This window comes from Oryctolagus cuniculus, chromosome 4, assembly GCF_051225735.1.
Source record: "Oryctolagus cuniculus isolate XC-2025 breed Fujian yellow rabbit chromosome 4, ASM5122573v1, whole genome shotgun sequence".
In the NCBI taxonomy this organism is placed as follows: Eukaryota; Metazoa; Chordata; class Mammalia; order Lagomorpha; family Leporidae; genus Oryctolagus; species Oryctolagus cuniculus.
In genome coordinates this window covers 162,353,729-162,425,817 of record NC_142870.1, presented here as the reverse complement: position 1 = coordinate 162,425,817, position 72,089 = coordinate 162,353,729, and the positions used below count along the sequence as shown (strand labels likewise).

The 72,089-nt window shown below is 40.1% G+C and overlaps 1 long non-coding RNA gene across 4 annotated transcripts; it reads right to left on the bottom strand.

The window, feature by feature from the left end:
• Window positions 1-19,680: 19,680 nt before the first annotated feature.
• Window positions 19,681-64,520, bottom strand: LOC149127199 (uncharacterized). Of its 4 annotated transcripts, none has more exons than XR_016232860.1 (4): window positions 63,319-64,520; window positions 62,896-62,988; window positions 47,137-47,234; window positions 19,681-20,100 (listed from the first exon to the last, which is right to left on the bottom strand). It is a non-coding gene; the product is annotated as an uncharacterized LOC149127199 (long non-coding RNA). The 4 variants fall into 4 exon arrangements; XR_016232858.1 differs by having other exon boundaries at window positions 62,896-63,016; window positions 63,319-64,517; XR_016232859.1 differs by lacking the exon at window positions 19,681-20,100 and adding an exon at window positions 41,579-43,229 and having other exon boundaries at window positions 62,896-63,016; window positions 63,319-64,519.
• Between the last annotated feature and the right edge of the window lie 7,569 nt (window positions 64,521-72,089).

The window sequence follows — 72,089 nt, the reverse complement described above, 5'->3', positions numbered from 1 at the left end:
TCCTAAAGGCTCCTAAAAGTTCCAGTAAACCTGGTACCTATGAATCTTGGACTTTCCCAGCCAGCCCTAAATGAATTCCTTACAACGAATTTCTTTTTTTAAATTTTTTTTTAACTTTTATTTAATGAATATAAATTTCCAAAGTAGAGCTTATGGATTACAATGGCTTCCCGCCCATAACGTCCCTCCCACCCGCAACCCTCCCCTTTCCCACTCCCTCTCCCCTTCCATTCACATCAAGATTCATTTTCAATTCTCTTTATATACAGAAGATCAGTTTAGCATACATTAAGTAAAGATTTCAACAGTTTGCTCCCACACAGAAACATAAAGTGAAAAATAATAGATGATTTTTTAAATGATGATGAAATCAGATCAGACCTATTGTCATGTTTAATCCCAGCGAGAGTCAAGTTGGGAATTGATAATTTTTCCTTTTTTTTTTTTTAACAGAAGATCAGTTTAGTATACATTAAGTAAAGATTTCAAAAGTTTGCACCCCCATAGAAACACAAAGTGAAATATACTGTTTGAGTACTCATTATAGCATTAAGTCTCAATGTACAGCACATTAAGGACAGAGATCCTACATGAGGAGTAAGTGCACAGTGACTCCTGTTGCTGACTTTACAAATTGGCACTCCTTTTTATGGCATCAGTAATCTCCCTATGCACCAGTCATGAGTTTCCAAGGCAATGGAAGCCCCCTGAGTTCTCCGACTCTTATCTTGTTTAGACAAGGTCATAGTCAAAGTGGAGGTTCTCTCCTCCCTTCAGAGAAAGGTACCTCCTTCTTTGAAGACCTGTTCTTTCCACTGGGATCTCACTCACAGAGATCTTTCATTTAGGGTTTTTTTGTTTTTGTTTTTGTTTTTTTTTTTTTTGTTTGTTTGTTTTGCCAGAGTGTCTTGGCTTTCCATGCCTGAAATACTCTCATGGGCTTTTCAGCCAGATCGGAATGTCTTTAGGGCTGATTCTGAGGCCAGAGTGCTGTTAAGGACATCCGCCATTCTATGAGTCTGCTGAGTATCTCGCTTCCCATGTTGGATCACTCTCCCCTCTATTTATTCTATCGGTTAGTATTAGCAGATACTAGACTTGTTTATGTGCTCCCTTTGACTCTTAGTCCTTTCATTATGATCAATTGTGAACTGAAATTGATCACTTGGACTAGTGAGATGGCATTGGTACATGCCACCTTGATGGGATTAAATTGGAGTCCCCTGGTATGTTTCTAACTCTACCATTTGGGGCAAGTCAGCTTGAGCATGTCCCAAATTGTACATCTCTTCCCTCTCTTATCCCCACTCTTATGTTTAACAGGGATCACATTTCAGTTAAATTTCAACACTTAAGAATAACTGTGTATTACTTACAGAATTAAACCAGTCATATTAAGTAGAACAGACAAAAAAATACTAAGAGGGATAATGTATTAAGTTGTTCATTAACAGTCAGGGCTATGCTGATCAAGTCACTGTTTTTCATAGTGTCCATTTCACTTCAGGAGGTTTCCTTTTTGGTGTTCAGTCAGTTGTCACTGATCAGGGAGAACATATGGTATTTGTCCCTTTGGGACTGGCTTATTTCACTCAGCATGATGTGTTCCAGATTTCTCCATTTTGTTGCAAATGACTGGATTTCGTTGTTTCTTACTGCAGTATAGTATTCTAAAGAGTACATATCCCGTAATTTCTTTATCCAGTCTACCATTGATGGGCATTTAGGTTGGTTCCAGGTCTTGGCTATTGTGAATTGTGCTGCAATAAACATTAGGGTGCAGACGGCTTTTTTGTTTGCCAATTTCATTTCCTTTGGGTAAATTCCAAGGAGTGGGATGGCTGGCTCGAACGGTAGGGTTATCTTCAGGTTTCTGAGGAATCTCCAGACTGACTTCCATAGTGGCTTGACCAGTTTGCATTCCCACCAACAGTGGGTGAGTGTCCCTTTTTCCCCACATCCTTGCCAGCATCTGTTGTTTGGTGGATTTCTGTATGTGAGCCATTCTAACCGGGGTGAGGTGAAACCTCATTGTGGTTTTGATTTGCATTTCCCTGATTGCTAGTGTCCTTGAACATTTTTTCATGTGCCTGTTGGCCATTTGGATTTCCTCTTTTGAAAAATGTCTATTGAGGTCCTTGGCCCATCTCTTAAATGGGTTGTTGGTTTTGTTTTTGTGGAGTTTCTTGATCTCTTTGTAGATTCTGGTTATTAACCCTTTATCTGTTGCATAGTTTGCAAATATTTTTTCCCATTCTGTCGGTTGTCTCTTCACTCTCCTGACTTTTGTTTTGCAGAACAGAAACTTCTCAATTTGATGCAATCCCTTTATTTGATTTTGGCTTTGACTGCCTGTGCCTCCCGGGTCTTTTCCAGAAATTCTTTGCCTGTGCCAATATCTTGAAGGGTTTCTCCAATGTTCTCTAATAACTTGATGGTGTCAGGTCATAGATTTAGGTCTTTAATCCATGTTGAGTGGATTTTTGTGTAAGGTGTAAGGTAGGGGTCTTGCTTCATGCTTCTGCACGTGGAAATCCAGTTTTCCCAGCACCATTTATTGAATAGACTGTCCTTGCTCGAGGAATTGGTTTTAGATCCTTGATCAAATATGAGTTGGCTGTAGTAACTTTTATTTAATGAATATAAATTTCCAAAGTACAGCTTATGGATTACAATGACTCCCCCCCCATAACGTCCCTCCCACCTGCGACCCTCCCCTTTTCCACTCCCTCTCCCCTTCCATTCACATCAAGATTCATTTTCTATTCTCTTTATATACGAAGATCAGTTTAGCATACATTAAGTAAAGATTTCAACAGTTTGCTCCCACACAGAAACATAAAGTGAAAAATACTGTTTGAGTACTAGTTATAGCAGTAAATCACAATGTACAGCACACTAAGGACAGAGATCCTACATGAGGAGTAAGTGCACAGTGACTCCTGTTGTTGACTTAACAAATTGATACTCTTGTTTATGGCATCAGTAATCACCCTAGGCTCTTGTCATGAGCTGCCAAGGCTATGGAAGCCCCCTGAGTTCACCGACTCTGATCATATTTAGACAAGGCCATGGTCGAAGTGGAAGTTCCCTCCTCCCTTCAGAGAAAGGTACCTCCTTCTTAGATGACCCATTTTTTCCACTGGGATCTCACTCGCGGAGATCTTTCATTTAGTTTTTTTTTTTTTTTCAACGAATTTCTTAATGTGTACTTACCACTGTTTTTATTTCTTGGGTTGGACTCAGAGTGAAACAATTGACTATCAAAAAGAAACATTATATCATCTTATATTTGCACAAACATCACTCAACACCCCTACACACACACACACACACCCCAAACTAAAAATAAATTATTATCTGATCTCCAGCAAGATGGCAGAATAGGAAGGGAGCACACTGATAGTCCAGGAAGAGACAGTTTAATAAAAGTGGAGATACTGTAGGTTCAAGGAAGAGTTGGGGAAGAAACTGCAGAGGAAACTCTTCCAGAACTAGTGATTCACGGTGGACCTGTGTGGAGGGAGTGGGAGCCCACGGCTTGGGATACCAGCTGCGGAATCTATGCACCAGTGCTGGAATGTGAGGTGAGCTGAACCTCAGTATCCCGAGACACCGGCAGGAAAGCAGAAGGAGGAGCCTAGAGGGAACAAGGCTTGAAGCCTCATGGGGGAAAGTCCACCAGGCTAACTAGAGGAGAGAGAGAAAAAAAAAAAAGGACCAGTACGAACACGAGTTTCTCTCTCTCCCCTCACCTCTCAAAGGTGAGGAAGACAAAGAGCAGGCGCCATTTTGATCATACGTAAAAGCTGCGCGACATCAGGGCTGTACCCGCCCACAGCCAAGGAGAAAAACCTGACTCTGGCGGGGGGGTGGGGTGGGGTGAAATAACAGGAGATTAGGACCTAGTGAATATGTGGAGCTAATGAACTGAGACTGTGAAAAAAGAGACGGTGGGTGAGAGAACTCACAGAATTCATGTGAGTACTCTCCAGAGACGCTACCATTCGGTAACCTTGGCAACCCAGTGAGAGCCTGCAGGAGAATTTGAGCCCACACTGAGGCAGCACAGATTCCCTGTGTGGTCCTTGGAAAAGAGCAGGCGAATGTTATACCCTCAGGAGCTAGAGATCAGAAGCTGACTACCTTCAATTCCGCTCAGCTGTGCGGAATTACTTCCCTTCTGAATAAAAAAAAGAGAGAGAGAGAGAGAGAGAGAGAGAGATTTACCACACCTAACCTTGGAGTATCGCCTTTGGCACACCCTTAACCTTGAGGAACCAAGCAGAGCTCTCTGGCCACACCCATCTCAAGCCTCTAAGGCTCCATCAAAAACAGACAGTCCACTTAATATAGTCATAGTATAAAGAGAAAAACATAGCGAGGGAAGATTAATCCAAAGAATATCTCCACAATGCCAAGCAACAAATGCAGAAACCGAGGTAACAAGAACAAGGGAGACATTATGATGCCCCGAATGAAACAGATACCCAAAGCCAAGATTATGAAGATGATGAGATGGAAGAAATGCAAGATACAGATTTCCAAAAACTTATAAGAACATTTAGAAGTTTTCAAAAACAAACGCTTGAGCTACATAAGTCCTTATTGGACAGGATAGGAAATCTCTCTTGCAAAAATGAAGTATTAAGGAGGAATAAAAATGAAATGCAGAAACTAGTAGAACAGGAAAGTGTGATAGTAAAGAGAAATCAAAATGAAATGAAGAACTCAATAGATCAAATGCAAAACACATTAGAGAGCCTTAAAAACAGAATGGGTGAAGCAGAAGAGAGAATATCGGGCTTAGAAGACAGAGCACAGGAAAGTATACAGTCAAAGAAAAGAAGAGGAAATTAGAAATCTAAAAAATATTGTTGGGAATCTACAGGATACTATTAAAAAAAAAACAACATTCGGGTTCTAGGAGTTCCTGAAGGCATGGAGAGAGAGAGAAAAGATTACAAGGCCTTTTTAGTGAGATACTAGCAGAGAACTTCTTGGGTTTGGAGAAGAACAGAGTAATCCTAGTACAGGAAGCTCATAGAACCCCTAATGAACATGACCAAAGAGATCCTCACAACAACATGTTGTAATCAAACTCACCACAGTGAAACATAAAGAAAAGATCCTAAAATGTGCAAGAGAGAAACGTCAGATTACTCTCAGAGGATCTCCAAATAGACTCACAGCAGACTTCTCATCAGAAACCCTATAGGCTAGAAGGCAATGGTGAGACATAGCCCAGGTACTAAGAGAGAAAAACTGCCAGAATATTATATCCTGCAAAACTCTCATTTGTGAATGAAGGTGAAATAAAGACCTTTCATAGCAAACAGAAATTGAAAGACTTTGCCACCACTCATCCAGCCCTGCAAAAGATACTTAAAGATGTGTTAAACACAGAAACACAGAAACACGGTCATCAATATGAAAGAAGGTAAAGGAAGGAAACTTCACAGCAAAATATCACAGGAAGTTCAAAGCATATATTAGAAAATATCTTTGGCAAATGGCAGGGCAAAGTTACTACTTATCAATAGCCACATTGAACGTTAATGGCCTGAACTGTACAGTTAAAAGACACAGATCGGATGACTGGGTTAAGGAACAAAACCCATCTATTTGCTGCTTACAAGAAACACATCTTTCCAACAAAGATGCATGCAGACTGCAAGTAAAAGCATGGAAAAATATATACCATGCCAACAGAAATGAAAAAAGGGTAGGTGCATCCATCTTAATATCAGACAAAATAAACTTTAACACAAAAATTGTTAAGAGAGACAAAGAGGGGCACTATATAATGATTAAGGGATCAATTCAACAGGAAGATATAATGATTATCAATGTATATGCACCTAATTACAGGGCACCGGATTATTTAAAAGATCTGTTAAGGGACTTAAAGGGAGACTTAGACTCCAAGACAATAGTACTGGGGGACTTCAATACACCACTCTCAGAAATAGACAGATCAACAGGATAGAAGATCAATAAGGAGAGTGTAGATTTAAACGACACTATAGCCCAAATGGATCTAACAGATATCTACGGAAGTTTTCATTCTACACAGAAAGCATTCACATTCTTCTCAGCAGTACATGGAACCTTCTCTAGGACTGACCACATACTAGGACATAAAGCAAGTCTCAGCAACTTCAAAAGAATTAGAATCATACAAGGCAGCCTCTCAGACCATAGGGGAATGAAGTTGGAAATTAGCAACGCAGGAATCCCTAGAGTATATGCAAACATATGGAGATTGAACAACATGCTCCTGAATGAACACTGGGTCACAGAAGAAATCAAAAGAGAAATCAAAAACTTTCTGGAAGTAAATGAGGATAACAGCACAACATACCAAAACTTATGGGATACAGCAAAACCAGTGTTAAGAGTAAAGTTTATAGCAATAGGTGCCTACATCAAGAAATTGGAAAGGCACCAAATAAGTGAGCTTTCAGTTCATCTCAAGGATCTAGAATAACTGCAGCAAACCAGACCCAAATCTAGTAGGAGAAGAGAAATAATTAAAATCAGAGAAGAAATCAACAGGATTGAATCCAAAAAAACATTACAAAAAATCAGCCAAACGAGGAGCTGGTTTTTTGAAAAAATAAACAAAATTGACACCCCATTGGCCCAACTAACTAAAAAAAGAAGAGAAAAGACCCAAATCAATAAAATCAGAAATGAAAAAGAAAATAAACATAACAACAGATAAAACAACAATAAAAAGAATCATCAGAAATTACTACAAGGACTTGTATGCCAGCAACAGGGAAACCTATCAGAAATGGATAGATTCCTGGACACATGCAACCTACCTAAATTGAACCAGGAAGACAGAAACCCTAAACAGACCCATAACTGAGACAGAAATTGAAACAGTAATAAAGGCCCTCCCAACAAAGAAAAGCCCAGGACCAGATGGATTCACTGCTGAATTCTACCAGACATTTAAAGAAGAACTAACTCCAATTCTCCTCAAAGTATTCAGAACAATCGAAAAAGAGGGAATCCTGAGGCCAGAGTGCTATTTAGGACATCTGCCATTCTATGAGTCTGCTGAGTATCTCACTTCCCATGTTGGATCACTCTCCCCTTTATTTACTCCATCAGTTAGCGTTAGCAGGTACTAGACTTGTCTATGTGCTCCCTTTGACTCCCAGTCCCTTCACCATGACCAACTGTGAACTGAAACTGATCACCTGGAACAGTGAGATGGCATTGGTACATGCCACCTCGATGGGATTGAATTGGAATCCCCTGGTATGCTTCCAACTCCACCACTTGGGGCAAGTCAGCCTGAGCATGTCCCAAATTATACATCTCTTCCCTCTCCCATTCCCACCACCATGTTCAACAGGGATCACATTTCAGTTAATTTTCAACACTTAAGAATAACTGTGTATCAATTACAGATCTAAACCAGTCATATGTCCTAAATAGCACTCTGGCCTCAGAATCAGCCCTAAAGGCATTCGGAGCTGGCTGAAAAGCTCATGAGAGTATTTCAGGCATGGAAAGCCAAGACACTCTGGCAAAAGATCTCTGCGAGTGAGATCCCAGTGGAAAGAACAGGTCATCAAAGAAGGAGGTACCTTTCTCTGAAGGGAGGAGAGAACCTCCACTTTGACTATGACCTTGTCTAAACAAGATAAGAGTCGGAGAACTCAGAGGGCTTCCATAGCCTTGGAAACTCATGACTGGAGCATAGGGAGATTACTGATGCCATAGACAGGAGTGTCAATTGGTAAAGTCAACAACAGGAGTCACTGTGCACTTACTCCTCATGTAGGATCTCTATCCTTAATGTGCTGTACATTGAGATTTAATGCTATAACGAGTACTCAAACAATATATTTCACTTTGTGTTTCTATGGGGGTGCAAACTGTTGAAATCCTTACTTAATGCATACTAAACTGATCCTCTGTAAAAAAAAAAAAAAGAAGAAATTATCAATTCCCAACTTGACTCTCACTGGGATTAAACATGACAATAGGTCTGATCTGATTTCATCATCATTTAAAAAAAATCATCTATTATTTTTCACTTTATGTTTCTGTGTGGGAGCAAACTGTTGAAATCCATACTTAATGTATACTAAGCTGATCTTCTGTATATTAAGATAATCGAAAATGAATCTTGATGTGAATGGAAGGGGAGAGGGAGTGGGAAAGGGGAGGGTTGTGGGTGGGAGGGACGGTATTGGGGGGAAGCCATTGTAATCCATAAGTCGTACTTTGGAAATTTATATGCATTAAATAAAAGTTAAAAAAAAAAAAGAGGGAATCCTCCCAAATTCTTTCTATGAAGCCAGCATCACCTTAATCCCTAAGCCAGAGAAAGATTCAGCATTGAAAGAGAATTATAGACCAATATCCCTGATGAACATAGATGCACAAATCCTCAATAAAATTCTCGCCAATACAGTACAACAGCACATCAGAAAAATCATTCATCCAGACCAGGTGGGATTTATCCCTGGTATGCAAGGATGGTTCAACATTCGCAAATCAATCAATGTGGTACACCAAATTAACAGACTGCAGAAGAAAAACCATATGATTATCTCAATAGATGCAGAGAAAGCATTTGATAAAATTCAACACCCTTTCATGATGAAAACTCTAAGCAAACTCGGTATGGAAGGAACATTCCTCAATACAATCAAAGCAACTTATGAAAAACCCACAGCCAGCATCCTATTGAATGGGGAAAAGTTGGAAGCATTTCCACGGAGATCTGGTACCAGACAGGGATATCCACTCACCACTACTATTAATATAGTTCTGTAAGTCTTAGCCAGAGCCATCAGACAAGAAAAATAAATTAAAGGAATACAAATAGGGAAGGAAGAACTCAAACTATCCCTCTTTGCAGATGATATGATTCTTTATTTAGGGGATCCAAAGAACTCTACTAAGAAACTATTGGAACTCATAGAAAAGCTTGGCAAAGTAGCAGGGTATAAAATCAATGCACAAAAATCAACAGCCTTTGTATACGCAGGCAGTTCCTCAGCTGAGAAAGAACTGCTATGATCAATTCCATTCACAATAGCCACAAAAACAATCAAATACCTTGGAATAAACTTAACTAACGACGTTAAAGATCTCTACAATGAGAATTACAAAATCCTAAAGAAAGCAATAGAAGAGGATACCAAGAAATGGAAAAATCTTCCATGCTCATGGATTGGAAGAGTCAACATCATCAAAATGTCCATTCTCCCAAAAGCAATTTATCAATTCAATGCGATACCGATCAAGATACCAAAAACATTTTTCACAGACCTAGAAAAAATTATGCTGAAATTCATATGGAGACACAAGAGACATCAAATAGCTAAAGTAATCTTGTACAAGAAAAACAAAGCCGGAGGCATCACAATACCAGACTTCAGGACATACTACAGGGCAGTTGTAATCAAAACAGCATGGTACTGGTACAGAAACAGATGGATAGACCAATGGAACAGAATTGAAACACCAGAAATCAATCCAAACATCTACAGTCAACTTATATTTGATCAAGGATCCAAAACCAATCCCTGGAGTAAGGACAGTCTGTTCAATAAATGCTGCTGGGAAAATTGGATTTCCACGTGCAGAAGCATGAAGCAAGACCCCTACCTTACACCTTACACAAAAATCCACTCAACATGGATTAAAGACCGAAATCTACGACCCGACACCATTAAATTATTAGAGAATATTGGAGAAACCCTGCAAGATATTGGCACAGGCAAAGACTTCTTGGAAAAGACCCGGGAGGCACAGGCAGTCAAAGCCAAAATTAACATTTGGGATTGCCTCAAATTGAGAAGTTTCTGTACTGCAAAAGAAACAGACAAGAAAGTGAAGAGGCAACCAACAGAATGGGAAAAAATATTTGCAAACTATGCTACACATAAAGGGTTGATAACCAGAAACTACAAAAAGATCAAGAAACTCCACAACAACAAAACAAACAACCCACTTAAGAGATGGGCCAAGGACCTCAATAGACATTTTTCAAAAGAGGAAATCCAAATGGCCAACAGGCACATGAAAAAATGTTCAAGGACACTAGCAATTAGGGAAATGCAAATCAAAACCACAATGAGGTTTCACCTCACCCCGGTTAGAATGGCTCACATTCAGAAATCCACCGACAACAGATGCTGGAAAGGATGTGGGGGAAAAGGGACACTAACCCACTGTTGGTGGGAATGCAAACTGGTTAAGCCTCTTTGGAAGTCAGTCTGGAGATTCCTCAGAAAACCTGAATATAACCCTACCATACAATCCAGCCATCCCACTCCTTGGAATTTACCCAAAGAAATTTAAATTGGCAAACACAAAAGCTGTCTGAACCTTAATGTTTATTGCAGCTCAATTCACAATAGCTAAGACCAGGAATCAACCTAAATGCCCATTAACAGTAGACTGGATAAAGAAATTATAAGATATGTACTCTATAGAATACTATACAGTAGTAAAAAACAATGAAACCCGGTCATTTGCAACAAAATGGAGGAATCTGGAAAACATCATGCTGAGTGAATTAAGCCAGTCCCAGAGGGACAAATATCATATGTTCTCCCTGATCGGTGACAACTAACCAACCACAAAAAAGGAAACCTGCTGAAGTGAAAGGTACACTATGAGAAACAGTGACTTAATCAGCCCTTGTCCTGACTGTTGATGTACAATTTAATACTTTATCCCTTTTAGTATTTGTTTTGTTCTAGTTAATTCTATTGGTTGAACTCTGTAATCAACACACATTTATTTTTAGGTGTTGAAATTTAACTGAAAATTGATCCCTGTTAAATATAAGAGTGGGAATAAGAGAGGGAGGAGATGTACAATTTGGGACATGCTCAAGCTGACTTGCCCTAGATGGTGGAGTTAGAAATGTGCCAGGGCATTCCAATACAATCCATTCAAGATTGCATGTACCAATGCCATCTCACTAGTCCAGGTGATCAATTTCTGTTCACAATTGATCATAATGATAGGTTTAAGAGTTAAAGGGATCACACAAACAAGACTAGTGTCTGCGAATACTATCTGATAGAATCAAAAAGGGAGAGAACGATCCAACATGGGAAGTGGGATACACAGCAGACTCGTAGAATGGCAGATGTCCTAAACAGCACTCTGGCTTCAGAATCAGCCCTTAAGGCATTCAGATCTGGCTGAAGAGCCCATGAGAGTATTTTAGGCATGGAAAGCCAAGACACTCTGGCAAAAAAACAAACAAACAAACAAACAAACACCTAAATGAAAGGTTGCTGCAAATGAGATCCCAGTAGAAAGAACAGGCCATCAAAGAAGGAGGTACCTTTCTCTGAAGGGAGGAGAGAACTTCCACTTTGAGTATGACCTTGTCTAAATAAGATCGAAGTCAGCCAACTTAAGAGGCTTCCACAGCCTTGGCAACTCATGACTAGAGCCTAGGGAGATTACTGACACCATAAACAAGAGTGTCAAATTGTTAAATCAACAACAGGAGTCACTGTGTACTTACTCCTTATGTGGGATCTCTGTCCTTAATGTGTTGTGCAATGTGAATTAATGCTATAACTAGTACTCAAACAGTATTTTACACTTTATGTTCTGTGTGGGTGCAAACTGATGAAATCTTTACTTAATATATACTAAATCGATCTTCTGTATATAAAGATAATTGAAAATGAATCTTGATGTGAATGGAATGGGAGAGGAAGCGGGAGATAGGAGGGGTGCGAGTCGTGGGAATTTATCGGGGGGAAAGCCATTGTAATCCATAAGCTGTACTTTGGAAAATATTATTTACTAAATAAAAGTTTAAAATAAATAAATAAATAAATTATGATCTTGGGCATCAGAGAACTGGAAAGAAACTAGCTCATCTTCATATCAAGATTTATTAAGTTCAAAATGTGGAGAACTTTGTATTTTTAAATCAGTGAAAAATTCAGTCTCTTTCAGTGATGCCATGCTTATTTAAGTGGACTAACACAGGAAAATCATCCAGATTTTAAAGAGGGAAATAATAAAACAAATGGTTTGATTATCAGATTTTTTTTCTTTTCTTAAGATTTATGTATTACTAATTTGAAAGGCAGATTTTTCAAGAGAGAGAGAGAGAGAGAGAGGCCACAAGTGCAGGGGCTGGGCCAGGCTGAAGCCAGGAGTGGGAGCTCCTACAGGGTCTCCCATGTGGATGCAAGGGCCCAAGCATTTGGGCCGTCCTCTGTTGCTTCCCCAGTCATATTAGGAAAGAGCTGGATCGGAAGTGCAGCAGACGAACTCAAACTGGTGCCCATCTGGGATGCCAGCCCTGCAGGTGACAGCTTAACTCTCAAAGCCCCAAGATTTTTCATATAATTTAAACCCAAAAGTGAATTATGTACATTGACTATTTAAGAATCTTTTTAAAAAAAAAACTATTGACTTAATATCCTAAAAAGAAATTGCTGATATGAAGTGTGGGCATGTCCAAAGTAAATATCCTGTTGGCATGGATGGGCAGAAGCATTCAGAACGACTAATTCATGATACCAGGAATACAGTAAAGTAGCTCTGCACTTTAACAATGAAAATTTCAAAATCAATTTATGTATTGTATTACTCAGGAATCCTATTTGCAACCATCACACTCTGGCTGATTTACTCAGAAAATGAATGAATTGAAATTATATCAACTGCTTGCAGAATTCAGTGGTATAAAAAGTTGGAAATGAGCAGGAACAGGGGGATGAGACAACACCCTGATGAGGGCTACGATTATACCATGGGGCCTATCCAATAGGTCCTCAGTCCCTGAAGTTAAGGCTCCACAGTTGGCAACAGCCTCCACCAATGGTGCCAGATAATGCAGGCACCCACTTTCCCTGGTTTATATGAAATCTGTATTTTCTCCATTGCTACTGGCTATCAGAATTAATGGGAATAAATCATCAATGGTTCCTACTTCTTAGCATTTCTAGCTCCTTACTCATGTACATTGGTGGATCTGTTAATGTTCAGCTATAGCTCGAGGGCATACAAAGGGGTTTATCACGTCAACCATCAGGTCTGTTGTACTTATGTAACATGAAAGATGATCTTCCTCCCATCAAGACGCACTGGGGCGGGGGGATAACAGTTTAGGCCGTTAGACTCCAATAACCAAGAGACCCCAAATCTGAGCAGCTGACCATAAAGTGCTTTTATAACACTTCTAAGAGTTGTATTTTTTTTTCCTGAGTTGAACCTTGTATCTGTAACAAGTTAGCCAGTGGATCTATTCTGTGTCTTACTCTAGAACACAGACGGCGAGAACAGGTGGAATACTGGGGGTCAACATGGTAAAGGGGCAGAGAAGTGATGCGTGCACTTGCACTCAGCTCTTCTAGCTGCAAGGGACTCCTGTTACTCCTGTTTATGCTTTAGTCACAAAGAGCAAGCTACACGACCCACCCAAATTCAAGAGAAGAAGCTCAGGCACGGAGAGTGCATCCTACCAAGTACTCAGAAAAGAACAAGAAATCCTTGTGGTTAGCACTCAGAATAGCATATTGGAGAATTTCCAAATATCTGAATAGGATTTGAATAGTAGGTAGCCCAAACTTAAACAAATATAAATTACACATTAGTGATAGTTAACATTTGTTGCATGGTTACCATGTTCCAGCGACTGTTGCTATCAAATTGCTTTCTACACCTTCCTTCATTAAGTTGACACCATGACCTAGCTTTTACATTTGTATTATTTTCACTCTTTCATGAGGAGATTGAGGTTTAAGGAGATTACGTAACTTGACACACTGGGGAATGAAGGAGCTGAGATTTCAATTCACAATTACCAAGAATTATAAATTAAAGGATAAAAAACTCAGAATAGGAGTCAGTGCTATAGCATAGTAGATTAAACTACTGCCTGCAGTGCCGACATCCCATATGGGCACTGGTTCAAGTTCTAGCTGCTCCACTTCTGATTCAGCTCCCTGTTAATGTGCCTGGGAAAGTAGCAGAAGACACAATGATAGAGAGGTAGAGGTGGGAAGTAAGTTTACCTTCTCCTACTTCCCACCTCTATCTCTCTATCATTGCAGTTCTTCTCCCTTCTTCTTTTGCTTCTTGTGTACACTAAACCATGTGCCTAACTCAAGTCTCCTTCATGGAAGCTTTGACCGTGAATTGTGCAGGAAAAAAATGCCTGACCCAGAAGCAAGATCTAGGTTTTTGTATTTGGGGATTTCTCATAAGAAGTTTGTAAGCACTTCATCTCAGGTGTGGCAAGTGTAAAATTGTAATAGTAATAACAATTTAACATAATAACAATTATGGAATTATGGGATTATTTTTTCCGATTTCTTCTAAAATAACTCCAGGTAGACAAGTGACCAATTGCAAGGGAAATCAACAACCCCTAGTAAGTAAGACATTATTAAGCCATCTCTTCAGAATTCTCCTTTCTAAATAATTCTAATTCCTTAAATCTCTCTAATGCATTTTAGTGAACAGTGACTCCACAAATCATGATATACATCATTCATTGAGTGGATACTGAATAATAATCACACATGCCCTTCAGACAACAAATTGTAGTGTAGGACCCCAAAAGCAGTGTCCTCTTGTGACGACCCCAGAAACACAGACTCCAGACCAGACGATGCAATAGAGCAGGAGGTAATTTTATTTCATTTGCGCAAATGGGCCCCCTACTGCTGCAAGCAGCAAGTGAGTGAGAGGAGCCCCGAGCAGCTATCTCACACAGCTTTTAAGGGGCAAAACCACAAAATTAACATACTGTAGGGTGGCGTAAGTTTATTGGGCAACTACAAGGGGAGGAGGTCGTCGAGGAGGAGGAGAAACGGGGGCTACGTGCCCTACGTGTCTAAGCTTGGATATGGGGAGGGGGTCCTTGAAGAGCAGAAAGGGGTGGCTACGTGCCCTACGTGTCTCGCGGTTTCTTTGTTAAGCTTGAACAAGCACAGGGGAGGGGGCTTAGGTGCGTACCAGGATGTTCTGTCGCCCTTATCTCTGGGTAGTAGCCCTTATCTCTGGGTAGTAGCCCTTATCTCTGGCTAGTAGCTATCTGCTTTCTCTGTGAACTTAGTTTACTCCCCATTTCCCAGGACTGTTTTATTAAGGCCATTTTATGGCGGCTCTCGGCCGCTCCTTTCAGTAGAATCTTTAAAATGATCTTATAAATTTGTTGTGGAGTTAGGATTTCTAAAATTCTTTAACTTTAATGAGGCTAAGTGAATGAGAGAGCAAAATTCAGAATAAGAGTAGATGTGCAGCTGAATATGAGGAAAAGCGACTGCTGCTAATTGGGTGAAATGTCAGGGCCAGCGAAAAGTTTCCATTAAAGCATCTCCAGTTACAATGTGTCATGGGATTGATGTGGCCTGATGTGCCCTTCTCAATCCATTGAGACTGTTCCATCAATGTAAGATATTGTTTCATTGTGTTGATTAGAACAGACCAATTGCTTATAAGCATTCATACTCACAACATGTCTAAATTAATGACACAGTGCTGTTTTTCCAAAGCCTGCCTTGTAGGGCAAATCTGCGGTAGCAGATGGATATTTTCTAGATTGATGAGAGCTGTGAGTTTATTACAAATTAGGAATTCTGTTGCTTCTTTAAGAAAAAAAAAAGGCTTGGTCTCTTCCACATATCAACATTATTTTAGTTGGCATAAATAATAGAGAAATAAGACAAGGAGAGAAAGATGTAGTTTTCCATTAAAGTTGGGTAAATTACTCACTTTTGTTTGTTCGGCATAAATCTTTTCCAAGCAGCATTCATTTACTGGGATGCTGAATGCATTTCAGGATCACGTCACACCTTTAGCACATTAAAAAGGTAAAATGGCTCTCTCTTATATATCAAATGCAAATACCTATTTACTTCTAATATTAGGTTAGATCATACTTCTCAGCCTACCAGGCTTGGATTGCTTTCAAATGCCTGTTACAGATCCCTTTGTGGTTTGGACCAGAATCCCCGATCCTCAAGAAGAGAAATTTTAATTTTGTTTTGCAGAACTCTGGGACCTCATTTAGCGTTGGTTGTTTCTAACTCCTCCTGTGAACTTGTCAGCCATAAACTGGAGGCATTGTTTTCTTCTCATTGACAGATTCTGTTATGAAGTTGATGAAGAAAGGGCTTTGCTTTTGGAAGAAGTTCTTCCAGACAACACATGAATATCTGCAAAGAGGAAAGCAGGTGGTGTGTACAACCCTGGGCAGCCCCCTTCTCTGGCCTTTTTGGGCTGCCTCTATTTGGAGAAAAACACGATGGCGCCTGTGCTCTTGCACCGTCCTCTGGTGGCCTTTCCTGTTGGCGTCACTTTCTCTACTTGCATTGCAACCTCTTTCAGTCATGAATCAAGCCTTCAGGTGGAAACAACACATTTCTTGCTCTTAGACTTATGTTTCTGACCTTTAGCTTGGAAAGTGAAAACTGGTTTGTATTTATCTTTTTAAAAAGAAAAGAAAAAGGCATCGCTTTCACTTAATGTAATTTGAAGATATTTCTTTCCCTGGGGCCTTTAATACAAAAGAAAAACCGGAGAATCTCCTCCTTTTCTGAAAGGCTCCCTAGAAGGCAGTGCAGTCAACCAGTGACTGGAGGGAGGAAATGCTCATTGCAGGCTTGCTGGGAGAACCTGGGAAACCAGGGCCATCTAAAGGCCTGTGATTAAAAATTCATAGTCTGTGTGTTACTGAAACAACAAAGCTCTTTTCTTTTTTCAGATTTTGAATTTATGATCTTTCCCTGCATGTTTATAATTCAATGTCTTTGAAAAGCAAATATAAAACTTCTTTTAGGGGCCATCATTGTGGTATGCTTGGTTGAGACTTTGCATGCAATGCTGGCATCCCACAATGGAATGCTGGGTTTAGGTATGGGCTACTCCATTTCTGATCCAGCTTCCTGCTAATCAGCCTTACAAAATCAGTGAAAGATGGGGCCAGTGCTGTGACAAAGAGGGGAAAGCCACCCCCTTGCAGTGCCAGCATCCCACAGTGGGACCAGTTTGAGTCCCAGCTGCTCCACTTCCCATCCAGCTCTCTGCTATGGCCTGGGAAAGCAGTAGAAGATGGCTCAAGTCCTTGGGCCCCTGCATCCACTTGGGAGACCCAGAGGAAGCTCCTGGATCCTGGCTTCAGATCGGCCCAGCTCGGGCCCTTGCGGCCATCTGGGGTGTGAACCATTGGATGGAAGACTTTCTCTGTCTGTCTGTCTGTCTGTCTCTCTCTCCCTCCATCAGCTTTTCTGTAACTCTGCCTTTCAAATAACTAAATAAATCTATAAAAACAATTCAATGGAAGATCAAGTACTTGGGTTTCCGGCACTGACATGGGTGGCCTGGATGGACTTCCTGTGTTCAGTTTAGCCTGGACTCAGATGTTGTGGCCATTTGGGCAGTGAACCAAAAGAAGGGAGATATATCTCTGTCTTTCCCCAAACTGTCGTCTGCCTTTCAAATAAAATAAATAAATCTTTTTTTAAAAAAAAACTTTCAAACGTTTCAACTCTAAACCAAATACTAATATGATTTTCCTTTTTAATACTGTAAAAATGTGTAATTCAGGTTTTACAGGGCATATTTTATAGAGAAGACAATACAAGACATCTCATTAAAATGATATGTGTTCGACATTGCAAATGACCTTTAATTATTTAACAATAATTACCAGTGATTCATCACTTCCATGTGTTGTAAGACACAACAGTACAGGAAGCGAAGAAGGGTTATTTGTTTTGTTTTTTAAATTTATTTAATTTGAAAGGAAAACATCAGAGAAAGAGAGGGAGGGAGAAGAGAGAGAGGGAGGTCTTATATCTGTTGGTTCACTCCCCAAATGCCCATAACAGCCAGGGCTAGGCCAGACTGAAACCAGGAGGCAGGAACTCCATCCAGGTCTCCCCAGAGGTGGAAGGAGCCCAAGTTTGTGGGCCATCTTCTACCGCCTTCTCATATGCATTAATAGGAAGCCAGATGGAAAATGGAACAGCCAGGACTCAAACTGGCATTCCCACATGGGATGGAGATGTCACAAGCTATGGTTTTGCCTGCTACACTAAAATGCCAACCAAGAAGGTTTTTATTTTTTAAGATTTTATTTATTTTATTTGAGAGTTAGAGTTACAGACAGTGAGAGGGAGAGACAGAGAGAAAGGTCTTCCCTACATTGGTTCACTCCCCAAATGGCCACAACAGCTGGAGCTGCACGGATCCGAAACCAGGAGCTTCCTCCAGGTCTCCCACGTGGGTGCAGGGGCCCAAGCACTTGGGCCATCCTCCACTACTTTCCCAGGCCATAGCAGAGAGCCGGACTAGAAGAAGGGCAGCCAGGACACGAACCGCTGCCCACATGGGATGCCGACACAGTAGGTGGAGGACTAACCTCCTGCACCATGGTGCTGGCCCCAAGAAGGGTTTTATAAATCAACATTTCATTAATAGAAAATTGGACCATTCTTCCAGCACAGAAAAACCCCTGGAGTTTTGCCTACTTTCCTTTATTGGCAATAAGTTGTCTATTGAGTAAATGAGTTTATATGCGTAGGATTCCCATTGTTTACAGGCAATAGCATCTGGATACATAATACAGTGGTCTGAATTATAAGCAACAGAGTCCTAGTCTGGATTACTCACCCAAAAGAAATGCATTAGACAAATGTCTGAGGGGACATGGGATTGATCGGAGTTTGAGAGATCAGTTGGAAACCAGCAACACCTAGTTGCAGAGTTGGAAGTTGCATTGGAAGTCACAGAGTCACAGAAAGCACTCAGAGTACTACTAGTTTTAGTCTCAGTTAAATAGCTACTTCCTCTATTTTGGATCCTTCACTCAAGATTCAGTATTCAGTCGGCCAGGCTTAGCTCACATGTGTCAGCTGAGGTATGCAGGGTGTAGAGAGGAACATAAAAGAGGTGGTTCTCTTCCTTCTCAGGATGAGAAATGAACAGCTTCATTCTGAAAGGTTGTAATAGATGGAAAACTCCAAAGGAATTGGAATATTAAGAAAAGCTGATGGGGCCAGTGCTGTGGCAGGTAAAGCCGCCACCTGCAGTGCCAGTATCCCATATGGGTGTTGGTTCGAGACCCAGCTACTCTACTTCCAATCCAGCTCTCTGCTATGGCCTGGGAAAGCTGTAGAAGATGGTCCAAGCCCTTGGGCACCTGCAGCCATGTGGGAGACCTGGAAGAAGCTCCTGCTCCTGGCTCCTGGCTCCTGGCTTTGGATCCGCACAGCTCCAGCCAATGTGGCCAATTGGGGAGTGAACCAGCGGATGGAAGACCTCTCTCTCTCTCTCTCTCTCTCTCTGCCTCTCCTCTCTCTGTATAACTCTTTCAAATAAATAAAATCTTTTTTTAAAAAAAGAAAAGCTGGGATGGATGCAGGGTAGTTTACAAGGACAAATCAGCTAGTAAAAGGGTACATAGGTTTTAAAGTTCGACTAAATACACAACCTTGAACAAATTACCTCCTTGCTCCAAATTTCACTTTTTAAATTTGCAAAATGATAATGATCATGATGATGAAAACTGATTTCTGCTTTGTAAATCTTGCAAAGATCAAATGACATAAAATAAAACAGGAAAACCTCTAGCACAGGAACCACCATGATGTCACTGCAGATCAACAGCAGCAGAAGCAGCACCATCCTGAGTATTTTTGGAAGACATGGGAGATGCATGCTGAAATAACCTCTTCACCAATTATAAGACTGTTCTTTAAAAATCTACCTCCTCAATTGCAATGTCCTCGGGGATGCTCTGGGAAAAAAAAATCTTGTGCCCTCTTAAAGGCTTAATCTCAGTTTGGGTCTAAGAAAGAGATACCCCTGTGTGCTTTAGAGCAAGAATCAAACACTGTCTGAGGTCTGCCCACCTGACTGAGGGACTTGCACATATTGATCTCAGGGACCATTGAGATGATGGGGCTGAGTCCGGGTGACGTCTGGCAGGCTGAAGTCCACAGTTGAAAAGTGGCTCCAAATTCCTTCCCGATGATTCTCCTTGCAGAGTAGCTCCTTTCACAGTCCTACTCACTCCAGGGGTCTGGGCAGGACTCCTGGGCATTCAGTGGCAGTGCAGACCACCAGGATCTGGGGAGAGGGGACCACACAGAGCAAGTCAGAAACACCTGCACTGGGCAGTGATGTTGAAGCCTCTGTACCCTGCCCACACTAACCCAAACTAACACACAAGCACCATGTAAGCATTCATTGGATAAATGAAAATATTTTCTCCCGGTTTGTTCTTCCTGTACCCAGTTCTTATTTTTCATATGAGGTCTTATCATTGAAGGTGTTATAAAGGTATGCTCATAAAATTCTTATCGTATCTCCCCCTATTTCCTATTCTTTTGAACAGAATTTAAGGATTGTAGAACCAACTGAGTAGAAATTAAATAATTAAATTAACCATTTCCTTACTTGTGCAACCCTGCTTTGCTGACAATCTCTCACCCTTTCAAGCTAATCGAGTATAATGACTAACTTTGTGATGGACAATGCATCTGAATGTCCTATACTCCTACCATCTAATAATATTTTGGTGAACATACCTCTTTTACATGCCACTGTATTTTGTCACGTCTGTTTAAATTTTTAACATAATCTTCTCCCAAAAATGGAAATAAATAAATGGAAATAAATAAACCAACAGCAATTGACCAAAGTGGTGTTTTCTCTCCTCTCTTCTGAAAGTGCAGCAGCAACAGTAGCAGCAGAAGGAGCATCTCTGCCAGGGCTGTCTGACGTGATTGTGTTTAAGACCCGGGACCGTTTTTATTGTTTTCAGAAGATGGAGAGCAGCTGGCTCTTTGTCCAGGTTCCAACAGGAACCAAATCATCAGTCTTAAGGGATTGCTCCTGACATTGATTGCTTTATTAGCAGGGCTTATTTTTTATATCTCCTATAGAAAACATTAACTAAAATTGTGTCATGATTGATTTTTTTGAAAACAACTACCAACAACAACAAAACAAAAAAACCTGTTAGTTCCGTACTGGGATTCATTGTGGCACAAGAAACTTGCTACATTGCTTCAGGAAGTTGATCAACTAAGTAATATCCCTCTCATAACATTCTGCAAATGTGTTCCCTTTGCCTTGGACTCTTACATTTGAATATTTACTGAAAGAAAGGGAAAACAGCTGAAAAAAATGTAGAAATGTGAATTTCAGATCACTTTTATTCATGTGCCTATGGATTATTTTTCCAATTTATTTTTTGTAAAGACACACCTACAGTTTCTTAAGATTTCATAAAATTTGAAAATACAACTGGGAGAAGAAATCCAGAACCGGAATTAGGAATATGATTTTGAGAGGCCTGGGTTTACATTCCCAAGTTCCTAGCCACCTTTGGGTGGTTGAAAATTCTCTTTTGAAGGTTGAAAATTCTATTATGTCTTTATTCCTTAGGGAAAAAAAGAGAGAAGACACAAAGTCAGGCTGCAAAGGAAAGAAAAGCATGCATCCAAGTTTTTTGTTTGTTGGTTTTACATTGCCGTAGAGTTTTCAGTTCTGTTGGTTAGCTATAAATTTCTTTGCATTATTTTAACTATTACCAGTGATTTCTCAATGTATCAGGAAGTAGTTTGAGTATCATAAACATTAATTTGCTTGATGTCTCCTGTTTTTTCATCCTCCACCGTAAGCTTCCCCAGTGACAAGCAAAAAACTGGCTCTTCCTGCTGATTCAGAAGGTGGAAAGAGAGCATCTGTCATGTTACCACATCCATGGGACTAGCAACAACCCCTCACCACTTTCCATATGCTACTGTAAGATACAAAGACACTCCCATCAAGAAACTTAGTCTCTGACAAACAAGAATGGCTTTCAACCCTTGGGAAAACTTTTCTCGATATTTAGAACCCATCCTATCAGTCCAGCAACCATGCAAGAAGTGACTTGACCACCAAGCAAAAAACATGAATGTAGAGACTCTGCCACAGACAATTCACGCTTTGAGGTTCTGTGAGCTCATCAAGTTGACCGTGACATACCACAGCAAGAACTGTGAATCTGCCTGTTGTAATATGTGAGGAAAACATTCAGTGATGTTGAATCTGTTGCTTTTTCCATTTCACCTAATACACAGTATTTGCTAATTCAAATATTGCAACAAGCTAACTCCATAATTGTGGGAATCTAGAAGACTGATGTGAATGTTTTCTGATCAACTGAGTCACGAAGGTATCTTAGTGCCTTAATATTTTGTTTCCACCTAATGAAGCTGATTAAGCTTATAAACTCAGACTATTTTTATTGATTGAAAAAAAAAACAGAAAATTAAACAACAGGACTATCCAGGTAGATGATTTTATTTTTATCTTTTCTTTTTTTTCTTGCAAAATATTACTTTCGAGCTGAGAGGCTACCCATGTGATTGTGTCTCCAACATTTTTAATAATTTTATTTACCAACAACAACCTCAACAAAAACTAAATCAAAGCAGTTGGTAGATATTTTCTCTTTTTGCCACTCTCAACTTTTCCCTTTCTTGTTTAACCTGTCACCCGAAGGAAAAAAAATTGAGAAGTATGAGAGACAGTATCTAGTTTATTGGGAACTTGAAACAAGAAGAGAGCTAATTAAAAATCAGTCATCTGGGAAGGTCTTGGCGAGATGGTAACTTATGAGCTGATGTCTGCAAGATAAGAAGGCATCAGCCATGTGTCTGAAATATTTCAGAGGCCATGAGTTTGAAGTGTTCAAGGTACAGAAGGTTTTATGTGACAGGAGCATATTTAGCAAGAGGAGAGCCTTGGGAGCTGAAGAATGCTCTAGGGGCATGCAGGACATGATTGGGAGCTCAGCGTTTACTCTGAGTGCAACTGGCAACTCATTGGAGAAACTTTTAAGTGGAAGAGTGACAGGAGCTATCTTACATTTTAAAAGATAATTGCTGCATAGAGAACTGATTATACAGAAAGAAGATCAGTCCTAGGGAAACCAATATGGATGTTACTGAAGTAGATGAGTGCAAAACTAATGGCTGCTTGTACCAGTGGGGTAGTAATGGAAATGAAAAAATGGATGATTTCACATATGCTCCGGAGATAGAGTCAAAAGGAGATGCTTATAAACGGCTGTGAGGGGCTGGCACAGCTTGAAATGCTGGTATCACAAATGGATGTGGGTTTGACTCCAGGCTGCGCTTTCCAATCTAGCTCTCTGCTATGGCCTGGGAAAGCAGTATAAGATGGCCCAAGTCCTTGGGTCCCTGCACCCATGTGGGAGACCTGGAAGAAGCTCCTGGCTCCAGGCTTTGGATCAGTGCAGCTCTGGTTGATCTGGGAGTGAACCAGCAGATGGAAGACCTTTCCCTTTCTCTCTCTCTCTCTCTCTCTCTCTCTCTCTCTCTTTCTCTGATGCCATGTAACTCTTTCTCTCAAATAAATAAATATATGTTTTAAAAAAAGAAATAGCTGTGAAAGTAACAAAAGTGATAAATAAGAACTGGCTCCTAGGCTTTTGACGTTAGTGTTGATAAATGGTGGTATACTATATAGAGGACCAAAGGGGAGAAACTCAATCAATAGTTCTGACTTAGATGTGCTAAAGTTTAGAAGCCCTATAATGATATTTGATAGCTAATACATGAATCTTGAACTCGAGAATGAAGTTAGCCTAGATATAAAGGTTATATAACACACATTACAAGCTATTACACACTCACACACACATAAATCTATAGTCATGAAACAGATGAGGCCATCTAATATAAGAGACAAAAACTGGGAAACTACGACTGCTGTGAACAACTCGAAAGAAGAAATGAGATGAGAAGGTGTCTAAAAAGGAAACTTAACACAGAAGTTGTGGAGTAGGAAAATAGTATATTGTATCACATAAACTAACAGAAGAAGATGTCTGAGTAAGGCAGGCAGAGCCAACTGTGTCCAAATACACAGAAAGACTGAGAAAGACGAGGGCGATAAATAATCCTTAATTTGCTGATATAGAGTTCTTCCACGCCTTCACAGGAGCAGCTTCTCAGGACTGGTAGGAAAAGAAGATCTACTGTAGTGAGTAAAGAAGGGAAGGGACGGGAAGAAAAGGAGCGATGGTAATAGTAACTCCTTCAGTACATTGTTCTGCAAACAGGAGACCAAATGGGGAGTGATAGGTATAGGAGGACTCCTGATGTAAGTGTACTCTTGTTGCTACGATTTGGAGATAGGAGAGTATGTGTGAACTCATCAGAGCAGGAAACAATGGATACAAAGGAGTTGGATGCCAACTAAGGACTTGATGCCTTGAGAAGATAAAAGGAATGGAATGCATATCCCAGTGGAGAAATTGCCTTTGCAACAAGCAGGAAAGATAGAGAACTCTTGGTCACAGCTCCCAAGAGGATTAATATCAGCAAGAAGCCTGGCATGACTCACCAATAAACTATGAAGACCCTGGAATGTTCACGGGGATTCAGAGACTTTAGTCCTGGTGTTCAGACTCAGCTCTGTCTCCAGCAACACATGCTTTTCAAATCCGATTTTTGATCACTCACTGCCACACTTTTACCTCATCAAGTTTCCACTTTCTTTTTGATCTAATATCTCTTCTGTTTTTAAAGTGTTATTCAAATCACCACCCTCAATAAGCCATTTTTGTCTGCCTCAGCTTATAAGAACTTCTCTTGTCTGTATTCTAAAACAAGTTCATGTCACCTGCATTTGACATCTTATTATCTACTATCTGGTCTCTAAATGTTCCTTATGTTAGGTCGTATTTGCACCATAAGATCAAGTCTCCATAAGGACAGTGCATATATTTTTATACTTGGATCTCCTCTGGTGCTTCAATGTGGGTGAAGATGCTACTGGGTCTCAGGAACATTCTGATCACTCGTGGTGTGTTAGGAATGTAACCAGAAGGAGGCAGAGTAAAGATTGTGGAACAGAATTTCCAGTGAACATCCATCAGAAGCACATCATTGACTCCAAACTCTGGTTAATTTAGGATGAATTAAACTCTATGGGGGGCAGGGTAGGTGGGGTAAGTCAAAGGGTGCAACCGTGTCCACTCCTAGTTTTTTCAAATAACTGGCCAAGGTCAGTTGTGCCAGAGTCCCCTCTGAGATGGGACTCATTCTATCATCACTCCTGCTCACTCTCATGCTTATGATGTACTAGGACACTCATCATTGAAAAGTAAGATTAGTAGGGCCGGCGCCGCGGCTCACTAGGCTAATCCTCCGCCTAGCGGCGCCGGCACACCAGGTTCTAGTCCCGGTCGGGGCGCCGGATTCTGTCCCGGTTGCCCCTCTTCCAGGCCAGCCCTCTGCTGTGGCCAGGGAGTGCAGTGGAGGATGGCCCAGGTGCTTGGGCCCTGCACCCCATGGGAGACCAGGAAAAGCACCTGGCTCCTGGCTCCTGCCATCGGATCAGCGCGGTGCACTGGCCACAGCACGCCGGCCGCGGCGGCCATTGGAGGGTGAACCAACGGCAAAGGAAGACCTTTCTCTCTGTCTCTCTCTCTCACTGTCCACTCTGCCTGTCAAAAAATTAAAAAAAAAAAAAAAGAAAAGTAAGATTAGTAACTTCATGTTGGCAGACTGCAGAGTCCATTACCACCTTTTGCCTGTGTAACAGACAGCACAAACCTATTCACACCTCAGTTAACGTATTTCCAAGTGAGGCTTCTGTGATAAAACAAACAAACAAACAAACCTGATTACTTATTGTCATTTCTAAAGAGGAAATGAAACTTATTTCTCAGGATCTTCAACAAATTGCTGTTGAATTATGAGTGTTCTCTTAAATAATTTATAGGCTGATAAAGTTGTGGTGTACCAAAACTATATTCCTCCCTGTTTGTTGTGTCACCTCTATGACTTTCTTCATGACCAGACGTGGTCTAGTTGGATGTAAATCTTCTTGATTTGTTCTGGATCTATCATAGGGACGATGTGATTTTAGAAATCAGATGTGTGCCCATTTACTGGTGCCTGTAGGCCTCTTTGAATGATGCCATCTCAATAAGGACTGAGTGCCCAGGAATGATGAAAGGTGTCAACAATAATGACCAGATTTCAGTATGTTATGGCAAAAATTAATGAAAATGAATTAAAAAGCTGAGCTGAATCATTGGTAAAAAAAAAAAAAAAACTACAGTTTTTTAAATTACAAAATATAACCTATTCAGAGATCCAACCTCTAATCCCTTCTGTACTCAACCACTCTTTTCCCCTCACTCTTAAATATATTGGCTGGTTTCTTACAGCTGTTAGTGCTTAAAGACCAAACTCCCCAAGTCTGAGCTGCCAACCAATATACACAGACATTCTTGGCCCAGGCACAGGGTGGGTTGGGACAAGAAAATGGTAGGAAAGTCTATCAAGGGGGTGCTGACTGATATGGTAGTCCTTTAGAAGTCATTAACTCTCATGTAGAAAAGGCAAAGGTTATCACATGGAACCGGCTACACAACATAAAGGTGCAAGGGGAAATGCTATTGTTCCTTGTGGTAATTTGTGGTGTTTGACTAAATGATTTTTATCTTTGAGGAATATTACTTCATATGCAAAAAATAAACTGGTCTTCTTTTTAAGTTACTGCTGAAGGTTTAATGCTTTTGAAATTATCTTAGTTAAAAATGTCTCCTCAGGGTTTTCTAAATTAATTCTTACCTCTCTCTTACCATTCCTTGAATAAATTTCTACAAAATATATCTAGAATCACCTGGAAAAAAATATCAGAAATTTTTTCTTTTTGGAAATTTGCTCCATAGGAAAATGATAAAATTTTATACTATTTAAGTTTTACAACTATATGTTACATTTTCTGAGAAAAGATTGGAGTTGTCTAAAAAATCTATCCAGGAAAGAAAATTTACCGGTCTTTGAATTTCCATGAACGCAAGAGAGATTACTTTTCATGTAATTTGGAAGCAGTCCTTTTACCAAAGTTGCAGGAGCATATTTCTAAATTGGTTTAGGATCACTGCATCTTATATCTTCTCTAATACTCCGAGAGACACCATTTCCAACTAACAGTCACAAGCTTGACAGAGATGGAACTTTATTTCCTATGTGAGCAGTGCATTTCCAATGCTGTTGCTTGGTTTGACATGTTCCAACCTGGTCCATATTTATGTGTGGCCGATAGTTTTCTAGTCTAGTTTACCAGGAAAATCAACCTTCCTGGGAAATATTTATAGGGAAATCTCTTCAGATCTTCTCTTTGGTACCACTGAGCAAGTTGGTACACACTTACATCAGCTGTCCTTAGTACTGTCATTAGTTTGCCCATCAAAACTCCCCCACTACACTATAAACATCTTGAGAACAAGTATTATCCTTTACCTCTCTTCATATTGTCGTTGAACACCACAAGTGTTTAATAAAGGTCTCATGAATTAACAATTCTCCACTCCATGAATTACTAGCTATGTTATTATCCTGAGTGAGTTCTGTAAGTCCCTCTATGTCTCAGTTTCTTCATATATGGCTACCACTATAAATCGTACTAAGTTGAGCACAAGATTAAATGAAAAAATGCCTTGTAAAATGTTTACCGGCATGTCTGTCCCATAGACAGAGTTTGTAGCAGATAATTCTGTTTACCTACCCCTGAATCCTTCCACCAACCAGTAGATATTAGGTGTTCGCCTGGTATGGGTCAGCAATGATTTTGGAGAAGATCAACCTAACCTCATAGATGGGAAACCCTTCTGATAGTAAGTGGTTACAGGAAAACTTAAGACAGTCCCAAAGGATAAAACTTGAGGAAAGTCTGCTAAGAGTTTACTGGATTTTTCTCTTTAAAGAAGGAGAGACTCAAAAGTCCCCACAAACCCAGATACTGGTTTTATAACCTGTGGTCTCCATCTTGCTGCAATTATCACAGAATAAGCTAAGATTATTACAGAGAAGCCCATCCAAGGGGCTGGACCTCTTTGAGTTCTATCAATCAGCTCTGAAACCACCTCCATGTTGACATTTGAGTATATGAGAAAACTAAATGTTCTTATTGTTCAGTCACATTAATTGACTATTCTGTTACTTGAAAAGGAAAAAATCCTAAATAACAGAATGTTCAACAGCTGCTAGTTGTTTATGATTATTTATGGTTTCAACCAATACTACTGCTCCCTGGCTAATCTTTGTTATCATAAGGAAGTAGGCTCTTGTCTGAAATCATCTCATTCCCTGGAGTTAGATACAAAAGTGGAATTCTGTAAGCCAGGACTTTCTTGCCTTTTTTAGAAAATAAATGAGGAACCAAATACCCATAGTGCCCACCCACTTCCTTATTGTATCTCTAAAACCCTGGGAAACCATACAAACAATGGTACATTTGGCTTGTGAAGTCTTTCAGTATTTAATTGATTTTTAAGACCTGGTAGAAAACAAGCAGGTGCCCTGCATCAAACTCAGTGCTAAGAAGTTGGCTCTAACCAAGCGAACTCAATAAGCAAACTCTTCTTGAAGGTCTCCCCAGCTGAACTTTGCCCCTTCCACTGTCCACGCTGGAATGGGTTGATATCTGCCTTTTGTGAGAATGTCCTTAAATGTTGATTGACATCACTTGTTCTGTAACACTCCAGATAGATTATTCATTTTCAGACTTCTTCAGTTATCCCCATGCCTGTTATGATACATTAAGTCTACTCATCTCCCCTATAGCAGCCACTATTTTATATCAAAAACTCTTAGCAAAAAAAATACATACATTATTGTAGTACATATTAGATGTTTTTATCATGGTATATAAGAAAAAACTGAAGAAATGGTTGGAGGTAGATATTGTTTTTCTGAAAGCTTTTGTATGAAAGGCTGGTAATATGCCCTACCACTTACATACCCTGTGTATCACTCATATCCCTAAAAAAAAAAAAGGCACACTTAAATTAGATCAAAATGAGATAAAAGGATTTATCAGAACCCATGACAAATGTGTAAGTGTTGGGTAACACCAAGGGGCAATGCAGTAACTGGGAGCAGTAGCAGCCAAGTCACTACCACCCTTTAGGGCAGAAGGAAGAAGGACTTGAGAGAGAGTTGAATACTCTAGAGATCCTGCCCTTGGGGTGACCTTCTGTAAAGGGACACAGCTAGCCAAGGGCAATTTTCCATGGGAAGATTTAAAACTTTGTCCTCATTGTCCTTTTCTCTGATGTTAGACTGTTCTCCCCACCCACCCACTTCCCATTGTTCAACTCCAGTCAGAATCCAGAGGCCATGATAACCCTCATGATGAAGTCCATACACTTCAGCCTAGAAGGGGGGAGGGAAAGATAATGCATCTGGAGAGGCAAATCCCAGGGGCAAAACGAAGACATTGAAAAGAAAGGCACTGAAAGGGAGCTGGTTCACTTTCCGTAAAGTATGCTTCATTGTGCAAATCTCAGCACCTACATTTGCTTGACTATCAGGTCCCTTCAGACTTAAAGCCAGTGTTAGGCCTCTAGAACACTATCAGAGACTTGGGTTTGGGTAAAAATAGGAGAAAACAATGAGAGGAAGAGACATTGGCGAGAAATCAAAATGAGAAGGCAATTTCCCTATGTGTCAGTTGTGGCAACTTTTTATTTTCTTTTTTAAAAAATGTTTTCCCTTTGAAAAAGATGTTTCTAGATCTCGGCTATAGAAAAAGACAGCACTTCACCTATTCTTACCTTGATGCTTCAGTGGCAATAGCTGGAACGGGTATATATATATGACAAAGCAATGCACATAACTTTAAGGATAATCCAATTCTACATGCATGAAAGGGCATTAATCATTTCTACCGCAATATATTTTATCTACATATCTAACTTTTTAGAAACTCCCTGGCAAAGAAATTGACTAATTCAATATTGCCTAACATCTGCATTTGGTTAAAAACAACCTTTAGTACTTAAACTGCTCAAGTATATTCTGTGTGTTTTTAATTAATTTTTACTTGGTCAAGATCACATTGATTTTCTTTTTCAAAAATTGATACATGACATTTAAGGCTAACTCCCCAATGAATTTCATTCCTTCTACTCTCACTAAAATCCCAGTTTGCTACCATCTCTTTCTAGACCATTTATCCATGCTTTTGAAATATTGTATAGAGATACATATTGCATGGAAATTTTGTCATATTACATAAATTTCGCTGCACCATGTATCAAATTTGTTTTTCTCTCAAAAAAATACCACAATTTACTTACTAATCCATGAATTGATGGGCATTTTAGTTGATTTTAGTTTATGCTGGAGAATAAAGACAATGCTGTGATGAATACTTTTCTATGTGTCATTTCCTATGTTCATTTTCACAAGGTAATTAGAAAGATTGCCTTTGACTCCAATTTAAGTGCAGTAAAAAAAAAATCTCTGAAGTTGGTTTGCTTGGCCTAGAAGTGGTTTTGTTATTTCTGTTACAACAAATTCCTTACCCTTCTATAAAATGATACTCCTCAAATCAATGGTCTAATTCCCATTTCTCTGGAAATGTACCTGGCTTTAGTGATTTCCTTGATCAACAGGGTGCAGCACAAATGATGCTCTTCAAGGTCTAAGACTGGACCCAAAGAAGACACCTTGCAGCTTTCACTTGGGCTTTCACCCTTGAAACACCAGCTCCAAGAAGGCCATTCTCTAACAAGTATGGAACTCTATGACTCCCTGCTTTGAGGAAGCCCAAACCAGCCATGTGAATAAGTCATGCCAGCTCAGTGAGAGGTCTGCTAGTCTATATATGTATATATACCCGTTCCAGCTATTGTCACTGAAGCATCAAACATGCTCTGAGTGAAAAACCATCTTGTATGCTCCTCTAGGGCTAGTTTTTGTATAACTCCAATCCTAGTTGCCATTTGGCTGTAACTAAGAAACCCCAACAAGAACTACCTAGCTTAGCCCAATTAACACATAGGACCATGAGACATGGTAGAAGATTTTTTTTAAGTACTAAATTTTGAAAATTTTAATGTAGCCACAGATATATGAAATAGTAACATATGCTAATTTTCATTTTAAACATTTATTTACTTATTTGAACTCATAGTTACTGAAGAGAGGGAGAGAGAAAGATCTTCCATCCACTGGTTTGCTTCCCAGATGGCAACAAAGGCCAGGGAAGAACCAAGCAAAAGTTGGGAGCCAGGAGCTTCATCTAGGTCTCTGATATGGGTAGCAGGGCCCAAACATTTGGACCACCCTCCTCTGCCTTTTCCAGGCTATTAGCAGGGAATTGGATTGGAAGTGGAGCAACTAGGACTCAACCAGTGCCCATATGTGATGCCAGTGTCACAGACAGTGGCTTTACCCACTATGCCACAATGCCAGCCCCTAATTTTCATTTTTAATAAATACTACCCAGTAGCCTGATAAGATGGTCATGTTTTTTCTTCTCCTACCACCAGTATGGAGTTTCTATAGCCCAACATTTTTGAATGAGGAAGCTTATGAGGCTGTGCTCCCATCAGCTAGATCAGAAGTTGAGCAGCCTGAACCCAAATCAGTGCTCTGATATGGGATTTTGTCACTGCTTGTGGCAGCCCAGCTCCCCAAGTCACAATGCTGGCCCCACCCTTTATACTTTCTAAACTCAAAGAAAGCTTTGTAATCTCCATCTATAATAAGAAAGTTGTATTATTTCTCTTGTGCTTAACACATGGACAGGGAAGACATTTTCCTTCCTTTCTTAAGTAAATGGGTCAAGGAACTTCTTTCTATACTCAAAACTCTGTAAACATCTCATGGTAACTGTAATGCTGGATCAGCTGGGATCTCAACTTTGCAGACCAGGATGTTCCAAAGCAATGTCTGAAAAATAACACTGGGTCATTTTCTGTTGGTCAGTATGAGGCCAACCTCACATGCATGCATGCAGGGAGAGAACTCAACTCAAGACAGACATGATTCTAAATATATAACTCCACTGTGTTTATCTATCAAATCCAATTAAATACAGAAAACCCAGCCACTGAGAGAAAATGACTACAGAGAACTGGGTCAACACTGCTCTGTGAAAATTTCTTCTGGGCCAATCAGAAGGTCAGTCCAATTATTTTCAGTGATTTGGAGGGTGACAGAAAGTCTATCCTTCAATCCCATCACTTAAGTACTTGCAGCTAGACAGTTGCAGTGCTGAGCCTATAGAATATGGTATTGCTGGCATGGAGAGAGGCTGTCCAGGAAAACCGATCCATTTTGTGCCATTCTTTCTTTATGCATCCAGAAAAATCCATTATTCTGCTTGTCTATTTTTTCTATGAAATAACCTCCCAAATGTTATTATTTTATAATAAATAAGTCATTCTTATTTAAAGTAATGCAAAATGGAATTATGTGTTCCTCAAATCCATCCCTCATGGTCCCCACTTTCTTTTAATTATATCAATTTTGGCAGTGGCATGATTTTTCCCCCAGACATGGTTGTTTCCATATGTTTTTAGATGATTATATCCAATGCAGACCTGTAAACTTCATTAGTCAACTTTTCATCACAACAACTGTAATAACTGATAGGAGCTTCTTAAGAAGGAAGGTTTTTTCTGGTTAATAGTTTTAGAGACTCACAGTCCAAATTTGGTTAGCCCCATTAGTCTGACATTTGTTGAGAATGATGGGTGGTGGAACACATGTGGATGGAGGATCATATAGCTATCCAGAAAGCAAAAGAGAGAGAAGCTAGGGCCAGACCGCTTTTCTCACCAACTCTCTTGGGAACTACCTTTGTATGACATGCCTCTCAATGAACTAAATATCTCCCACTAAGTTCACCTCCCAGATACCATAACTGGATTGAGCTTCCATCTTAATCTATCAACCATTAACATTAACCCATTAACCATTAAAATGAGATCTTGGGGACCAAGTCCTTAATACATGGGCCTTTATAGGACTTGCAAAACACTATCTAAATCATAATAGCATTGTTATTCTATGTGTCATTGATGGACAAATATGGGATAATAATATTGCTTTAAAACTGTCATTTTTCACTTAGCCATAACTTATGGATGCTTGCCATAGAGTCTCTATCTCATTTGTCCTTCTTTAGAAACTTCACAGTGTTCCACTTTCTCACTGCTTTCTGAAGAGATTTGTAGAAACTTGTTGAAGACAAGTAGATTGTCACATTTTTATTCCAGTAATTTATACCAGCATGAAACCAGAAACCATAACATATATATGACATATATATAACTTAAAAGCAGAAGTAAGCAACCAATAGTTTGGAAATGGAAAAAAAAAAAAAGAAATACCAAAATAGTAGATTGTGTGTGAGTCTTCTAGTAGTTAACTCAGGCCAGGTAAAAACAAGGAGTGACACAGGCAATGCTGGCAATTTTCATCTTAGCATCAATATGCTAACAAGCAATATGGTAATATATTAGCTCAATATGCTCCAGAACACTGATATGACCACCACTTCTTTGAGGACACACAGTGTTGTTACTGCAATGATTTTGATGACATTCATTAAATGAGATTATACGTTCTCTTACCCTGAGGCACGCTGCACTGAATCATGTTCTATAAAATGGAGCTGAATACAGGAATCTTGTTGCTATCACATGGCCTTTCAGTAGGCAGGTGTTATGCTTCATTGACATTACCATTAATAAAGATACTAACCATGGTGAAATCCAACTCTCAACATCACAGTCATCAGAAAATTTTACTTACCCTCTGAAGAGCATTTATTTATTGAAACTAGTATTAACAACAACAACATAACAAAATAAACTCTGGTTTGTACTGAAGGTCTTGAGTAAAAACAGATTTCTTATGGTCACTATATTTTATATATCACAGGTGAGGCAACAAATTATAAACAAAAGATATCTAAGAAGCTTTCCAGGAGTGAATTTGAGACCTGCTCAGGATTAACTCTATGGCAACAGTCCACAATTAATGGTCAAGTGGAAAAAGATGGTTGACTACTTCAATAAACCAAAATAATTTAGTAACACTGAAAAACGATCTGGCTCTCCAATTCAGATTAACTGCTATCAAAGGGAAACAGAGGCTGCTGGGAAAGCAACGAGCCTGAGTATGTATTTCCTTCAAAAATGAACATGGTTAAGGTCAACTCAGTCCCCTGGGCACTCTGCTAGCAACTGTCCAAAAGGAAGAGGAGAACCATAAGTTAATGAAATAAAAACTCTGAGCATCCAAAACAGATGCTACAAAATCAAAACATTAAATATTGTGAAATGTATTCGTGAGGCACTGAAGCCTTCAGGCAGAATTGTGTAATTTAGAGACAATTTTTGAAAGCTTGCTTATCACTGATCCACCAGATGCACAAATATCAACATAGGGATACAAGAAGTATGAAAAAGCAAGGCAATATGGTGTCTCCAAAGGAGCACAATAATGCTTTAGTAATAGACTCCAAAGGAAAGGAGAGTGACAAAATCCCTGACAAAGAATTCAAAAGAATGATTATAAGGATATTATTCAAGGAGATACAAGAAAATACAGGCAGTTGAACAAAAGAAAACAATGCAGAATGTGAATGAGAGTCTCAGCAAAGTGATAGAGATCTTGAAAAGGAACAAAACAGAAATCTTTCTAAAGAATAACTGGGCTGGCACCGCAGCTCACTAGGCTAATCCTCCGCCTGCGGTGCTGGCACACCGGGTTCTAGTCCCCGTCGGGGTGCCGGATTCTGTCCCAGTTGCCCCTCTTCCAATCCAGCTCTCTGCTGTGGCCCAGGAGGGCAGTGGAGGATGGTCCAAGTGCTTGGGCCCTGCACCCACATGGGAGACCAGGAGAAGCACCTGGCTCCTGGCTTCGGATCGGTGCAGCACACCAGCTATGGCGGCCATTTTGGGGGGTGAACCAATGGAAAAAGGAAGACTTTTCTCTCTGCCTCTCTCTCATGGTCTAACTCTGCCTGTCAAAAAAAAAAAAAAAGAATAAATATGTCAAATTATATACTTAAAAATCTCAACAACAGATTTGAAGCAGAATTAAAAATCTGAATTTATAAATAAACCTTGTAAAATATCTCAGACAAAAAAAATAAGACGAAGATACCTTCAAGACCATTAAACAGAGAAATATTCAGATGGAAGGGGTCCTCCCTGAAGGAGAAGAAAAGAGTAAGGGTAAAGAAAACCTGCAAAAAAAAACCCTGAAAAGTCACCCAATATGGAAAAATATATAACATTCAAGTACAGGAAGCCCATGGGATTCCAATTAGACTGACCGCAATCATGTATTATAGTCAAACTCTCAAATGTACATCACGAAGATAGCATTCTGACACTGTAAGAGGAAAATGAAGAATCAAATTTAATAGAACCTTCATTAGACTAACTGCACATTTCTCGGCTGAAACTTTACAGGCTAGGAGGAAATGAACTGATATATTCCACATTCTGAAAGAGAAAATTGTCTCCCAAGAATAATACAGCAAGGAAAGCTATCCTTTATTAACAAAGAAGAAATAAAGACTTTCCAAGACAAACAAAAAATGGAGGAATTCATCACCGACAGTCCAGTATTGCAAAAGATGTTTAAGGTCCTACACACAGGACCAAAAGAGAAAACTGCCATCACGATCATAGTTGTGGCCTTGAACTCACTACTTTCATCAACAGGTAAATCATCCAGAACCCAAATCAGTAAGAACCAACCATTTAGTCACCAACTGCTGCCTCACAGTGTCTGCACTGACAGGAGACTGAAATAGGGAATAGAGTTGAGACTTGAACTCAGATACTCCAGTGTGGGATATGGGCGTCTTAACCAGTATTTAACCACTAGGCCAAACACCTGCCAAGAGTATTCTTAACTTTTCTTTCTGAAAAATATGAACAGCCTATAAACTGATACAAAGTAAACTATACTTTGAAAAAAATAAACATCAGAATTAAATGACTATAGATCAAATGAACCTAAAAGATATTTGTGGAACATTCCATCCAAGATCTGCAGAAGACACATCAGCACACGGAACATTTGCCAGGAGAGGCCAAATACTAGACCACAAAACAAGACTTAAGGACAACTCGAAAGAAACAGAGGAAACGTGAAGGAAGATGTACTAACTCTAATTTCCAGCAGCTTGGGACCATTTAGTGCGGGAGCAAACAGCTCTGTTTGTTCATATTTCTTTTCACTATACTGTGAAGGAAGGCAGAAAACTGGAACAATTTTTTAAAGACTTTCACTTAAACATTGAATATTTCATTTAAATATCAGCTATGTGTGTTTGAAGCTTGCATTTTCAGAAAACTTTAATAAATTTCAACTCTGTGGTGCTTCACAAAGTGCAAACTTTTCATATCCAAGTTTATTTGGAGACAGAATGAAGGAACTTTTCGTACGTGTATAAACAGAAGTAACCTGGCATTGTGTACTCCCTTCCAAAGCACTCTATTGGCCTGTTGTATCAAAGTCTACCTACCACAGCATCCTATCCTTTGTCAATTGAAATAAGGCCCTTTGCCACACATTCCCTTAGTATGTGTATGGAAGGCTGAGCAGATCCACTGAAGCCATCCAAACAACTCTGCCTCAAAAGGTAATTAGCATGACAGAGAGCTCAGGCTTAGTCAAGTTCGTATTGCATTTCCTAGGAGAGATCTTGGAAAGGTGTTGGCAGGGAGAGGGTAGATTCAGAAAGCCTCTAGTGTAGGAGTTTTAGATTGTATTGCAAAGAACCCTGGATTCGAACAAGGGATATCAGGGATTATTTTAGGAAATAAAAGAACACCAAGCAGACTGAGGAGGTTCTATCCCAACACGCCTGCACAAAGTAACCCTGATGCCAATCATCTGTCATGCCTGGTTGTCTATAAAATTTCACTTCAACAAAGGATTCTATAGTCAAAAACAAAAGTTTTAAAATCACTCATACTGAACTAGCTATGTATGCACTACTCAAATAGTGTCAAATGTCTAAAGCTGAATGAGTTTGATAAGTAACACTATGAACACATATACTCATCAACATTTTATAAGAATAAATGAATATTTAACGACATAGATGCACTCGGGTTTCTATTGGAGAAAATGAAATGGAAGCAAGGTTTCAGAGGGAAAGAGACAGTCACACTAAATAAAAACACAAGAAAGCTCTTGTCTGAGTGATGACGACCACAAGCTGACAGCTGAGGAGCATATTCTCTGAGCCTGTCATACTAATAAAAAAATAAAGACAAAGGGGCCAGTGTTGTGGCACGGTGGGTTAGGCTTGTGACTTCAGCATCCCATATGCACACGTGTTCAAGTCCTAGCTGCTCCTCTTCCAATCCAGCTCCCCAGTAATGTGCCTGGTAAGTAGCAGAGAATGGCCCAAGTGCTTGGACCCCTACCACCCACATGGGAGATGAAAATAGAGTTCCTGGCTCTTGACTTTGACCTGGCCTAGCCCTACCTGTTACAGCCCTTTGGGGAGTGGACCAGCAGATGGAAGACCTCTCCCTCTCTCAGTAACCCACCTTTCAAATAAATCAATCTTTAAAAAAATAAAGGCAAAACAAAGTGCTAATCTGGTTTCTTAACATTGACACTGTAAAACATCCTGTAGCCAAGTAGAGCTTCTAGTGGCAGTGTAGCATCTCTTTGAAGGCAGGGACCCACTAGGCCAGAACTGGAACCTGAGACAGTCTCACCCATAGGAAGTGCTTTCCCATTCCAATGCCTTTCACTTCTGACCATAGGGAAGAGTTTTGGGTTCTGAATATTTCTGAAAGCATTGTTACCATGTAAATATTATCTTAGTGTTAAAACAAAAATGATGAATGGATCCAATAACCAGCTAGTTCTCAAAAAAATGTTATGCCTGATTATAAAAAAGAGATCAACCACACAAACAGACTCACTTTGTGTTCATGGATGGTGACTCGCCATTCAGGTCAAGAGGTGTATGAATCACAATCGAAGATGGGGTTCCCCTCATCGTGGAAACACGTAAACCAAGAAGACAAAGTAAGATTGATGCTTAAGAAGTACAAAAGCAGTAAATTAAATGTCAGAAATACTATAGGATATTCTAGATTTTGTGATGTAAGAAAAAATGGACTTGGAGATGCAGCAAAATTTATCAGCCAAAAAGTTTTCTTTTGCTTAACATATTATACCCATCTATTTTTGCAAATACATATATATATATATTTATAGTATTCAGTAGTTATTATATCTGTGCTATTTGAAACTATTCTTTAAAGCACCACATTTTCTAACTTCCCAGTGAATTAAATCAAGAAGGAATTACAATAAAAATGTGTCTTCCTCAGTTTAAATTATCACTCAAAATTTCAATTATAGTATATTAAAACCAAAATACATAATTGTTATTGAGTCTGATATTTCTCTTAGATTGTCTTGAGAAGATAAAATGTGAGGAATAAATGAGATAAAAATCTCATTGTGCCCAAGAAATTTTTTCATTAAGTATGTGGGAACTTGTAAATAAATCATCATTATGCTTCTTTTCTTTCTTCATTTATTAACAGCATAGATTCCTCCTCTCCCTACCTAATTTCTCGGACTTGAGTTTTTCATTAAATGAGCCAAAAGAAACATTTATATCCCTAGCTGGATTTTTGCCTAATCCTTTTACTTGTCTTCTTTTCCTTCCTATGAATTATTAGTTACAAATGAAAGTATAAAATCTCCCTAATCATCCAATATTTTGTGCTCATGTTGTGGAGGTGTTGATACCTGGGGAAATACTGACCCAAGGCCCTCAAGACTTACATCTTTATTAAGGTATTTCCTTACGGTTTAAATTGCAAGTCATCACAAAAATACATATTTCACAGTGGAAAGAATGTAATAGTATCCATTGAAATGTGGTGATTTTCAGTGTTCTCAATTAAAGAATTTGTCATAGAGGAGATACCTTTTCAAATTGAATTTATTCTAATGTTTTGAGGATTAGACATAAAAGTGATCACATTAGTATTGCTATTACTATTTAGTGTGTGACTCCTTCATAGCTATAATTTAGTTCCATTTACTTTAATGTGTTTTTGCATAATCTGTGTATTTACTTTCATTTAGTAAATCTTATTTAATGCTATAAACTTTGAATATAAGAAGGCATTTATGTGTTTTTCTTTAAAATGCAGTTACCCTTGCCATGGATAGCCACAGAATTGGCACTGAGAAGCTATCTGTGAAATTAGGTTCCATCAGCCCTGCAATTGTTTGAATATTTCCATATCTCATATTGCATGGGCCCAGTCGAACAGAATTAAATTTCATAAATAGCAAACTGCACTGTGCTTACTCAGGTTCTCACCCCTTTATGAAAGAAGTTTATCAAGAAGTAGTTTTCATAAAGAGGTAGTGATAATAGCACATATTTGTGTTCATATCAAATATGACTATTTGGGTTATGTTCAAATGGGTAGGTCTGGAAAGCTGACACCAACTCTTAGACTGTGTTGGCAATGCCAACAGAAACTATAACTTAGTTATCACTGGATCCCTATAGGCAACTACAGTGACTGGCACATAGTAGGTGATGGAACAAGGACATAAGCCTCAGCCACTCTTGCTCATTGCCCAAAAGAGATGAACATTGGAATGTATCCCTTGCCCTTGAACCTCAGTTGGGTCTCATATCCTATTGCCTTCATACCCCTGTCCCCAAGGCCACCTGAAAGACCAGTTGCTCAGAACACTTGGAAGACTAGTTCTAGGAATGCCCCTCTGCCTGCCACCCCCTACCCCCACCACCATCCCTAGTCCTCTTTAAATAGTAAAAGGCCTGGCCCCCTGGCGGTTGGAGCCTTCTGCCCCACGTTCCCTCAATGTGCAGGTGGGCAATTAGCCACCCACCTCTGTGAATTTATTTGCTCTGAATAAATTCAGTCTGGCTGTAAATTCATACACTGCCTCCTCGCTATTCTTCAACTCTTTTTCTAATAGTAGGTACTCAATAAATGTTGAATACGCTTATGATCTCTAAAAAGAGAACGCATGGCATCCTGTTCAGAGGATTAACAGGGTAAAATTGTTTCAGTCCTAACCATAGGGACTTAGTATACTGCAACCTTCCAGGATATTAATAGGTGATGTTTGATTAGCTGGGAAATTAGTGGTAGAAGGGATGTATCAGGGTTTAAGAAATGGCACCACTGGGATATGTGTGATTTTGAAGTGTACTTTTTGATGTCATTTTGGCTCTTTGAATGGTAAGGGGAAATGCCAAAATATGGAAGCAGGCTTGATAAAATAATTCCAGGAATACAGGAGCCTGGAGCAATGTAGAAGAGTCACATGAGAGTATAGTAGAAACTCTACTGGGAAAGGCGTGTGTGTGCACATGCACTTGTATGGAGGAGGTAGGTCTTGACCAGCAGGCTAGAGAGAGCAAGCTTAGCCATTAGTCCTGAGTGAATTGGAGAGGGAGGTTTTAAGTGAGGTAATGTCAAATGCAAACACAGCACAAGCAAAATTAACACAGTAGAATGAAAAATAGATTGGAGAAGGGAGACGCAGAAGTATAGGGCTTGGAACATAACAAGAACCTCTTGGAAGCTTCACTGGCGCATGAAGCCAAGGAGGCTCCCTCTGAGCAATGCTGCAGGATTTTTCATTCAGCACTTTCACTTCTAGGAATGTGTCTGGAAAAATGAAGATGTGAACAAGGATTTGTCTACCGCTCAGGGAATTGTATTCTTTAGACAATCATTAATTAAATTGTGGAAAATTACCCACCATTAGAAGTCATTCAAATGTACCTACGGAAAAGGAAAAAAATGCTCATGACATTTGAAGTGCAAAAGTATATTTGGAAACAGCATACTGAATATGATCCCAAAACATCAGTAATGCCCATTCTGTGCTACATAACATTACTACCTATATTTAGTTGATGGGATTAGATGTATTTTTTATGGTTTTCTCATATTAATAAATTATAATCAAGTCTATTTTCAATAATGATAAATACATAAAATTCTAATGTTGCAGACTAAGAAGAATAGAAACAGAGTGAACAGCAGGTATCATAATTTATTATATATTCATTGATTTTTCATAACAATGGACAGCAAGGAGAGGAAATGGTGCAGGTCCTTGCCAACAAGCTAAATTCAGAATACAAGACACTTTTGCATAGTTATAATAGATGGGGCTATAAAAACTATTCCTCTTTAAGGGAGAGTTTTCCAATGTGAAATTACAGATAGGGGAGTGGTGTTCCAAAGCCTGAAATGTTGGAAAATACCCAAAGTTAGGCAAGGGAGAAGGAAGCTGAGTGTGGGAGGAAATGTATCACCATCTCTGATTGCCAAAGCCTGGCTCAGTGAGTTCCCCGTAAACGTGATCTTTCGAAAGAATGAATTGCCGGGGGAACGGATGAGATGAGGAGAAGATGATGGGATAGGTGTTGAGAGATATGAGGACACTGCAAAAATTTGGTGGAAAATAGAATTATAAGATAATGCACATTTTCCATGACAATTTTGAAGCCCCTTCAGACAAGAATTTTAAGCAACAGAAGGTAGATAGTAGAGACTTGGCTACAGAGATACCCAAGTGAGGAAAAGTCACAAGGTTTGAAAAGTAACCAGTCTTTTTTATGAGATTTGAAGATGTTAAAGAGTGTGATTTTTGTGAATCTGGAGGGAAAGGATTATAATTACAGGAATCTCAACAAATGCCATTGGGAAGAAACAAATAAGTAAATAAGAGTAGATTTTTCACTCTAGAAGGTTGCCACTCACACAGCTGTACATTCATCTACAAACATACAAGGAAGAGCCATTAAAAGTACTGGGACAGTGGGGACAAATGTGGCAAGTAGTTCTAGGAAGTATCCAGTGATGGTATCAGTTTGGTAGGCTGTGATCTCACTAAAAAACAGCACCTCTTCCTCCAACAAATATGAAAAGGAAGAGATGAGTCACAGCAAGGCTTTGCAGTAAAGGAAAGAAAGGGTAATCTTTTTTTTTCTTTTTTTTTTCCTTCAGTATTCTTCAGTTGAAAAGTAAAATAGGATGAAACCATCTGTCAAGTTTTGCAAGGTAAAGGCATTCTTGCTTAAGAAGGGTAAAGACCATCAGAGATGCTTATAGTAAAGATAAAGTCAGAGAGAGGGCGCTCTCAGCAAAAGCCACAAAGGATACATTATTAGGCAGTAGTGGGAGTCCATTTTTATCAGCCACTACTTTATTTCTACAGCTTGTAGGCCGTAAGAAAAAAGGAAATCCTCAAGATGACCCGCAAAGACTAGCAGAAAATTGATGAGCAAGCACTTAGGATACTACTTGGAGCAAAGACATTTGGGTTATCAAGGAAGAGCTTTGATGGACCCTTCTGTCCAGGCATAGCCAAGAAGAAGGTAAATCCAGAAGAAAGCCACATGACTAGATGGACTGGGAGAAGTTCAGTCTGGCAGAGACTGTTCACAAAACCGGTTTCTTTTTTCAAATGACCACATATCCTGATGCATTTCCCAATATGACTTACAACTAGATATGGTCAATGACTGGGTTCCAGAAAATGGAACGAGAATGGGTGTTACCTGCCAAGTGGGGGCTGAAATGGTTAAAATGTGAGGATATCTTTCATATCATCTCTATTTATCATGTTCAAACTAAATTTTCAAGAGCCTAGAGACAAGTGAGACCACAAAACAGAAGTAAACTGGATCATATGGATTACATGAAGTATCCAATCATAAATACCCATGTGAATGGACTATGACATGTCCAGATACATGAAAAATAAATTTGTGTGACAACAAGCCATTGAGATTTGGAATTTTTATCTATTACTTCAGATGTTATCCCTTTAAACATTTTTTAAGCTATTGGCAATCCATAGTTACTAACTGGAAGAATCTGTAGATTTAGAAACACAGGTAGAAAAGAAGAAACCCAGGTTAGTGCTGCTGTTGGTCAAAGGGTGCCAAGAGGTATCCACGACTAGTAAAGCAGGGAGATGCCCTGCAGAAACTGTCTAAACTTCATCATCAGAAAAGATAAGTACAGCACACAGGACCAGAAGAATTGGACTAGTTAGGTGTCTACTGATGAAACTGAAGCTCAGTTTTTGAAAACCTTGCTCAGTGAAACATCCTGGGTCAGATGAACAGGACTTCTAGCTGTAAGAATCCAAAATTTTCATTGTGATTTGCAAGAAATCAGAATAGTTGCTTTCACCCTGGGGTGGCGGGTGGGGAGTTATAATTTTGCTGCTCAGGGGACACTTGGCAATCTCTAGAAAATATGTCACAACTGAGGGGTAGGGTCCTATCAGCGTCCAGTTGGTAGAGGTCAGAGATGCTGCAAAACATCCCGTGAGGCCCAGGACAGCTCCCTACAACAACAAACAGATGCAAAACCTGGTTTAACATGTCAAGTCACCATCCATAATAAATACTTGGTTTCTAATTTTAACAAAACCAAATTTCTAATTGTAAACCTAATCAAAAGCTAGTCTGAAGTTGACAACAGCCTATCATTTTAGCATATTTATTTTTATAAAATCCCATTCTGTCTAGAGGGAAGCCATATGGAGAAAGACAATCTTTCCAATAAAGTATGTGTTAATTGAAGAAAGGCCCTGGGAGTTTGGCTTATCTCTACAAAATTGCACACCACTGAAAAGAGATTTACCAAGGACAAAAGTCACTGCACAAATCAATAATCCCCTGGGGGAAAAATGCTTAGCTCTATATGGATATTCTGTATTCACTGTAAGATTCATAAGCATCTGCCATATTGGTGGCCCCTTGTAGAAAAGGAATAGGACAAATCCCTACTGTGTCAAAAAGATTCAGAGAGTTTTCTGGCTGACATGAACAACAACCGAAAGTAAAATTGTTGGAGGAATCTGTTTTGCAGGTGGAACCGGAGGACAGAGGAGGACAAAGGATATGTCATTGGCAGTCGAGAACTAGGCTGGTTAGACTTCATGCTGCCTTCTTGAAAATGCCCTCCTATCCTTCTTTATTGTGAATGCTGACTTGCTAGGGAGAATTTAGCTTCTCCTGTCTTTATTTTGTTCTCATTTTTAGTAGCAAGAAAATGATTGTGTATCCTATTAATTCCGACAGGAGTACACATTTAAATACTACATAGCAGTTTATGTAGATTTATATTCATGCTCCATACACATCGCAGTAAATATGCTAGAAATGTTTTCAGCAACATGCCACAGTTTTCTGTTAATAACTTCAGGAAAATTCATAGAATCTATTAAATACTCTGACTTGGCCCTGTAGACACTTAGAGAACTTAATTATGGTTTAACTGTGACTTGCACATTGTTTGCTAAACATATATACTTTATTCTTGTAGGTTCCTTAGTTTTTTAGATCTTTTCTTTATATTACATTAGATAATCAGGCACCCTGAAGATGTTTCTGCTGAGAGGACAATTAATGGCATAACTTATGTTACTATAAGATCACTAGAACAGCTGATTGAGCAATACTTAAGTATGCCTTACAAATTTATAAGTAAAATAACTATCCATTTTGTCATATAACATACTTTATATTAGTATCTATATGATAAATCCATCTTTATAGTTTCAAGACTTATGTAAGATTAATATTATGTAACAATTTCCCAAGCCATGAAATGTTAGAAACACAAAGAGAAAGATTTGCAGGGAGACAGAGAGACCTTCCATATGCTGTTTTATTTCACAAATGCTCACAACAGCCAGCTGTGTTTAGACTAATCCAAAACTCAGAGCAGGGAGCTCAGTCCAGATCTCCCCCATGGATGGCAGTAACCCAATTACTTGGGTCATCATCACAGCCTCCCCAGAACTGCTTTTCCAGTAAGCTAGAGCTGGGAACAGGGGCCAGGATTCAACCCCAGGTACTCTGATATGGGACACAGGTGTCTTAACCAGCTTCTAGTCTAAATATCCAGGGGTTTCCTTTCAATGTCAATAAGCAAACATTTAACAAATGTTAAATATATGTCTAAATAGGTCAATATATATGTCTAAATATATGTCAAATATATGTCTAAATAGGTTTATGAAAGCAAAAGAAGGGACAGGAGAGAGGGGTGAGGGGCCTTATTTCCTAAATAAGGAGAAAATGTTTGAAAAACTCAAAAATGGGAGTTTAGAGATAGCTGAAAAGAAAAGTGGCAAAAAAAAAATTAGTTGAGGAATATAGATGTCCAAAAGGCAAATTGATGAGGATTAAAAGAAACTATATTCAGCCCACTCGCTGTAAAGAGGTTTAATTGATTTAAGGGAAAAATGAAATTCAGTGGAAACCTCTAATCCTGACCAAAAAAAGTGGCAAGAGAGCTCATTAGCAGTGTTGCAAGGAGCTTGAGTCTATTTTGCAAAAATACATTAATATAAACAGTTTTAGGATTTTTCTATTTTTTTATTCTCTCATCTTTTTAAAGCTATTATTTATTAATCATCACATACAAATATGCATTTTGGAGATAAAATACCTGATTAGGTTTTGTGAATAAATGGGAAAAATCTTATCATTGCTTTGAATTATTTCCAAAAGTTGATTTCACCTGAATTATTCAAGCATTCACATGTCAGTCACAGCTCTGAATTCTGTCACCCTGCTCACTTGGCAGCATTCTTGGTTGAATTTTAATAAAAATTGGACAAGGTTAACTTTCTAAAAATGTAAATTATTAGTGCGTGTGGAGTTTTTTACTCAAAGCTCTAAATTAAGGATTAGAAATGTTCAACGATAGGTCCATATAATACAAGATTGTGAGGTGTTAGAAGGGTTAATAGGCACTTAGGAAAGTCCCCTGTGGGAATAAGGAAACAGGTGTTCCTTATTGATGGTGAAACCTGCTATCCTCTGATGAGACGAAAGACATTGCCCCAAGAAAGTGAAAAGATTTGACAGTCAGAAAGCACAATATATCCTACATCCACAGGTAACCATATGAGAAACTAGGCTCTGGCATCATACCAGAACATCCCACAAAGCAGCAGGTCTCAAGCACTTCGTAATCAGTCAGGTAGGGGTAACCTGCCTTAACTGATCAGTTCAATAATATTTCTCAACTGTCATATCTCCCAAATGGTCAACATGGTGACATTTGTTAACGGGTCAGGAACCATGGCCACTATGCAAGAGACATATAAAAAACAAAGCAGACCCCTGGTGTATGGAAACTATGCAGAATCGATCAATTGAGATACAGATCCTATATAAAAGTCCAGTACCCAGACATGGACAGCCGCTTCTCTTGGGGAGCCCTCCGGGCATACTGGAGTATCCATTTGTTAGTAAAAACTACTTTCACTTGCTTTGCTCAGCCCCCTTTGTTGTCTGTGTCACAATTCTTCATTGCAGTGAGACAAAGACCCGATACTGATGCCAAATTCCTAACAAGATGATCTTTTTATTTCTTTAGCCATTTTTAATTTACAGTCTAACTCAGTGCCTGAGATAACCATCCTACGTTAGGTGACTATTCATTTCTGTGTCCCTCTATTCCCAAGTTTGCTGGATTGACTTTTAATTGGTACACTTAAGTGTATAAACTATCTCCCATACAAAATAAATATACTTGAATGTTTCAAAGAAGTAGTTGTACTCAGATTAACCTTCCTAAGTGATGAGGAATTCAGAATAATCAGTATTTCCATTAATATTAATATAAAATTAGTCATGCAGATTAATAAGTCCCACAGGCTCAGGATCTAAAGGAAATTGGTTACACCTAAAATAAATTACTCTCTGAGAGCATAGGAATATCAGCAATAATTGGAATTATGACTCAAAGCAATAATACTGTAATTCTCTGCATGCCTGGTATTCACTACCACAGGATACATCTAAGTTAAAACAGAGTAAGCTAAAATGGGAAAGTGGGAAAAAATTTGATAAACTAGTTAAGTTATTTGGCAGGTCAATGAAATGCACCTTTTATAAAATGTATAAAATCTGTACGTGGTTCCATGCAGTAGAATCTCATAAACCCAGTGACAAGAGTGAGGAAGACCTACCCCAATTAGCAAAAACATGTAAGTTGTAAAGATCTTTAAATGAATGCACCCAGGTATATGGAGTAACCACAACCAGAATCACAACAAGCTATCTTCTGAAAGCCCCAAAGGAAACCTATTTTAATGACTAGGAGAGAAAGATTTGCAATTAGCATATTCATTATTTATATGTAAATCAATGACTCTAACAGCTGCTTAAGGGTGTTAAAAAACAATTTGTTCTATTAAGCAGTTTAAACATTCTCCTTAAAATCTTGTTTACCTGTTTAATTTGCTGAACAATGTCTTTTCTCAACCAGGGGAGGAAAGGGAAGATGCAGATTGCCCTTCTCTGCTGTTACTTCTCCTCTGAAGGCATCCCTATGTAACAAAGTAGAGAAGGAGGGGAAGGCTCAAGGTTAATATTTTGTTGACTTTCTATACTCTTTAATTAAGTGGTGCAGCAAATTCTGTTTCTGGCAAGGCTATATTTTGTAGCAGCAAAGATCATCTTTCTGCCCAGTGGTATATCTTTTCTAGAGAGGAATCCTCCAGAGCTCAAGGTAAACACAGGTGGAGACGTTAAGGCAATGTAAATGTATTCTGAAGAATAATTGGGAATCAATTGACTGTGACCTTCATCCTGGCACCTGATCAGAATCATGTCCTACAATGGATCATTGTGGCTATCCTGAAGGATTTGATGTCTGTCTCTTACTTCACAGTTTTCTTTTTTTTTAAAAAAAAAAAAGATTTATTTATTTATTTGAAAGTCAGAGTTACACAGAGGAGAAGGCAGAGAGAGAGAGAGAGATCTTCCATCTGCTGGTTCATTCTCCAACTGGTTGCAAAGGACAGAGCTGCGCCCATCCAAAGCCAGGAGCCAGGAGCTTCTTCTGGGTCTCCCAAACGGGTGCAGGGGCCCAAGGGCTTGGGCCATCTTCTACTGCTTTCCCAGGCCACAGCAGAGAGCTGGATCAGAAGAGCAGCCAGGACTAGAACTGGTGCCCATTTGGATCCCGGCACTTCAGGTCAGGGCGTTAACCCGCTGAGCCACAGCGTCCATCCCCACAGTTTTCTTATTAAATGAGACACTTGAACAGAAAGTCACTGTTGCCCCCAAGCATTGCTCTAAGATCCTTCATCATCTCTCCTATTCTCTCTGGGGGGAAACTGAAACCAAGCACCTACACAATGTCCTGAATACAGATGCTAGATAACATCAGGTCCTAGCCACAGATGGTCTCCCAGTCTCCCCCTCTTAAAATTTCTCTGGCCCGGTTTTCACTGAAATTAACTCACTGAACTGAGAGAGTAGTGCAAGTGGTCCCTAATCACATGACTCATGAGGCCATTTATTTGCCCAATAGATAGATAATTAATCTTAATTCTAGGTCTTTTCTTGATGGATTTCGTTTCCAGGAATCCTAGGCCACTAGTGACAAGTAACTGCCACATGCAAATAATCCCTAGCCTGACTGGAGTCCACTTTGCTATCTTCAAAATTCCCTAAGGGACATGATGTCACTGGTCTGTCGCTCCCCCTCTTCGTGGAGGAACGACACTAAGCCCTGCCTAGGCTTCATATCCGAGTCACGGCACCATTATGTCGCTCCCCTTCTTCGCGGAGGAACGACACAGGACCCTGCGCTGTTCTTTCGTCTGCTCGGCCCTTCCCGGGTTTGCTGCTGGTTCTTCCCGGGTTGGCTACTGACCCTTCCACCTCCGTGGAAGGGCAGTTCCCCCTGCCACTTTCCCCACTTCCGAGGGGGAGTGGCACACCGCCGGCCGGCTCTCTCGGGGGCTGCACAGGTGTTCCTCTTAGATGTTCCTGGTGCATGTTGTCTCTCTCCTCCTTTATAGTCCTTTTCCACCAATCCCAACTCTGCTACCCACACGCCGAGTACGCTGCTCTCCTCCAATCAGGAGCAGGTCCTGCTGCTTATTGGTTGAACTGGAGGCAGCTGCGTAGAAGCTGTTTCCTCCCCTCCCAGTGCCATATTGTGGGAGAGCAGATGCATAGAATAAGTCTTAATTCCAGTAACTTAGTCTAGTCCCAGTTGCTCCCAGTTGCTCCCCACACTGGTCGATTAAAGAAAGTCCACAAGCACCGTAAGGAACTTGAACACAAGCTGAACGCACACTTCTCAGCTAAAACCTAATCTCAAATCGCTGGCTTTAACACTGAGTACAGAGATGATGATGATGATGATGACGACAATGACAATTTATGGAAACCACGTTTCAAGTGACACAAAATGGTGCCCAAAGAGACTGAATCATTTTCCCAAGATCATAAAATTAATGAAAGCTAACTAAGGCTGTCGAACCAAAGTGGGCTAATCCAAAGACCATGCTCCGCTGGAGTCTCAGAAATGGAATATGCTAAAAGAAGAGTAGAAAATAGGCCAAGGTCACCTCTGAGTCCACTTTTAAAAGATGCCAAGTCCAAATCTTGTTTAAAACAGTAAATCAGGGGCTGGCACTGTGGCATAGCAGGTAAAGCCACCGCCTGCAGTGGCAGCATCCATATGGGCACCTGCTTCACTTCTGATCCAGCTCTCTGCTGTGGCCTGAGAAAGCAGTAGAAGATGCCCTAAATCCTTTGGCCCCTGGGAAACCTTAAAGACCTGGCTCCTAGCTTTGGATCAGCTCAGCTCCGGCCATTGTGGCCATTTGGGGAGTGAACCAGTGGATGGAAGGCCTCTCTCTCCACCTCTCTGCCTCTCCTCTGCCTCTCTGTAATTCTTTCTTTCAAATAAATAAATTAAAAAAAAAAAAAACGCAGTAGGCTGGCACCACGCCTCACTAGGCTAATCCTCTGCCTATGGTGCCGGCACTTCGGGTTCTAGTTCCAGTTGGGGTGCTGGATTCTGTCCCGGTTGCCCCTCTTCCAGTCCAGCTCTTTGCTGTAGCCCAGAAGGGCAGTGGAGGATGGCCCAAGTGCTTGGGCCCTGCACCAGCATTGGAGACCAGGAGGAATCACCTGGCTCCTGGCTTTGGATCAGCACAGTGTGCTGGCTGTGGTGGCCATTTGGGGGGTGAACCAACGGAAGGAAGACATTTCTCTCTGTCTCTCTCACTGTCAAACTCTGCCTGTCAAAAAAAAAAATCCACAGTAAATCAGAGACTAAAAGCTAATCCAAAATCACAGATGACGAGGACTGCAGAGGGAGTGAGGTGGATAGCAAGACAAAGGTTCAGACAGGTTTTCTTGGGCAACATCCCCTGACAGGGTCCTTTAAGATGCTTGGTGGTGGCCAGCGCTGCAGCTCACTAGGCTAATCCTCTGCCTGTGGTGCCGGCACCCCGGGTTCTAGTCCCGGTCGAGGTGCCAGATTCTGTCCTGGTTGCTCCTCTTCCAGTCCAGCTCTCTGCTGTGGCCTGGGAAGGCAGTGGAGGATGGCCCAAGTGCTTGGGCCCTGCATCAGTGTGGGAGACCAGGAGGAAGCGCCTGGCTCCTGGCTTCAGATCGGCGCATCACGCCAGCCATAGCGACCATTTGGGGGGTAAACCATCGGAAAAGGAAGACCTTTCTCTCTGTCTCTCTCACTGTCAAACTCTGCCTGTCAAAAAAAAAAAAAAAAAAAAAAAACTTGGTGATAATCTTGAACACAAACTCCAAGAGTTCCCACCAGAAATTAATCCATAATTTCTTTACCACCAATGCTTTGCCTAATGATATTACAACTGAGCTTAGTCACAAAGTACTAAAAAGCACTGAGATAGTCACTGCTTTTCCCACAAGTGTCATTTACCAAATACGGTGGGTTATAAAGGCACTTCTTGGTTGGGTGAAAGAGGAAGGCACTCCTGCCAACATAGCCTAGTGGTTAAGTCACATCCTACATTGAAATGTCAGGATTCAATCCCCAACTCTGGCTCCTGACTCCAGCTTCTGCTAATGTGTACCCTGGAAGGCAGTGGTTATGGCTCAAGTACTTGAGTCCCTCCAATCCCACAAGGGAGACCTGAATTGAGTTCCAGGATCCTAGCTCCAGCCTTGGCCCAGCCCTGACTTTTGCAATTATTTGGTAGGGGGTGGGGGTGAACCAATAGATAGAATGCTCAAGGACATACATGTGTACTCTCTCTGCCTCTGAAATAAATTTTGAAAAATCATGAGTCTATAAGAATGATTTCCTTGGTGAAACTCTTCACCCTTACAATGCCATAATATTTGCAAACAAGGAATTTTCAAGTGCTTTGGATAATGTACTTCTCCATGAACCTAGAAGAGAAATATAACCCTGAGTTACTTATAACTGTCACACTTTCTCTACCATCTTAATGTGCAGACACCTTTTAATGCCTTTTTTGGCAAATGTTAAAAATAACTGGGATCTCAGATAAATCTTAAATTATATTTGGAAATAGTGACCACAGTGAACTTTACTGAAGAATTCACAAAAATTTATACAGTATCAACTTCAGTTGCCTGTATTAGAAGAACATCTTTCAGAAAAATATACACTGTTTTGTGTGTTCCACAAAACTCTCTTTAACTTATCTTGGCCATACTAAATACTGCATATTCATGGGACACACAAAATCAGCAGACAGTGAGATTTCTAGTTAGAAGTTAGAAATTTAACTACCCCAAAGTCTTCTGACTCCCAACCATTCACTCTTTATACTATTTTTTTTTTTTGACAGGCAGAATTAGACAGTGAGAGAGAGAGACAGAGAGAAAGATCTTCCTTTTTCCATTTTGGTTCACCCCCCAAGTGGCCTCTATGGCCAGCGCATTGCGGCCAGCACACTGCGCTGATCTGAAGCCAGGAGCCATGTGCTTCTCCTGGTCTCCCATGGGGTGCAGGGCCCAAGCACTTGGGCTATTCTCCACTGCCCTCCCGGGCCATAGCAGAGAGCTGGACTGGAAGAGGAGCAACCAGGACAGAATCCAGTACCACAACTGGAACTAGAAACCGGGATGCCAGCGCTGCAGGCAGAGGATTAGCCTAGTGAGCTGCGGCGCCAGTCCAACCATTCACTCTTAACCTTTATTTTTTAATTTTATTTATTTGAAAGGCAAAGAAAGTAAGAAGGTGGGGTAGGGGAAAAGAGAGATTTTTATTTTCTAGCTCATTTCCCCAAAAGCATCCAACAGCCATACCAAATCTAGGAGTCCAAACCCAATCCAGATCTCCCCCTTGGGTGTCAGGGACCCAAGTACTTGAGCCATCTTTTGCTGCCTCCCAGGGTGTGCATGAGCAGGAAGCTGAAATTGGGGATGGAGCTGCTATCTGAACCCAGGCACACCAATATAGGATGCAGGTATACCAATGAGCATCTTAACCACAGGCCAAATGTTTGCCCCTCACTCTTGATTCACACTGGACTAAACAAACTGATTTACTAAGGTAAGCACTTTTGACTCTTTCTACCCATATGAGTGAGTGAACAGAGTTCAAGGTAAAGGGTAAAACTAGCTGGTTTTAGGAATTGCGCAAAATGAAAACTAGGAGACTAGAAGGGAATAGAGACAAGATTCAGAGCTCCTTGAATGATGTAACCTTTATAGGTACTCTTTAGTCCAAATTTTTCCATTAGCTCATCCTCAACCCAAGTCCTTCTCCAATTAGCCTCCTGAAACTCTCTTTTAATCAGTTTCAATCTGTTTCTAATAATGTTGTCAAAGTTCTCTCACTCACTGAGAATAGATCTTTCTTTGTTTCTCCATTTTTCTTGTGTTGGGAGTAAAAGCAAACATAGAGTCACAAGATATTCCAGTGACTCCTGTCACATAACAACCTACTACAACTCTCTAATGTCTCATGATTCTCTGGGTCAGAGAGGAGGGCAGTCTCAGTCAAGATACCCTGTCCCTTGAGGTGGTGGTGGTGGTTCAGTAGTATTCGGTAGGTGGGAATACTGCTTAACCCATACAACTTGGGTTTTGGCAGGAGAGGCCGGGAGGCTCCGTTCAGATACAACTGCTCACAGGAGCTACTAATATTTCCTTTCAAACATGGAGGTTTCATGGTGGTTGGACTTCTACCCTGGCAAAGCTTTTCACCAGAACTCACATCCCAAGAGAACTGGAAGAAAACTACATGGCCTTTGGGGCCCTTTCTTATCTAGTCTCAGAAGCCAGAAAGTACCACTACTGCCATATTCTAGATTCCAGGTGAGTCACAGGTGATCCCAAATTCAGAGGGAGAGGACTTAAACATGACTTCTTTATGGGGGAGTAGCAAAGTCACATTTTTTAAGAGAGCTTGTAGGATGGGAGATAACATTGTGGCCATCTCCGGAAAATATTCTCTGCCACAAGAGCACAGTGGAAGTCACATAGCCCTGCCTTAAATTCTGCCTCTCTTCCTTCTTAACTGTACAACTCTTGGGAAGTTACATAATGTCAGAGAGCTTATTTTTTGTCTTATTAAATAGGATGTTAAAAGCTAGCTCTTGTGGTCAAATGACAATGCTAAACGAGAAGGTACACATACGCAGACTGAAAAGTAAACTCACTATGTAGAAGCATTCCTTTTTTCCCTTTCTGGAAGCAGTAATGCTATAAGCAATGATCCTAGATGATCCTTCAAGAACAGCAGTCTCTGCTGTTTTCTGAGTCTGTTCTCTGCTAACGGTTGGCTACTATCTGGTCCCTTCTTTTTGTAACTGCATCTAGTTTTCTCCACATCTCTTTCTGTACCCTATCAGAGAAGGTGATGTGCGGATCACCCACTAAACAACAGCCAACACAGGCATCCATTTGCTCAGAATACTGTCTAATGATGGGCTTACAGCAAAGTTAATATTTGGAAGCGTGTATCCAGAATGGAAAACCTGTTTGCTCTCTGACAGAGAACTAAACCTCTAACTCATTATAAATTCTCAATATGTAGGTATATGTTATGAAAGTATGCATAATGACATTTGTTTTCTAGAGTGCAGTAAAAGAACAAATTCCACTTTTAATGCTAAATGCCAACTGTAGTATAGGTTTGGGTGTTCAGATTTGACTTCTAGGGCTTAAAAAACATTGATAATAAAGTTGTTAGTGTAGGCTTAAAACTTTTTTATAATAGCATACTGTGTTCATTTATTTCTATTGTTTATTATCATGGTTTCCTTTTTATTCTTTCTTTCTTCTTTCTTTCCTACATTTCTTACTTTTTTTCTTTCTCTCTCTTGCTGTCTTGTTTGTGACAATATGCCTCATTGTTGGTGATGCATTTATATCCACTCATTCTCTGGAACACATAAAATTGTGATGAAATACAAAATCTGACCCAGCCCAACATGGAGTAATCTGGACTAGGTTTTCACTTATTTCGTTAAACAAAGCAAGACAACGTCCAGGAGTCCGTGTCCTGTCACTTGGCTCTCTAAATGCTCTGTGGCGTGGCAGGAAAGCTGGGTGCTATGACACAAATCAGTATAGCTCTCAGAGGAGTGAGATGGTCTCTGGCTGTCATCCATGAAACAAGCTTAGATTCACTGATGATTCTTTTGGCTGGAGGCAGGAAGCCAGACTCAGTTACTTTGAAGGAAACCAGAGAGAACTAATAAGGACTATCGCCCTAGATATCTTCAAGCCCTTTCTCCACAAAGCAGTGTGGGTCCCAAACAACAATCAGATCAGCAGAGAACTTCACTGCTGGTGCTCCAGAGCCTAGACTGCATTCGTGCAGGCACGAGTATCAGCTGGCAGTGCCCTCTGGGACACACGCCATGAACAGCCATGTAAACATGTGCTGTCTCTGCCACCGTTTGTGTGTGTGTGTGTGTGTGTGTGTGTGTGTGAAGTAAGGAAGGCAGATAACCAGACTCTTCAATGGCTTATCTGCACTTTGTCCCATCAACGGGTGCTGGCAATCTGGTTTGAGCAAACGGACTGCAGTCTCAGACATCGAGAATCCTTGGAAACTAACCGTGGGGATCATAATGGTATTTGAAAGATGAATGTTTTAGGGAGGTAACAGGAGGACTATTCAGAGCAAATAGGCCAGCACATAGCAATGACAACTGGTCTAGCCGCTAGCCCACTTTAACTCAGTTGTCTGTATGCCAGTAAAGCTGCTATAACAAAATGGAAAATACTGGGTGTTATATAAATAACACAAATTTGTGCCTCACAGTTCTGGAAGCTGAGAATTCCAGGATCAAGGCACTGACAGATTTTGTGTCTGGTGAGGACCCACCTTCTCCCTCTATCCTTACATGATAGAAGAGATGAATCCCAAAGAGACATTTCTCATAACATATGCAAATGACCAAGAAGTATACGAAAAAATGCTCAATATCAGTAACAAGGAAATGCAATTCAAAACCACAAAGAGGGGGTTGTGGTATAGCAGGTAAATCCACCACCTGCAATGTAAGCATCCCATATGGGCTCCAGTTCCTGTCTTGGCTGCTCCACTCCCTGCTAATGTTACCTACCAAAACAGCAGGGGATGGCCCAAGTACTTGGGTTCCTACATCCACATGACAGACACTGAAGAAGATTCTGGAAACTGGCTTCGGACAGGCCCAGCTCCCTCCATTCCTCTCCCTCCCACTCTCTCTAGCTTTGCTTTTTAAATAAATAAATACTTTAAAAAATATAACAACAAACAGATGTCACCTCCTACCCGTTAGCATGGTTAAAAAAAACAAGAGATACAAAGTATCATCACCAGTGTGGATAAAGGGTTCCCTTGTACACTGTTAGTGGGAATGTAAATTTGTACAACCTGCATGGAGAACATCAGAGTAGTTCCTAAAAAGTTAAAAATTATATGATCCAGCAACCCCACTTCTCAGTATAATTAATTAATTTATGTATTTGAAAGGCAGAGTAACAGAGAAGGAGATGGAAATTGCAAACATCTTCCTTTCTCTTATTCACTCCACAATAGCCAGATTAATGTCAGGAGCCAGGAACTCCAACCTGCTCTTCCATATGGGTATCAGGGGTCCAAGTACTTGAGCCACCTTCTGCTGCCTTCCCAGACACACTACCAGAAAGCTGAATTGGAAGCAGAGCAGCCAGGACTCAAACCATTGATCTAAAACAAGATGCCAGCATTGTTAGCAGGAGCTTAACCCACCATTCCCACAACACAGGAGCTCTGAGTATATATTGAGAGGAACTAAAGTCAGGATCCTGAAGAGATATCTGCCCTCCCATATTCACTGTACTATTATTCACAACAGCCAAGATGTAGAAAGAATCTAGAGTCAATCAACAGAAGAATGGGTAAATAAAATGTGGCATAGATATAAAATGGGATATTAGCGTTAAATAAGAAGACAATCTTGTTTTTGTAACATGCATCTGTTTATCAGGGTTATTGGCCTATAGCTTTTGCTTCCTGTGATGTCTTTGGCTTTAGTATCAAGATAGCTGGTAAGAGAAGCAGAGGTATATAGAAGCCGGAAGCCCTCTGCTGCTAGTGAGTCCCTGCTCCTACTCAGCACCCAAGAAACCAAGAATCTCTCTTCACAGTTTCCACCCCAGACCTCCTGGAGAAAGGGAGGGGACCATTCTGGGCCAGCTTCGTGGCTTAGTGGGTAAAGCCACCACCTGTGAAGCTGGCATTCCATATGGGCACTAATTCAAGTCCTGGCTGTTTACTCCTGGCTAATGTCCCTGGGAAGGCAGCAGGAGATGCCCCAAACTCTTGGGCCCCTGTACCCACATGGGAGACTGGAAGAAGCTCCCAACTCCTGGCTTCAGTCTGGCTCCACTCCAGCTGTTGTAGTCATTTGGAAGTGAGCAAATGGCTGGACGATTTCTCTCTCTGTCTCATCTACTCATTCTCTGTAATTCTGCCTTTCAAACAAATAAAACATCTTAAAAAAGAATTTGTAGTTTAGTTTCTATTTATTGGTGAATTTTTGCATTTCTTATTTTGACTCATTTCTGTTTCCTTCCATGTGGTCAGAGAAGATAACTGGTATGATTTCAATCTCCTTAAATTTGTTAAGACTTGTTTTGTTAAATTGTTAAGACATGCATTCTACACTGGATAATGTTCCTGTGTGCTTGAGAAGAATGTACATTCTTCTGCTGCTGGACGTAAAGTTCTGGTTTTTTTTAGGTATGTTTGATCTATAGTGTTGCTCAACTCACATTTTTTTTGAAATTTTCTGCCTAGGTGCTTTATCCATTATTTAAAGGAGTATTGAATTCTCCCATTACTATTGTACCTCTATCTATCTCTACCTTCAGGGCTGTGAATATTAACCTTCTACATGTAAATTATGTGCTGTTGACTGAATATATACTAGTAACCGTGTCTTCCTGTTGAATTGATCTGTTTATCATTAAATAATGACCTTATTTGTGATAGTTTCAGACTTAAAGTCTATTTTTTTCTAATATAAGTCTATCCAGCATATAGTGGAGGGAACTCACTCAATATGGCAGTATTACCAAGTGATTAACAGCTTGAGCTCTGCACTGGTCTTCCTAGGTTCTCTCATTTCCTACTATATGGAAATAAACTTAATTTTGCCTCAGATTTTTCTTTTTAATCTGTTTTTTTTTTTTTTTTTTGACAGAGTTAGACAGTGAGAGAGGGAGACAGAGAGAAAAGTCTTCCTTCCGCTGGTTCACCCCCCAAATGGCTGCCACAGCCGGCACTGCACCAATCCGAAGCCAGGAGCCAGGTGCTTCTCCTGGTCTCCCATGTGGGTGCAGGGCCCAAGCACTTGGGCCATCCTCCACTGCCTTCCCAGGCCACAGCAGAGAGCTGTACTGGAAGAGGAGCAATCGGAACTAGAACCTGGTGCCCATTTTGGATGCTGGTGCCGCAGGCAGAGGATTAACCAAGTGAGACATGACACCGGCCTCTCTTTTTAGTCTGTTAAATAGGGTTATTTAATGAGCTTTAGGGACTCATTGAAAGCACTGAATGAGAATACTTGTAAAATCTCATAGTCAATGGAGTATGATGTATACTCCATATTATTTTATTATGAAAAGAGTAAAGAAAATTTTGTGGCATGCAATACATGCACAGAAACTGTACATAAAATGTGAAAAATGAAAATGAGTTTCCTCTGTTACTTAATACAAAGAAAATTTGTTTGGGATGGAAAGGGCAAGGTAGGGAGAAGGGTGAATGCAAGAGTGAAACTTCACTTCAAATGAGCTCACTTACGTGTACCATGGGCCTTTTTGCCACCCATCACCATCAACTAGTGCCCTAAATGTCCCCTGGAGAAGATATGTGACACATAAAAGGGAAACATGACAGAACTACCCCCGGAAAAGCAGAAAAGTCTTTAACGTGTCAAAACCAAATCCAGCAGGATTTAGTCCACCGCAAGGGAAATTGTCCAGTCACAGAGTGCCAATGAGGGATGTTCATGCAATACCCAGTTCATCCTCCTAGTCAGGCCACATGAGCTTCATTCAACAGCAATGAAGGTGTGAGATTCCACAACTCGCTTGCTCCCAATCATGAAGTCATTCTTCCATATTTGCAATTGAGGGCAGGAGCAGAGTGGAAGGCAGTTTCTACGGAAGTTTCCCAAGGAGACAGACAAAGGACAATTTTTGCCTTAACATTAAAAATAAAACAAACTTGGCCAGCGCCGCAGCTCACTAGGCTAATCCTCTGCCTAGCGGCGCCGGCCCACCAGGTTCTAGTCCCGGTCGGGGCGCCGGATTCTGTCCTGGTTGCCCCTCTTCCAGGCCAGCTCTCTGCTATGGCCTGGGAGTGCAGTGGAGGATGGCCCAAGTACTTGGGTCCTGCACTCCATGGGAGCCCAGGAGAAGCACCTGGCTCCTGCCATCGGATCAGTGCAGTGCACTGGCCGCAGCGCGCCAGCCATGGCGGCCATTGGAGGGTGAACCAATGGCAAAGGAAGACCTTTCTCTCTGTCTCTCTCTCACTGTCCACTCTGCATGTCAAAAAATAAATAAATAAATAAAAATAAAAATAAAACAAACTTATTAAAGACTATAATGGCAAATTGTAATGAAATTATACAATATTATGAGTCACATGTAACTGTCTTTGCTGTTTCAACTGAATCATTATATATATGTAACTAAGTTATATTCTTTAACTTAGCTATCTTATCTAGACAATAGGCACAAGGACACTCATAGAAGTTGTCTTAGCTTTTTTTTCATGTACAAACAAGTGATTCATTTACATAATTTTTCTTTTCTCAGAGACAAAGACATCATCAAGCTATTTCTACTAGAATATAAATGTTCAAATATTTCTAATATTAATGCTACTTAATAGACACAACGGGAAAGAACAAAAGACATTCTTTGCTCTGTTTACATTTATATTTCTAAAGCTAATATTTAGAATGACCAAATATCTTTATTATAGGTCTTTTGAATCTGAAATTGTATTATCTAGTGTTATACCAGAGCCCTGAAAACTCAAGATGATCAATTATTTATAAGTAGTAATAATAGCATGGATAATAAGAGGCTTTAATTTGACAAATAATTAGCTTTACATCCAAAAATTGATAATATAGCATCACACTAAAAGGGAAATTGCTCTTCTTTCCTGTTGTGGACAGTAATGATATCTCCTTAGTTAGATAATAGCACAAAAATCATTCACTTATTATTGGTTTAAGAGAGAAGTCTCAGTTCTTGAAAAACTCTTGATGTAAGCATTTATCTACTAAACTGGTAATTTGAAACTATTTTCCTACATTATAAGGTAGAGTTTTTCTAAAGATCCACTCCCTTTGTATCTTAGTACACTTTCTGGTCTGGCCTCGACTGCCTTCTAGTCTCACATGGTATATTTCTTCATCTTGTACCCACAATGCTTTGCCATTGTGGGTACCTCAAAAAAGTCATGCTCCCTTCTACGGTGGGGCCTGTGCACCTGCTCCTCCTTCTGCTTGCGTCCACAGCAAACTCCTCATTAGTATTGATGAAGACTTTCCTCATCCTAAGACCACTTGTCTTGTTTTTATGCCCTTATTCAACTTTATATGTCTACAGTGTTGGGATATTTTTGTAATTATATTATTACTTATCTGTCTTGTAATTCTGAAATCTCCGTGAGAAAACAGATCTTGCCTTTTTGGATTTTCTCTTTTAATTTTAATTTAAGTTTATTTTTTTTAGCAGTCATCATGCTAGCCAAGTTTAACAAAGAGAATACACCTGACAAGCCAGGTAAACATCTCAGTAAAGAACTCAGAGCCCAGTCTGCATTCAGACTGGCACTTTCATGGATATGGATACAGGCCTTGCATGTCTCCTTTAATTGCCTGTCTGGGATATGGTGGGTGGAGGGTTTCTTGTGCATGGGATTCCTGAATTTCCTGCCAGAACTTCATAGTGGATCTAATAGCCCCTTGGTGCAGGGTGGAGTAGATTCCCCTAAGTGCCCCCAAGAAAAAGCTCCCATCCACCTATCAAGGCTCTTGAACAAAGGCAAGACTTCTGATACGCAAATGTTAGTCAGCTCCCATGGCTTCCTTCTACATTTTTTTTTCCATCATTCAACCACACAAAAATTCCCATTTTCTTCAAAAAAAGGCCCACTTTCTATTAAAGTTCCCGTTTTCCTCAGCCTATCTTACATACATAGGTTAATATCTACCTAGCTACCTTAACATTTCTCCCTCAAGAGAATTAACGCACAATCTTATAGGGATAGCATGGGTGAAAGTCCATTTTCTACATTTTCTTTGAGCTGGTACATGGGCATAGAGCTGGTTAGGGTATTCTCTTCCTCTCTGTCCTATGGTGTAGAATCAGCATCCAGCTTGACATAACTAATAGACATTCAATACATGTTGACAGACTATTTGGCTTCATTTCTAGACAAGTGATCAACAATCTGCCAGTTCCCAGATTGGAAGTTAGTCAATACTATATTAGATATTTTAGTTAGCAGAAGGTCAACAGATTATGTATTAATAACAATTGTGTCCTGTGATGTAATATATCATATGGCTCCAACTTTATCTCCCTTGCTAAATGTGTCTTTTTTCTAATGATGAAAATTTGCAAGGGGGACATTGGGTCAGGTTTCTCAGTATCCTTTTTCAAGTAGCACACTAATATAATTAGCTGTTCTAAAGATAATTAACTTCTATAATAATGTCTATAAGGTTGAATGTATAGTTGAAATGAGGAAAGAAGAATTAGTTTACATACTTACTGATTCTCTGGACACGGTATTGACTCTGGGAAGCTCTTAGTATAAAATACAATAGAGAATCCCTGGAAAAAGCAAGTTCATTCTTCCCTAAAAACATCCAATCCTGTGGTTCCTGAAGCCTCTTTTACAAGTAGTAAAATTGTCAACACATGACCTAACATTGTTGGCCTATCTGTTGACTTACACAAAGGCAGAATCCATGAAAAATCTTCGTAAAGCTCACCCTCCCTATCCCGCACATATTTTCCTGCCGTCTTAAGATAGCTGTCACACTCCTCTGTAGCTCTTTTATTCTACCACAAAATGAGATTAACATCTACTAACCTTAAAAGAATAGTTCTAATGTACAATGAATCAAAAGAGCTGAGAAAGAGCATATGCATGTTATTATAGAAATGTCTAAAATGATTAAGAAGAAATTCATTCCAGCATCACACATCTTTGCAGCTTTCCAACATCAAGGAAAACTTAACAAAAATAAGGTACTTCATGACATTTCTCAGGAAATAAAAAATTTAAATTTCAAAGAAGTAGAAGTCACCAAGAAAAATATAGAAACAAAAATTTTAAATAAAATTCCTGAAACCTAAAAACAAACCCTTTGTATTCCTCAGAAACAGTAATGATGATATTCAAAATGACTAATAATACTGTCAGTACTCAAAGAACATGACTACCGAGCAAGGCATTAATGGATAATGCTGCCTATTAAAGGAGTCTCAACTTAATCTGGGATTGAATGCTTCTCTTTAAGGTTATAAACCTTGGGAACTGCATTGTAGCATAGGAGGCTAAGCTGACCCCTGTGACACAAGTCCTGGCTACTTGATTTCTGACGCAGCTCCCTGCCAATGTGCCCATGAAAGCACAGGGAGATAGCCCAGGTACCTGGGTCCCTGTCACTCACATGGAAGACTGAGGATGAATGAATGAATGAATGAATTTGAGGGGTGAGCCAGCAAATGGGAGATCTCTTCCTCTCTCAGACTCAGACTCTCTCTCCTATAACTCTGCCTTTCATATAATAAATAAGGAAACCTCTAAAAAAATGAATAAAAGGGGTGAAACCTTATAGGAAAACCAATTTCATGTCTCATTAAGACATCTATGGGTTAGCTACTGCCTGTAGCATGTCCCAGTTGGTCCTCTTCCAATCCAGCTCTCTGCTTATGGCCTGGGAAAGCAGTGGAGGATGGCACAAGTGCTTGGGCCCTTGTACCCATGTGGGAGGCTCAGAGGAAGCTCCTGGCTCCAAGCTTCAGATTAGCCCAGCTACAGCTGTTGCACCCATTTGGGTAGTGAACCCATAGATGGAAGACCTCTCTTTCTGTCTCTACCTCTCTCTGTCTCTCTGTCTGTAACTCTATGAAAGAATTAAATACATCTTTTTTAAAAAGACACCTATCCCCTAATCTATTTATTCTTCCTTTGTTGTAAACATTGCAGAATGTCACAGCAGTACTGTTAAGCTTTGTTTTTCATTTTCTTTGTTGAATTTGTTGTCTTTTCCTACTTCATATTCAATTCAGTTCAAACTTTCACAGGGACAGTTTCAAGGTATGCTTTTTCAAATATGCAGTTTAAAGCCTTGGGTGTCTGAATCAAATACTGTGGCAACATTCTTTGGAAATGTAGTTGTAAGTGTGAGATTCTGAGCTGAAGTATACAAATCAGGCTGGGATACCATGGGCTATCTGTTCATATTTAACTAATGTGGCAGAATATTCATCAGAGAATTCTTTGTTTCCTTGGAGCAAGTTATGCAAGCAAGAAAAACCACATTTTTCATGTGATAAGGTTCATATTGAATTAAACCTTCCTAACCCTTGGGCATATGTTGCTCATTAACTCCCCGCTTTGTGCTTAATAGGTTTCCTCCCATCTCTTTATAACCAAGCTCTCCCTAAATACAGGGAGAGGTCTTGCTTTCCTGGTTAAGAGCTAACCTGTCTTCCAGGCTTGGTCTCTTTGCGTGGTGAGAGGTTCTTGATGGAATTACTCATCTGTTTGGAGCTCCTGGTAAGAGAGGAAAAGGACCTCTACAAGATAAAAAGAAAGTTCTTCATTCTGAAAGGCACAAGAGAGTAATTCAAATCCGCAAGAAGAATTGAAGAGTACTGGAAGCAGTAAATATGTAGGTTAATATAAAACACTCCAAAATCATGTGTTTTCACATTTCTCCTTAAACCCCTTTAAAAGGCATAAGGTGGTGGCGGTAGCTAGCTTTTGAGGACTCATGTGACGACCTCCGGGGACCCTCTGAGAGGAAAGGGGTGGATACAGCTGTAATCACCTTCCTCTTCGATATCACTACCTAGCCCTCAGAACCAGGTGATATTACTAAATCTTCCTTCCCCCCAGTGTCTTACCTCACTTCCAAGGAGACTAGTGTATTCTTCGCTGGTTTGCCAGTTGGTCAAGTCCCCAGCCTGAATGTTTCCTGAAGGACCTTGTAGCTAAGGCAGTACCAGGAAAACTACAGCCAGTGCTCCATGGTCTGGAGCAGTTTGGTGTTTCTGGGGCAAACCAACCACCTTGTGTTATATCTTAATGTTAGCCGTCGCAAAGCACACCGGACACCGGAGTAAGGGAAAGGGTTTATTGGAGAACAACCTACAGACTGGAGTGAAGGGGCGGCGAAGGAAAAAAGGAGAGAGAGTATAAGAGAGATACAGAGAGGAGAGGAGCTAGCAAGGAGAGAAGATAGAGCAGAGAAGAGGAGAGAGGAGAGCAGAGCCAAGAGACCAGAGGAGGAGGCTAGAGAGAGGAACCGAGAGAGAAGGGCCAAGAGCCAAGAGCCCAGAGGAGGAGGCTCGAGAGAGAGCAGGAGGGAAGGGGCAAGAGAGCAGGTGTTCAGGAACAGGCCCTTTTAAAACTTTGCCTGAGGGCGGGCAGGGAAGCAGGAGCAGCCAATCCCATTAGGATGGGGGTGAAGTCTGGCTCAGGTAGCTGGGCCATGTGGCTAACTGCGCCAGTTTCCTAACACCTTGTACCTTTGAGAACCAGCTGCATCTTTGGGATCAATGGTTTTGAGGCTGGGCTGATCAGAAACACAATGAATTTGTCAGGTAGCTGGAGATCACTCAGCCAAACTTCACGACAAAGTTTTACCAAGCAGTTGGCTGCTATTGCTGGTAAGAACTGATGGGCATCACATCAAAGGAGATAACCACAACTGATGGAGCCAAGGCTATGAATCTACAGTGAATAATTCAAGTATTTCACTTACAGGCCTGTGGTTGGTAACCCAACAAGCTGACTGGACCTTGTTCAGCACAGACCTGGTTGTTTTAACATGAACGTGGCAGCTGGACACCAAGTGTAACTGTATCCATCTAAGCAAATCCAGATCATTTTTGTCTGGTGATTTGTATCTTTCCAAGAGGTATCAAACCCTCAAGAATTTGAAGGCTTCTTTTGCAACTATAACCAAAAGGAATCTGTGTTACAACTCACAGCCTACTGCTAGCCCATAGGAAATACAAAGTGAATCCTGACTTCGCCAAAAACAAAGAGGAAATACAAGGTCACTCAAGAATTTTTATGATCTAGCTGGATTCAGATGGCTCATTTTACCACCCTTACCTGATTCTAGAATAACTGTGTGACATCCTAACCACCAGCTGTCTAAATGACGACCTAATAAAATTGTGGGCAAATTGAGAGAGGGAGACAATTACTCCCTCCTTTCACACTGTGTGTATTTGAATTCAAATAGTAATGACTTTTTTTTTAAAAAAAGAGTTATTTTATTTATTTGAAAGACAGAGTTACAGAGAGAGGTACAGACAGAGAGAGAGGCCGCAATGGCTGGAGCTGTGCTAATCTGAAGCCAGGAGCCAGGAGCTTCTTCCAAGTCTCCCATGTGGGTGCAGGGGCCCAAGGACTTGGGTCATCTTCTTATGCTTTCCCAGGCCATAGCAGAGAGCTGGATTGGAAGAGGAGCAGCTGGGACTAGAACCAGTGCCCATATGGGATGCTGGCGCTTCAGGCCAGGGCTTTAACCCGCAGCACCACAGTGCCGGCCCCCAAATAGCAATAACTTTTTTATGAAGCATAGATGATATCCTTGGAGTTGGAAGCAGGTGTTCCTATTCTGTAAGTCTGCTGTACAACAATGTGAGTCTGAGACTCTTTATAGCAAACAGATTTTTTTTGTACCAAAATAAAAACTGAAACTTCCTAGCCATAAGACTCCAGAAAAAGCACAAGGTAGTACAAAGCAATAATTATAACGTTATAATATTAGATTGATAATACATAGAGATGTGATATATAGAAAAGTAATAACACAAAGGAATGGAAGAGTTATATTTTAGCAAATTTTCTGTATTTTGCTAAAATTATTGGTGTTATTCTATAAGAAATTATAATAAATTATATGCATTTTATAATTCAGAAAAAGCACTTGAGAGAATATCTCAAAATAAAGTTTAAGAAATAAAAATGGTACACTAAATATGCTATCTGAACAATAAACAAGGCAGCAAAAGAACAGGAACAAAGAAATAGGCAACTCAATAGTGATAATTGGAGACCTTAATACTCAAGAGTCAGTAATTCATGGAACCACTGAACTAAAAACCAGTAAATATTTAGAAGATTTGAACAATACTATAAACCAAGTCAAATTTATTTATGCAGGACATTCCATCCAACAAGTGCACAGTACATAGTCTTCTTTTTAAATATTTATTTATTTATTTGAAAGTCAGAGTTACAGAAAAGTAGAGGCAGAGAGAGAGAGAGAGAGAGAAAAATATTCCATCTACTGGTTCATTCCCGAAATGGCCGCAGCAGCCAGAGTTGAGCTGATCTGAAGCCAAAAGTTTCTTCCAGGTCTCCCACATGGGTGCAGGGGCACCAGCACTTGGGCCATTTTTCATTGCTTCCCCAGGTGCAGTAGCAGGGAGCTGGTCAGCAGTGGAGCAGCTGGGACTTAAACTGGTGCCCATATGGGATGCTGGCCCTGCAGGCAGCAGCTCTATCTGCTACACCATGGTGCTGGCCCCCAGTACATGGTCTTTTTAGCTACACATGGAACATTTTCCAGGAACAGACCATAGGATAAAATAAAAACATCTCAATGGGGGCCAGCATTGTAATGCAGCAGGTTAAGACATTGTTTGTAAAATTGGCATCCAATTTAAGTGCCAGTTTAAGACCTAGCAACTCTGTTTTTCATCCATCTTCCTACTAATGTTACTGGGAAGGGTGTACAAGATAGCCTGAGTACTTAGGTGTCTGCCACTGATGTGGGAAACCAAGATGGAGTTCTGGTTTCCTGGCTTCAGCTTGGCCCAGACTTGGTTGTTGTAGCCATTTGGAGAGTGAACCAGAAGATGTAAGATCTCTCCCTCTCTCTCTGTTTCTCTGCTTTTCAAATAAATTATTTTTTTAAAATGTCAATACATGTAAAATGTCTGAAATCATACAAAGAGCAGTTGAGTGGAGAGAGTACACCTGGACAGACCAGGCAGGCAGCTCAGCAGAGAGGCAGAGGGCTGAGCGCGCCGTCCGGTTGAGGCCGGGGGTTTTTAAGGAGATGGGTCTCTGTCTTCACACATCTCCTCCTGAAACACAGGATTTTATGGCTGTAAATATTAAGAAGCTCCTATCTGAGTCTTCCCTTGAAGGGTTCAGAGGAAGGGTGAGCAGGGCCCCCTAGAGAATGGGGATCCGGAGCAGGGTATTTGAAATGCAGATACTGGGCTGCATCTGGGAGATTGTGGAAGATTTGTCAGGCAGAAGGGGTGGGGACCTCCACCTGGCGGGTTATCATGTAGAAGGGGGCAGGGCAGAATGCGAATACCAGGCTGCCCCTGAAACATTGTCAGGATGACTTTGAGATGCAGATGCATATGCTGGACATAGATGTCTTCTCTTTAGGCCTTTATGTCACACACACATAAGCTCATAACTGACTTCCTATCTAACATTTTGAGTTTCAATAGTCTTTTGATTCCCCTGTATGTAGAATCATGTCACCTGCAAATAGGGATAATTTGACTTCTTTCTTTCCAATTTGTATTTTTTTCTTACATAACGGCTATGGCTAAATCTTTCAGAAGTATGTATTTTTAAGATATTTTAATTTTTAATTAGCTTTTAACAGAATCACTGTGACTTGTAGATACAATACTCCCTCTCCCACTTTCCTTCTTATCCCCCTTCCTTCTTTTTCTCTTTTTTTGTTATTGAAATAACAAATTTTAAATTTACATTATAGTAAAAAGTTTAATACTTTACTGATTAAGGAATTTAACTAGTAAAAAGCAAAAATACCCTAGTTTAATGGAAATATGGACAAGGGCTATAAACAGTAATTGAATGGAAAAATGAACATTTCACCAGATACAGTAAATTTTAAAGTAATCACAGATCATTAAATCTGTAGTGGTATACCGTTCTTAACCATTGGATTCACAAAGGTATAAAACAAACTTTTACAAAACTATATTGGCAACAATACTGATATACAGATATTTCTATCTTTTTTCTATCTTTTTTAATTTTAGCTCCCACATATAAGGGAGAAGATGCCGTATTTGTCTTTCGGGGTCTATCCTATTTCACTCAACACGATGTTCTCTAGTTGTGCCCATTTTGCTGTAAATGTTAGAATTTCATTTTTATAGTTGTATAATATTCCACTGTGTATATATAGCTCATTTTCTTTATCTATTCATCTGATGACAGACACCTTTGTTGATTCTGGATATTGCAAACAGTACTGCTATGAACATGGTTGTGAAGGCATCTCTTTGATACATTGCTTTCAAATCTTTTGGGTATATACCCAGTAGTGGCATTGCTAGATCAAATGGCAAGTCTATTTTTAGTTTTAGTTTTTTTTTTTTTTTTTAAGAAATCTCTACACTGTTTTCCACAGTAGCTGCACTAATTCACTTTCCCACTAACAGTGTATAAGTGTTCCCCTTTGCGCACATCCTCATCCACATTTGTTACTCTCTGTGTTTGGATTTTAGCCATTCTGACAGGGGTGAGTTGATATCTGACTGTGGTTTTGATTTGCATTTCCCTGATGGCTAGTGATGTTGAGCAGTTTTTCATATATTTGTTGGTCATTTGTGTTTCTTCTTTCAAGAACTATCTATCGAAGTCCTTTGCCCATTTCTCATTTGGATTGGTTGGTTTTTTTTTTGTTGTTGTTGTTGTTGAACTTTTGAGTTGCTGATATATTAGGTATATTAATCCTTTGTCATATAGGTGGTTTGCAATTTTTTCCTATTCTGTTTTATGTCTTTTCACGCTACTGATCACTTCCATTGCTGTGCAAAAGTTTGTGAGTATGATATACTCCCATTTGTTTAGTTTTGCTTTTGCTGTCTGTTATTTTGTTGGTCACGTCCAAGAAGTCATCTACTACACTAATATTTTGAAATATTTCCCCTACATCTCCTTCCAAGAACTTCATAGTCTCAGGTCTTAAATTTAGGTCTTTCATTCATTTTGAGCTGATTTTTGTATATAAAAGGTATGGATCTAATTTCATTCTTCATATATAGATCCAGTTGACAGCACCATTTGTTAAAGAAATGATCCTTACTCTACTGCATTCCAGCTAAACCATAAACTCTTTTACAATAAAGCCTACTCCATAAATAGGAAGGGATAAATACACCAGATGGCTGACTTCAACTTCAACATAGGAACACAGGAGACATGAAGAAACAACGTAGCATGACATCACCACAAAACAGACAAATGCAATATTCCTCCAGAATTAGATCCTGATTAGAATGAAACCTATGAAATTACAGGTATAGAATTCAAAATAATAAATGTAAGGAAACTCAATGAGATGAAGAAAATACAGATAGACAAATTAAAGAAATGAGGAGATCAAAAAGTAACATGAATGAAAATATTACTAAGAAGATAGAACTCATTAAGAATAACCAAATATAAGGCCTGTGCCGTGGCTCAATAGGCTAATCCTCCACCTGCTGTGCCGGCACACTGGGTTCTAGTCCCGGTCACTCCTCTTCCAGGCCAGCTCTCTGCTATGGCCCGGGAGTGCAGTGGAGGATGGCCCAAGTCCTTGGGCCCTGCACCCGCATGGGAGACCAGGAGAAGCACCTGGCTCCTGGCTTCAGATCAGCGCGATGCGCCGGCTGCAGCGCGCCAGCCGTGGTGGCCATTGGAGGGTGAACCAACAGCAAAAAGGAAGACCTTTCTCTCTCTCTCTCTCTCTCTCTCTCTCTCTCTCTCACTATCCACTCTGCCTGTCAAAAAAATAACCAAATATAAATTATGCAGATGCAATATTTAATTAGTGCAATAAAAATATGATTGAGAGCTTTAATAGAAGAACAGACCAGATGGAGGACAAAATTTCTGAACTCAAAGATAAGAATCTTGAAGTAATCTAATCAGACAAAAATAAAAAGAAAAGAATGAAGAAAGGCTGGGCAAAATATGGGATACCATTAAACAACCAAATATTTGTATTATGGGTGTTCCTGAAGGATAATAAAAGGAAAAAGGCATTTAAAACCTCTGATAAGTAAACTAATAGTTGAAAATTTCTCAAGTCTGGAAAGAGACATGGATAGCTAGACATAAGAGGCACAAAGAACTCTAAGCAGATTGAACAACAAAAAGTCTTATCCAAGGTATATTGCCATTAAATGGTCATAAGTTAAAATAAAGAAGAGAATCCTAACTACAGTAAAAGAAAAGCATCAAGTCACATACAAAGGAAAACAGATCAGATTACCATCATAATTCTCAGTGGAAACCCTACAGGTAAAAGGAGATGTTAAAAGACAAAACTTTGAATCAAGGCTATTATATCCAGTGAAACTATCCTTTAAATGTTAAGGAAAAATATTTTCCAGATAAACAAAAACTTAGAGAATAAACCAGCACCAGTCCAGCCTTATAAGAAATTCTGAAGGACATCCTGAATTGGAACTAAACATCATAAAAACACATGACACCACCAAATTCAGTAACAAACAAAAGAACACCCCATGTTGGTGGGAAACTTGGAAATTAAACAACATGCTACTGAATGATCAATAAGTCATTGAACAAAAAGGAAATAAACCTTGAAACAAATAAAAATGAAAACGCAACATATCAAAATCTTTAGGATATAGCAAAAGCAGTATTAAGAGGGAAATTTACAGCATTCAGTGCTTACTTAAAAAGAGAAATGGGGGAGGGAGGCAGCATTGTGGCTTATCAGGTAAAGGGACTGCCTAGAATGCTGGCATCCTATATACACTTCAGTTTGTGTTCTGGCTGCTCCACTTCTGATCTAGCTCCCTGCTAATGGCCTAGGAAAGCAGTGGAAGATGGCCCATGTATTTGGGCCCCTGACAGCCCAGTAGATATCCCGGATGAAACTCTTGGCTTCAGCATGACCCAGCTCTGGCCATTGTGGCCATCTGGGGAGTGAATCAGCAGATGGAGGTTCTCTCTCTTGCTTTCTATCTCTGCTTCTCCTTGTTAGTCTTACTTTTAAATAAATAAATAAATATCTTAAAAAAGAGAGGCTAGCTCCATGGTGTGGTGCAGTGGGTTAAAGCCCAAGCCTGCAGCACTGGCATCCTGTATGGATGCTGGTTTGAGTCTCAGCTGCTACACATCCAATCCAGCTCCCTGCTAAATGCACCCGGAAAAGCAATGGAGGATGGCCCAAGGTCTTGGGCCCCTGCACCCATGTGGGAGACACAGAAGAGGCTACTGGCTCCTGGCTTCAGATTGGCTCAGCTCCATCCTTTGTGGCTATTTGGAGAGTGAACCAGCTAATGGAAGAGCTCTCTTTCTCTCTAACTTTGTAACTCTGTCTTTCAAATAAACAAAATAAATCTTTAAGAGAGAGAGAAAGGGGGAGATAAACGTCTCAAATTAAAGATCTAATGATGCATCTTGAAGAGTTGGAAAAACAAGAACAAATCAAATCTAGCTTACCAGGAGGTGAGAAATAATAAGGATCAGAGCACAAATAAGTGAAATTGAAACTAAAAAAATTACAAAAGCCAGCCAGCGCCATGGCTCAATAGGCTAATCCTCCGCCTGTGGCGCCGGCACACCGGGTTCTAGTCCCGGTCGGGGCGCCGGATTCTGTCCCAGTTGCCCCTCTTCCAGTCCAGTCCTCTACTGTGGTCCAGGAGTGCAGAGGAGGATGGCCCAAGTCCTTGGGCCCTGCACCCGCATGGAAGACCAGGAGAAGCACCTGGCTCCTGGCTTCTGATCAGCGCGGTGCGCTGGCTGCAGTGGCCATTGAAGGGTGAACCAACGGTAAAGGAAGACCTTTCTCCCTGTCTCTCTCACTGTCCACTCTGCCTGTCAAAAAAAAAAAAATACAAAAGCCAACAAAACAAAAAGCTGTTTTTTGAGAAGATAAATGAAATAGATAAACCTCTAACCAGATTAACAAAGAAAAGAGAAAAAATCAAATAAATAAAATTAGAGATGAAAAAGGAGACATTACAACTGAAACCACTGAAATACATAGGATCATAAGAAACTACTATGAAGAACTATACTATAATAAAATGGAAAACCTCAAAGAAATGGATAATTTCTTGGATTCATATAACCTACCAAGAATAAATCAAGAAGATACAGACAACATAAACAAGCAATGAGATTAAAACAGTAATCAAAAGTCTTCCACTGAGGAAAAGTCCAGGACCTTATGCTTTACTACGAATTCTACAAAAAATTCAAAGAGGAAGTAATTCTAATACTCTTTAAACTATTCCAAAATATTGAACAGGATAGAACTCTACCAAACTTTTCTTATTTTATTATTTTTTAAGATTTTATTTATTATTTATTTGAGAGGTAGAGTTACAGACAGTGAGAGGGAGAGACAGAGAAAGGTCTTCCATCTTCTGGTTTACTACCCAAATGACCGCATATCTTGAGCTAGGCCAATCTGAAGCCAGGTTTCAGGAGCTTCTTCTGGGTCTCCCAGATGGGTGTAGGGGCCTAAGCACTTGGGCCATTATCTGCTGCTTTCCCAGGCTGTAGCAGAGAGCTAGATCAAACATGAAACAGCCAGGACTAGAATTGGTGACCATATGGGATGCCGGCAGTGCAGGCAGAAGATTAAAGTACTGCACCACAGTGCCAGCCCCCAAAACTCTTTTTATGAAGC